Source organism: Salvelinus fontinalis, chromosome 19 (assembly GCF_029448725.1).
Source record: "Salvelinus fontinalis isolate EN_2023a chromosome 19, ASM2944872v1, whole genome shotgun sequence".
NCBI classification, from domain to species: Eukaryota; Metazoa; Chordata; class Actinopteri; order Salmoniformes; family Salmonidae; genus Salvelinus; species Salvelinus fontinalis.
Window position 1 is genome coordinate 34,560,398 of NC_074683.1, and position 60,948 is coordinate 34,621,345.

At 41.4% G+C, this 60,948-nt stretch overlaps 1 protein-coding gene across 2 annotated transcripts; it reads left to right on the plus strand.

Annotated features, from left to right (window-relative positions):
* Positions 1–31,336: 31,336 nt before the first annotated feature.
* LOC129816659 (cobalamin trafficking protein CblD-like) lies at positions 31,337–40,228 on the plus strand. 2 transcript variants are annotated; one of them, XM_055871411.1, is made up of 8 exons: positions 31,337–31,499; positions 31,792–31,838; positions 31,919–32,069; positions 32,257–32,477; positions 35,235–35,343; positions 35,679–35,809; positions 38,989–39,075; positions 39,283–40,228. In XM_055871411.1, the coding sequence occupies exons 2-8, from the start codon at positions 31,830–31,832 to the stop codon at positions 39,481–39,483; spliced, it is 909 nt and encodes a 302-aa protein (XP_055727386.1). In that variant the 5' UTR covers positions 31,337–31,499; positions 31,792–31,829; the 3' UTR covers positions 39,484–40,228. The 2 variants fall into 2 exon arrangements, with proteins under 2 accessions (XP_055727386.1, XP_055727385.1); XM_055871410.1 differs by having other exon boundaries at positions 31,337–31,486.
* Positions 40,229–60,948: the final 20,720 nt, after the last annotated feature.

A 60,948-nucleotide genomic window follows, 5' to 3' on the forward strand; every position in this document is an offset into this window, starting at 1 on the left:
CCAGATGGAACAATTTTCTTGTTTTTTTTATTTACGGATAGCCAGTGGCACACTTCAACACTCAGACATCATTTACAAACGAAGCCTGTGTTTTTAGTGAGTCTGCCAGATGAGAGGCAGTAGGGATGACCAGGGATGTTCTCTTGGTATGTGAGAGAATTTTCCTGTCCTGCTAAGCATTAAAAATGTAACGAGTACTTTTGGGTGTCAGGGAAAATGTAAGGAGTAAAAAGTACATTATTTTCTTTAGGAATGTAGTGGAGTAAAAGTGAAAGTTGTCAAAAATATAAATAGTAAAGTACAGATACCCCCAAAAACAATTAAGTAGTATGTTAAAGTATTTTTACTTAAGTTCTTTACAACACTGGGAGTGCATTATCAAGTGCATGTAAAATTGTGAATGAGAAACTAATGAAGTGTGTACAGCCTGCGCAAAAAACAAAGTAGAGATCATGCCTTTCAAGCGACTGTTTTCAAATCATCATTAGAGTCACATTATGCAGCCTTACAATGTATTAAAAATCTAAACATATAGCCCAACATTTGTAGAACAACTAAAGTTACATTAATAACTCTAATTTAAGCATATAGGAGTACCTATTTCTTTAGTTTATTTAGCAGACAATATTTGCTTAGAATTCCATGGCATTATTTTATAATATGAAGAATACAAATGATTTGAGGAAGTGCGCATATGCGGCTATGCGGTGTTGAGCCGTTAAACTTCTTGACGCACGGATCCCTTTAGCGGGATCATTTTCACCAACAACCGCTGAATTGCAGAGCGCCAAATACAAAACAAATTGCTACAAATATTTATAATCATGAAATCACAAGTGCAATATAGCAAAACACAGTTTAGCTTGTTGTTAATCCACCTGTCGTGTCAGATTTTGAAAATATGCTTTACAGCGAAAGCAATACAAGTGTTTGTGTGAGTTTATCGATCACTAGACAAAACATTAAGAACACCTAGCAGCCATGTAGATTGGTCACGAAAGCCAGAAAAGCAATAAAATGAATCGCTTACCTTTGATGATCTTTGGATGTTTGCACTCACAAGACTCCCAGTTACACAATAAATGTTTATTTTGTTCGATAAAGATTATTTTTATATAAAAAAACTCAATTTGTTTGGAGCGTTATGTTCAGTATTCCACAGCCTTAGGCAGGTCATCAAGGCTTGACGAATAGTATCCGTTAATAATCAATCCTCAGGTTGTTTTTAACATCAATAATCGATAATATTTCAACCGGACTGTAAACTCTTCAATACTGGAGAGAAAGAAAATGTCGAGCAACGAGTGTCGCGCGCATCAACTAATGGAGGGACATCCGTGTATCCACTGACGCTTTTTGATAAGTCTCGCTAATTTTTCAAAAGAAAAGCTTGACACTATGTCTAAAGACTGTTCACACCCCGAGGAAGCCACAGGAAAGGGAATCTGGTTGATATCCCTTTAAATGGACGAAAGGCAGGCAATGGAACAGTGATTTTTCAAAATAAGAGTCACTTCCTGGTTGGATTTCCTCAGGTTTTAGCCTGCAAAATCAGTTCTGTTATACTCACAGACAATATTTTGACAGTTTTGGAAACTTTAGAGTGTCTTCTATCCTACTATGTCAATTATATGCATATTCTAGCATCTGGACCTGAGGAATAGGCAGCTTACAATGGGAATGTTATTTTTCCAATCATAAAAATTCTGCGCCCTAGCTTGAAGAGGTTGTGTAGCCTACAGCCATTTGTCATAGCCAGATCAGGACCTAACATAAGAACAACTCAGAGTTTGCTATTCTGTTCTTCTGAAATAGACTAGATTTTCTTCCTATCATTCTTCTTTAGACCTGTCTAAAATAAATAATGGATTTATTGTGAAGGTGTAGGCTATATTACATTACATTTATTTGACTTTTTAAAATGTAGATGTTCCAAAGGTCTGCATCATTGGCTTGTAGAAATCCAGGAGATGTTAAATGTGTTTATGTTAATTAACAATCAATTTCCATGAGACCGACAGTTATTTGCTTGACAATCACTGGCTAATGAAATGTTGTGACTGCCACAGCCCTAACTGCACATAATTGTTGTCATTTGAAGCGATACGCAGAGTTACGAAATCCTCTTATAGTTCATCCATGTTGCTATCCTAATGAATAAGTTATTTTAACTGAATAAGAAGCTGAAAGCTTACTGGCTTGTGAGTTAATTTTAATGGTACCTCCTTATATCTTACAGTAATACATTTTAATCATACTCTTTAATCCATCTCAGTGCAAAGTGCAGCAACATGAAAAATGCAGGAACAGGCAGCGAATGCCAAAAGATCACTGAACATACACCAATCCCCTCTTCCTTCTCTGTAGAGGAAGGGTTGTTGTACAGTAAGTAGCATGGAACGGAACAATACAGTACAGTGCTACTGTAGGTTCGGCCCTAATTTATGTGCTTCCTGTCACCTGGACTGGCATGGCAAATGGTCCAGACACATGAGGAAAGCACAAAGGACAGTGACCAAGGATTACTTAGCCCTTCCCCCTCTGAGGGGACAAATGTATCTCTTTGTTACAGTATCCAGAGGACTGACTATTGTGATAGAACAATGCTACAGTTCCATGTTTGGTCTCTATCTGAAACTTGTTCACTGAGGATAACTCTGATCCTGACTATATGGATGTAGGATATCTGTGGTTACTTGTATCTGTACAAGGTCAACTCTGAATTAATCTATGCAAAGAGTTTTATTGTCTTCTCAGGAATTCTGTCTTATTTACATTGGTCTCATCCCCCACACACGTCTGTGACACCCTGTGGAGATTGAGCCTGGGAGTGTTTAGGTTACTGTAAACTTGGTATCGTTTGATTGGTCAATGGTGGTTGGTTTAGGGTTGGAAGGTTACACCTTCAGATGTTATAAATAGAATGAAATTATTTTGTTATCTCTCTTATCCTGGATCCAGTCCATGGAGGAAGGTTGTATGTTATCTCTCTTATCCTGGATCCAGTCCATGGAGGAAGGTTGTATGTTATCTCTCTTATCCTGGATCCAGTCCATGGAGGAAGGTTGTATGTTATCTCTCTTATCCTGGATCCAGTCCATGGAGGAAGGTTGTATGTTATCTCTCTTATCCTGGATCCAGTCCATGGAGGAAGGTTGTATGTTATCTCTCTTATCCTGGATCCAGTCCATGGAGGAAGGTTGTATGTTATCTCTCTTATCCTGGATCCAGTCCATGGAGGAAGGTTGTATGTTATCTCTCTTATCCTGGATCCAGTCCATGGAGGAAGGTTGTATGTTATCTCTCTTATCCTGGATCCAGTCCATGGAGGAAGGTTGTTTGTTATCTCGCTTATCCTGGATCCAGTCCATGGAGGAAGGTTGTATGTTATCTCTCTTATCCTGGATCGTCCATGGAGGAAGGTTGTTTGTTATCTCGCTTATCCTGGATCCAGTCCATGGAGGAAGGTTGTATGTTTTCTCTCTTATCCTGGATCCAGTCCATGGAGGAAGGTTGTATATTATCTCTCTTATCCTGGATCGTCCATGGAGGAAGGTTGTATGTTATCTCTCTTATCCTGGATCCAGTCCATGGAGGAAGGTTGTATGTTATCTCTCTTATCCTGGATCCAGTCCATGGAGGAAGGTTGTATGTTATCTCTCTTATCCTGGATCCAGTCCATGGAGGAAGGTTGTATGTTATCTCTCTTATCCTGGATCGTCCATGGAGGAAGGTTGTTTGTTATCTCGCTTATCCTGGATCCAGTCCATGGAGGAAGGTTGTATGTTTTCTCTCTTATCCTGGATCCAGTCCATGGAGGAAGGTTGTATGTTATCTCTCTTATCCTGGATCCAGTCCATGGAGGAAGGTTGTTTGTTATCTCTCTTATCCTGGATCCAGTCCATGGAGGAAGGTTGTATGTTATCTCTCTTATCCTGGATCCAGTCCATGGAGGAAGGTTGTATGTTATCTCTCTTATCCTGGATCCAGTCCATGGAGGAAGGTTGTATGTTATCTCTCTTATCCTGGATCCAGTCCATGGAGGAAGGTTGTTTGTTATCTCTCTTATCCTGGATCCAGTCCATGGAGGAAGGTTGTATGTTATCTCTCTTATCCTGGATCCAGTCCATGGAGGAAGGTTGTATGTTATCTCTCTTATCCTGGATCCAGTCCATGGAGGAAGGTTGTATGATCAATTCACATTTCCTAGGCTTCTAGGCCTCTGGCCTAGTAGGCATATATTTGATCATACTTTGTCTTGTAAGTTAACTTTTTTTTTCAATTTCTCGCCTAAAATGACATACCCAAATCTAACTGCCTGTAGCTCAGGCCCTGAAGCAAGGATATGCCTATTCTTGATACCATTTGAAAGGAAACACTTTGACGTTTGTGGAAATGTGAAATTAATGTAGGAGAATATAACACATTAGATCTGGTAAAAGATAATACAAACAGAAACAGAAAGATCAGGGGTTCAAACTTTAGAACCCAGTTCCTACATTTGAATATAAAAATGTATTTTATCAAACAAAACTATGCTACATTTTATCTCTGGGACCCTCAGGAGGACAAATCAGAGCAAGATTACTGAATGTAAGTACATTATTTACCTTCAGAGGTGAATGTATCAAGCCAAGTGCTGTGATAAAAGTTATTTTTGTGCACTCTCCTCAAACAATAGCATGGTATTGTTTCACTGTAATAGCTTCTGTAAATTCTGTCATGAAAAGTTGGATGTTACTTACAACGTCATTCTAGTAACATTAGCACATGTTAGCAACAACCGTCCCGGTATAGGGACACCAATCCCGTGTCGGTTAATGCTTTGTAACTTCAGCTTTATGCCTTGTATGTGAATCCAATCGTTTTTCAAAGAAATTCAATACACTTCTATTTAGAATTCCATTCTCAGACATTTCTTCATTACCTATTACTGTAACTCAACTATTGTGTTCTATTACTGTAACTATAGTGTTATATTACTGTAACTCAACCATAGTGTTATATTATTGTAACTCAACTATAGTGTTATATTACTGTAACTATAGTGTTATATTACTGTAACTCAACCATAGTGTTATATTACTGTAACTCAACTATAGTGTTATATTACTGTAACTCAACTATAGTGTTAACTGTAACTCAACTATGGTGTTACATTACTGTAACTCAACTATAGTGTTATATTACTGTAACTATAGTGTTATATTACTGTAACTCAACTATAGTGTTATTTAACTGTAACTCAACTATAGTGTTATATTACTGTAACTCAACTATAGTGTTATATTACTGTAACTCAACTATAGTGTTATATTACTGTAACTCAACTATAGTGTTATATTACTGTAACTCAACCATAGTGTTATATTACTGTAACTCAACCATAGTGTTATATTACTGTAACTATAGTGTTATATTACTGTAACTATAGTGTTATATTACTGTAACTCAACCATGGTGTTCTTGCATATTGCTATTTATCTTATGGAGTCAGATACTTAATTTAATGGGGTAATTGCTTAGTCTTATTACGAGTCACATGTGATGTATATATAATATACTGTATATACACATATCAAATATTACTGCCCAATAAAGTAAATGTTTACCCCGTTGGATATATCATTGTGGATTATATTGATAACTTTAGAGGTATACTTAATGGTGGCATGCGACTTCGGACTAAATTTTATTTTATTCCATTAGATTCCCTGATATATAACAAATATGTAGCCTACGCAATGGATAAGGTGCAGGCTACAGACCTTTTTGAGTAAATGGAATCTCGTATGCATGAGTTGGCTCACACTGCCGTTTTTCTTTTTTATTCACAAGTTGTCATTTAGAAGTAGAAATGGCTAACCTGACTGACTTCCTGCTTGTAATTTTTAATGACAGTCCCTGCCTGAAATGGACCTGTTTGCGTCGTAGATCCTCTGAAGAGTATCCTCCACCCCCAGCAATATCACTACATCTCCAACATCACAAGATGGCTGTCAAAAAGCATGTCAGAGTGCTGCGAAAAGAGCACTGGGAGCTCATCCCCTGGGCATTCCATTGCCAGAGAGTCACTGTGTTCAACTACCAGCCGCACGCTCCATTAGTAGCATTGTCTAGGCCCTGGCTTGCCTCTTGTTGTTCGGGCTGTCGTCATGTTGTCACAGATAGAGAGCCCCTGTAGCTATGGTACATATAAGTCCCATTGCCTTGCAGTCTTGTGGTCATTGATTGACTTGATCTTGGGTCTTGGTTGACTTGGGTCTTGGTAATGGAATTTTGAGCCTCTGGGCAGGCTTCAATTATCTGTTCTGAGTGTTCTCCGAGTCACGTCAAGCTTCAAGTGGATATAAGAGTCTTTATGGGTCAAAAGGTACATTACCTAAAGCACATAGTGGAAGACCTGAGACAAAAGCCTTATACCGGAAGAAAATGTACTTATTGAGTAAAGCCATGCAGATAGCATGTAATATGTGCTTTTCTTCATGTACTGAAACTATCTGGTCACCACTCTGTATTTTAACCATTCAAATGTCAATTTGATACAGTTTTGGCCAGACGTGACTGATGTCATTGTTTAAGGGGTGTGGTGTTTGGTGGCTCTCACACCATCCAGTGGTTTCTACGTAGTTTAGTATTTTTCGTCATGAATCTTGTTCTGGAGGCAGAGCCGTGGAGTGGTCACTAGCTAGCACAGCCGCAAAGTCAAAAAATCATTAAACCTAACCTTAACCCTAACCTTAATATGATTTGTTTTCATTAATTTTTACAATTATAGCCAATTTTGACTTTGCAGCTGGCTCATGTAGCGGAAATCAATCAGTTCTGCCTCCAGGACAAGATCCATCCCAATTAAAGTCAACCTGCGGTTTCTACTGTTGACGTTGTGGGTAGAGCACATGGTTAAACATGTCTACACTGCAAACACAACCAGATGCTCCGCCACTGATAGACAGAGGTTGCATGTCAGAGTTCACGTCATGTAAGGAGGAGGTCATATTGAGAGTGCAGTCTCTGCTGGCCTCAGGTTTCTTTAGGGACAGTCAAGCTCAGTTGTGAAAAGGATAAATAGGCTCCTCTGATTACACCCGGTTGGTATAGTTTCCTTTGGGTTGTTGTCCCTTCTGCGTGCCACCAGCCAGCCAGGGTTCATACTCATACCCCATCCATCATAGATACTACATAGTTTCAACGTCAGGTATAATACAAATTCAGTACATTCTTCAGGAACGTTCTCTGTACCCCTGCACATTGACTCGGGTACCGGTACCCCCTGTATATGGCCTTGTTATTGTTATTTTATTGTTGCTCTTTTATTGTTTTACTTTAGTTTATTTAATAAATAGTTTCTTAACTCATATTTTTCTTAAAACTGTGTTGTTGGTTAAGAGCTTATCAGGAAGCATTTCACAGTAAGGTGTTGTATTCAGCACATGTGACAAATAACATTTGATTTGATTGAGGAGAGAGGGTCCCCTAGAAGAAGTACGTAATTTATTACAGCCTCCTGTGTGGTGGGCTTACAGGAAATAAGTGCATTCACTCACAGACACAGTACTGTAGGTCGTGCTATGCCACTGGGCATCCCTGCCCTATATTGTTGAGAAGAGAGAACAATACACACTCTCTGGGGGTTGGCGGGTTATGGTTTTACATACCCTGCTTCTTTAGGCAGTGCCAACCCCGTAGATCAGTTGTGCTACCACTATTGGCAACAAACAGAGGCCATTAAAAAGATAGACAGGGATAGTATCAATTGGCATTAACAACTTCCAGACAAGGCAGCAGAGACTGGAAGATGGAATACCAGACACTGGGTGCCAACCAGGAGAGGTGTTGGCATGGTTCCCAACTGGAGGGCCACTATAGAGAGAAAGAGAGAGAGAGCAGGGGACCAGATGGGTCCAGAGATAGGACAGAGCCTGGAGGTTTGAGCACAGCGTAGCCTGAGGACCCAGCATATGGAGAGATGAGAGAGGAGAGAAGCGGGACAGAGGGACAGAGCGAAGCTACACACACAGAGCCTGGAGGAGATGTGGACACTGGACAGAAGTGGACGGACAACTGACATTACCCACGGCTCACTATTTATGTCTCATAGATAAGTGTTAATTGGAAAATCTTACTAGCAAAGGCTCTGAACTCTGGAGACCCACTGTATCGTAGGAACTTGGTGAAGTGTCTCCATCACACGTCCTGTTTATAAAGTCATGCATGAGCAATCCACTTCAAATCAACGTTTTAACATTTGGGTTTCAAGATGAGTGAATGGGCATGAAGAAAATCACATTAAAGGCAAATCACACTTGGTCTACTTTGCAGATTTGAAACAAACAGACAATCCTGATATCAGTCAAAAGTATCAAATTCCCAGTTTATGCTGCAAAACGAACTTTAAAAATTCCATGACGTAGTGAGTCATTGTTGGCGGAAGCAGATGGAGATTGTTGATGGAAGCAGTTCAATGCATGAATTCTTGTTGTCATGTTGTGTTGCTACCATGGTGTGTTGTCATGTGTTGCTGCCATGCTATGTTGTTGTCTTAGGTCTCTGTTTATGTAGTGTTGTGTTGTCTCTCTTGTCAAGATGTGTGTTTTGTCCTATATTTTATTTAATGTATTTTTAACCCCGCCCTCATCCCCGCAGGAGGCCTTTTGTCTTTAAATAAATAATTGACAGTATATACAGTGCATTTGGAAAGTATTCAGACCCCTTGACTTTTTCCACATTTTGTTACGTTACAGCCTTATTATAAAATGTATTAAATACATTTCTTCCTCATCAATCTACACACAATACCCCATAATGACAAAGTGAAAATATGTTTTTAGAATTTTTCTGACAGAGCTCCAGAGTTCCTCTGTGGAGATGGGTGAACCTTCCAGAAGGACAACCATCTCTGCAGCACCCCACCAATCAGGCCTTTATGGTAGAGTGACCAGACGGAAGCCACTCCCCTGTAAAAGGCACATTACAGCTCACTCTGAGTTTGCCAAAAAGGTACCTAAAGGACTCTCAGGCCATGAGAAACAAGATTCTCTGGTCTGATGAAACCAAGATTGAACTCTTTGGCCTGAATGCAAAGCGTCACGTCTAGAAGAAACCTGGCACCATCCCTACTGTGAAGCATGGTGGTGGCAGCATCATGCTGTGGGGATGTTTTTCAGCGGCAGGGACTGGGAGACTAGTCAGGATCAAGCGAAAGATTAACGGCAAAAAGTACAGAGAGATCCTTGATAAAAACCTGCTCCAGAGCGCTCAGGACCTCAGACTGGGGTGAAGGTTCAACTTCCAACAGGACGACGACCCTAAGCACACAGCCAATACAATACAGGAGTGGCTTTGGGACAAGTCTCTGAATGTCCTTGAGTGGCCCAGCCAAAGCCTGGACTTGAACCTGATCAAACATCTCTGGAGAGACCTGAAAATTGTTGTGCAGCGACTCTACCCATCCAACCTGACAGAGCTTGAGAGGATCTGCAGAGAAGAATGGAAAAACTCCCCAAATACAGGTGTGCCAAGCTTGTAGTGTCATACCCAAGAAGACTTGAGGCTGTAATCACTGCCAAAGGTGCTTCAACAAAGTACTGAGTAAACGGTCTGAATAGTTATGTAAATGTGATATTGCAGTTTTGTACTTTTAATACATTTGCAAAAACGTCTAAACCTGTTTTTGCTTTGTCATTGTGGTGTATTGTGTGGTGATTGATAAGGGGGGGGGGGAAAAAAGTTTTGATATGTTTATTTCTTCAGGATCTGCAAGACGGTTAAGCTAACGTAGGCTAATGCGATTAGCATGAGGTTGTAAGTAACAAGAATATTTCCTAGGACATAGACATATCTGATATTGGCAGAAAGCTTAAATTCTTGTTAATCTAACTGCACTGTTCAATTTACAGTAGCTATTACAGTGAAATAATACCATGCTATTGTTTGAGGAGAGTGCACAGTTTTGAACATGAAAAGTTATTAATAAACAAATTAGGCACATTTGGGCTGTTTTGAAACAACATTTTTAACAGAACTGCAATGGTTCATTGGATCAGTCTAAAACGTTGCACATACACTGCTGCCATCTAGTGGAATGAATGGAATGGTCTACCATATCAAAAGCTTTGGCCAAGTCAATAAAAATCTAATCAAATCACATTTTATTTGTCGCATACACATGGTTAGCAGATGTTAATGCGAGGCTGCGAAATGCTTGTGCTTCTAGTTCCGACCATGCCGTAATATCTAACAAGTAATCTAACCTAACAATTTCACAACAACTACCTTATACACACAAGTGTAAAGCAATGAATAAGAATATGTACATAAAAATATATGAATGAGCGATGGCCGAACAGCATAGGCAAGATGCAGTAGATGGTATAGAGTACAGTATATACATACATATGAGATGAGTAATGTAGGGTATGTAAACATTATATAAAGTGGCATTGTTTAATGTGGCTAGTGATACATTTATTACATCAATTTTTCAATATTAAAGTGGCTAGAGATGAGTCAGTATGGTGCTGCTGCACCTTCTTCACCACGCTGTCTGTGTGGGTGGACCATTTCAGTTTGTCCGTGATGTGTACGCCGAGGAACCTAAAACTTTCCACCTTCTCCATTACTGTCCCGTCAATGTGGATAGGAGGCTGCTCCCTCTGCTGTTTCCTGAAGTCCACGATCATCTCCTTTGTTATGTATACATTGAGTGTGAGGTTATTTTCCTGACACCACACTCCGAGGGCCCTCACCTCCTCCCTGTAGGCCGTCTTGTCGTTGTTGGTAATCAAGCCTACCACTGTAGTGTCGTCTGCAAACTTGATGATTGAGTTGGAGGTGTGCATGGCCAGGCAGTCATGGGTGAACAGGAAGTACAGGAGAGGGCTGAGAACGCACCCTTGTGGGGCCCCAGTGTTGAGGATCAGCGGGGTGGAGATGTTGTTACCTGCCCTCACTACCTGGGGGCGGCCCATCAGGAAGTCCAGGACCAAGTTGCACAGGGCGATGTCAAGACCCAGGGTCTCAAGCTTAATGACGAGTTTGGAGGGTACTATGGTGTTAAATGCTGAGCTGTAGTCGATGAACAGCATTCTTACATAGGTATTCCTTTTGTCCAGATGGGTTTGGGCAGTGTGCAAATACAGCACAACATTTCTTAGAATCAAGGGCAATGGTGACGTCATTGAGGTTGCAGTGACACATCCATAACCCTGAGCAGAAACCATATTGCGTACCAGAGAGAATACTTTGGACATCAAGAAAGCCAGCCAGTTTTTCCCAAACTTTTGATAAACAGGGGAAAATATTAATTGGCCTATAACTCTTAGGATCAGCTTGATCACATTGACCACAAGTCAGTCATAATGTTGCTATTTGGCTAGCTTATCTATATAGCTATTTATTTAGCAAGATAAAAACACAGAGCCTAATATTAGCTAGCTAGCTGCTGGGAGGATGTTATATCATTGGACGAGGTGGTGAGTGTTGACATCTCCCCTCCCCCTTTCGACAACAGCTAGAGATGCAGATGTCATTTGGTTAGCTAGCAAGACATTCTAGCTAGCTATGCTGAACTTGAACAACCTGTTATCCACAGTAATAATATTTCTTAGTTGTCAATCAAATGCACTGTATTTGGCATCGATCAAATGGGCGAGCAGGCAGGCAAGTTCCCATTCAGATGTCAAAACGTGGTTTGGGACGAGCATGCATTGGCAGGCAGAAGGTCGAGCAGGCTACTATTCCCCATCATTTATCAGTGCAGTTTTGACGTCCAACTAAACGCTGAAAACGTTTTTGAGAGGGTTTAACTAATGTTCCCTCATTAGATTATATCTCATCTTACTCTGGCTAACATTAGTTGTTGATCGTGTTGTTGATGTGCATAGGCAACAGAGTCAACTGAGAGATAGCCTACCTGTTCATGGTTGTTTGATCAATAGGACTGTAAAGAGGACTCCCGTGGTATTTGCAAATGTTGCAAATGGCTTCTTTGCATACAGGCCTACTGTAGCACTGATTGGCTATGGCGCACCGGTCTGCGTAGAGTCCGGTCCTGGACAAGACTGACACTTATTTATTAGGGTTTATTTACTGCAGTGTCTATTAATTGTCCGAACGCACTGCTACTTTCCCACTCTATATACTGTAGTTATAAAATGTTCACAAATGGCTTACTCTACGTCGTTCCCAAACATTCTATGAAAGTTTTAAAATGTGCAAATTACCGTATCTAAGTGCTCGCTTTTCAGAATTCTTTTAAAAAAGTAATCAGAGGGGGATTTAATTCGATTTCATGTTGCTAAAAATGCTGTCAGTTCTACTTTATAGAGCTCAACAGCACAGTGTTTCACCTCACTATACATGTTCATATTCATGCCGTTCTTAACTATACCTTATGTGTATCATGCAATTACAATCGAGCTGTACTCTGTTTAAAAGGGGAATATGCTTTCCATACAATCAGAATAATATACAAAGCATAATTCCTGCATAATTCATGAGTGAATTAAACAATGTAAATAACAAGATGCCTGCTGTTTTAGTTGGTGTTCACTTTCCAGAAGGAAGTGTTAACTTGGCTATGATTTCCACTGTAGGTCTACAGTACATTGTGTAACTTGTCACAAACATGTCACTGGTTTTGTGTAGCGTCGTGTAGATGGCTCAGTAATTTGAGGACACAAAGGTTATATATTTTAAGGGCACGGTTACTCGTCAAGATTAGCACTCCATCACAGCATACATCATCAGCACATGCATACTCTTCTTCTCCATATTTGATATCCTGTTCTAATTGTACTTCTGTTCTGAATCAGGTCGACTAGAATACGTCTAGTGGTGAACTTGGGTAGTGCAGCAGAACACAACATATTTCCCTCTTGTGAAAGGAAAGGAAAAGGAAAGGGGAATACCTAGTCAGTTGTACAACTGAATAATATCAACTGAAATGTGTCTTCCACATTTAACCAAACCCCTGTGAATCAGTAAAGCTCTCTCTAAGTACAACCCAAATAAAGCATTCCACAATTCTTGAAATTAACCGTTATTCTTATACCAAGCACAGAATAACACTGTTAAAACAAACAGCATAGTAGCCATAACGACAGTAACATCAGAATATCACAATGACACTTTAGCAGTCAATTACTGTATTTTCTTGAAGTACACACAATCTTTCAGATTTGACTGAATATATTCCTTTAGCCAAGCCGGGCTTCTTCTGACTCTTGCCTGACTGAGCATCAGTTTGAATAGTCTGTTGGGAGTGCATGGGCACTTGGGGATGAGCAGCACCATTTGATAGCGTGGCCTGGTCAGGACTCAGTGAGAGATGTCTTTCCGTCATCAAGGACTTGTCCTTCTGTTCGGATAACTTTGCACGGCACACTGTACTTTGCACCCTTTTTTTGATGATAGTTTCCCCGACCCCCCCCGACCCCCACCCCGACCCCCACCCCGTTTGGCGTCCTTGTAGGATTGAACTTTTTCTTGTGTGGTAGCGGGGCATCGTCCTGAGATGGAGGCACTCTGTAGTGGGAGAATGTTCCGTTTTGCGCGCAGCATTCTGTTGTTCCAAAGCACACAAGGTGCAACGCCAGTAGTGGCATGAACTGTCCGTCCTGTAGGGCATGAGAAAGTGTTGAACAAATATGGTTTCAAAAACTTTCCCTCTCAGATTGCCGTTTGGAGACAGTCTTTTAGAATGCGGTCTAGTACACAGGCACTTTGGAGGGTTTAATGTATGTCATGGAGGAACAAAGTCTATTCCTTTGAAGTGAATTGGGCACCATTACCGCTTACGATTTCGTAGTAGTTTCAGTTGCGACTGAACACATCAGAATGACAGTCTGGGTAGTTACATTACTGGTAAATGCAACCTTGGGCCATTTACTGTGGTAATCCACATCGCATAATGATGATCGTGTAACAACAATCAGCTGGGGCAGTTTCAAACGGATCAACAATGTCAATACCAAGGCCATTGGCCTTCTGGAAGGGGAACAGGCTGGAGAGGCGCAACGTGTGTCTTTGCAGTTTTGTCCATTGTCTGACAGAGTTAATATTGTAGTTTGTAAGTATGTGTCCATTCCAGGACACCAGTATATCCGTTGTTTTGTTTGGTCGACTCCCTGGTGGCTGTCCTGAGTGAGTGAAACCAGTCTGTGACAAAGCAAAATGGGAATAAGTAGGCGGTTTGGAGTACAGTACACTAAACGCACTTGTACAGAGAGTTAATCTCGAAATGGAAAGTAAAGTATCAGTTCTGGGGAAACATTTTCGACTGAGAGGAGGGGCAGACGTGACAAGCAATTAAGTTTACTGATCCAGGCCTGTACAGAATGTCATAATGTATGTGAAGCACAATAAGCGAGCAGACCATCTCGCAATGCGTATTCCGGTGCCTTTCGTAAACACACCACCCAAGCCATAATCTCATGAATCTATGGACACCACGGTAAAAAGAGCAGGGTCGAATATGGCCAGGGCAGAGCTATTGACAATCAGCTGCTTGACTTTCCTCGAAGCTCTCCTGCGCAGCATCAGTCCATGTGAAAGGGCCGTTTGTCCTGAGGCAGGTGTGCATATGCTCGAGGTTACTGACGAATTTGGAATACCACCCAGTTAACCCAATCAAGGGGTTCAGGTTTGGGTAGCATCAGAAAGAGCAGTGGCATTGAGACTGGCACTGACATGTCCATCATCAGGTAGCAGTCCTTATGTAGTAATGGTATGACCAAGGAAGGTTGTTTTGTTGAAGTTACAGTTTTCTTTGTTTAGCAGCAGACTGGCGCTCTACAAGGTGCTGAGAACGGCATGCAAGCTGCGGTCATGTTCCTCTTTCATTTTTATGGATATTATGATGTCTTCCAGGTAGGCTTGTGCACCTTGTATGTTATGCAGTAGGGAGGACATCATCTGTTGAAAGGCAGCAGAGGCTGAGGCCAAACCTTAGGAGACCCGGCTAAATCTGAAAAGGCTGTTGTGTGTAATGAACACTGTCAAGTCCCGGCTCTCCTCGAGAAGGAGGACCTGATGGTAGACACTAGCCAAATCAATGGTAGAGAACACAGTAGCACCTTGTATCTCTTCCATGTGAGTAAGTGGATAACTGTCAATGATCACTTCTTTGTTTGGCTCAAACAAATCCACACACATGCAGATATCTCCATTATCTTCTTGGTAACCCCTATGGATGAATCCCAAGAGGAGGCATAGATTTTCTCAATGACATCAGAGTTTAGAAAGCAAAGCAGGTCAGCAGAGACCGCTTTTTTAACATACGGTGGTACGATGTAGAAGGAGGCTACAGCAGTAACTGTATCATGCTGGACGTCGCGGGAGAGGCATCCTAACACAGGTAAGTCTTGTTTAGAGTACGTAACCAATTTCACATGTGATGGTGTCAGGGGGCATTTATTTAACTAGGCAAGTCAGTTAAGAACAAATTCTCATTTACAATGACAGCCTAGGAACAGTGGGTTAACTGCCTTGTTCTGGAGCAGAACGACAGATTTTTACCTTGTTAGCTCGAGGATTCGATCTAGCAACCTTTCGTTTCCTGGCCCATTGCTCTAACCACTAGGCTACTAAGTAGCGCATATACAAATTATTGGGCAGGACAGAGACTGAGAACCCTGTATCAACAAACAGTTCAATGGGGTGAGGAGCAACCTCAGGGATACCGACAGTGACTGTGTACTTTCTCTCAGTTTATACCTTGTTCCTGTAAGCATAATACTGTAAGCTCTGGTACTTTGACCTGTGCTTTTTATTATCAACACGGCACAACCGTGCATAATGACCGGTTTTATCACAGGCCTTGTATTTGGCCTTGGTGGCGGGGCAGTCTATAGCGTTAGCTAAGTGAGTCGTAGAGCCACACCTATAACAGCAGAGACCTGACTTTCTTGTATCATCAGGCGGGTTGGAGTCGGCATGGGCCTTATATCTCTGTTCATTCTTCTTTGGGGATTTTCTCTCACCTCCTGTACTGGCAGTGGATTATTAATGGATGAGATGTGGGCTTGGTCACTTTCCACTTGAGTAGCGAGCACAATAGCAGTGTACGGTGCGAGATTAGCCTGTAGTAAAATGATTTATTGGGCACGTGAGCATGAGGCCTTTTCAACAAGTTGATTTCTCAATATCTCATCTCCTCTACAACCAAAGTCACAGTTCACAAGTAACTATTTCATGGCAGCAACGTAATCTGCTATGGATTCATCAGGTCTCTGTGCTCTTTGTCTGAATTTATGGCGGTCGACCACAACATTGATAGCCGGAATTAAATGGCGCTGCAGAGCTGTGACAGCTTTTGCAAACATAGTACCTGAATCTGGTAAGGTGTAAAATATTATTTGACCTTCAGTACCAAGACAATGTAATAGTGTTGCAAGCTTCCTAGCATCTGGCCAGTCATCTCCTGTAGCATTGATAGGCACTAAGTAGTTGTTGAAGATTTTCAACCACATGGCCAATGGCATCGTAGGTTGACCAGGGAAGGGCAGGAAGGGAGTAGGGGATGATTTTAAATCTGCTACCATCCTCGTCGCCAATCTTGTCGTGTAATCGGCTCAGTAAATTGAGGACGTAAAGGCTATAACTAATGGTATGTTACCTTGGCAAGATTAGCACTCCATCACAGCATACATCCTCAGCACATGCACATTCTTCTTCCTGTTCTAATTGTACTTCCATTCTGTATCAGAATAGGTGGAATAGAATATCTGTATGCCTCTAGTGGTGAATTTGGGTAGTTTAATGTATGTTCATAGTATCTCTGATGAATGTTTTTTGTTATTTTTGCTATTCATATTTTGAAGCCCAACTACCCACCATGCGCCTTTGAAGTTCTGAACATCAAGCAACTGGTATCTTAAAAGGACGTTGTCTTGTAATCCATTGTCTATAATCAGTTGTCTTGTAATCTATTATTGAATAACATGAGAGAAAAAAAAGAAACCCACACACTGCTCTTTATTAAACTTTACATGTCGTCCTCAAGGCCTTTGTCAGAGCTTTCTCATGTTATTCAACTATTACCATGCATATTCTGCCCTTGAGTTGCGTTCCCATGCAAAACTAGACAGATAGCTAACAACTAAGTCTTCAATAAAACTCCCAAGGCTTGACTTTTCTTGAATTAATATATTGAAAACGTTTATGTTGTGAAGCTGCAAAATACAGAAAAGAATATACTTTAGTATTCAATTCACATCGACATACTGTAGCTGTACATTATACATTTCAAATTGAAGTTGCATAAATACAAACACGTGCCAAGGTACCATGTATCTGGTATGATGCCAAACCATATAGCTAATTGTTACTCATATAGTAATTGGCTAACTCCTTTAATTACTCTAATAATGTGCAACCACCTCTGTACAATAGCAAAGAATATTACACTAGAAACAGTAACAAAACTACAGTATTGTATGTTTTACAATTCGTTTACATGACTCACGAGCAAAGTAATACAGCTGATGGCATACATGAAAGGCAAGGCAATTTGTGTGAGTAAATGCAACCAACCAACACTGATAAGTAAGCAATTCTATCAATAACAAGATTATCATCACTGGCAATATGCTTGAATCGAACTTACAAGCAAACATTTTCTGAGGCTGAAGCTGACAAGAAATAACTGCACTGAAAGACCTGCACCGTAGCGTTGTTTTTAGCTGCTTCTCTGCGTGCAGAACGAATTGTCTACTTCCTGTTTGCGTACAGTCTTTCTAAGTACCAAAAAGCTCCACTAGGGGGCGATAAACACCATGGAACACAATGAAAATCCATTTTAACCACTGTAATAAAATAATCTGTTACCTTCTAACAGGAAGGAAGCACAATGCACCTGCAACAAAGATAGCTCAGATGTGCGTGTACATTTTGAATTTTTAATCTATTATTGACTGAAATCTTGTTAAAACAGACAGTTGAGTGAGATTGTGGAGAGAATCAGAAACAGCTAATAAAAAAAGCATTCTGGCTTCTTTCCAGAATTGTGAAATGTATCTCAATATCAATCCATCATACATACTGTAGTTGTGCATACTGTACATAATGACTACCTTACTGGATTTCAATAAAGAGGTTGGCATGAGCCTTTAAACAATGTTTTCTTCCTTTCCTAAATAGGAACAAATCTCCTTTAAGGAAGCGCTATTAAGCCTGTTACACCAATTACCTCAGAGGGCTGTTTTTCTTTTGTTAGATTGGAAATGTTTCTCTGTACGTCTTCACAGTATGCTTGGGGAGGTACTCGTTACCATAGGAGAACGAATTCAACCCAATTGAAAACGACTTCAGGGAAGGTTCTTGAAGCCACAGTAATTCCTTGATGCGTTGTTTCACAAAGCAACAGCTACTGTACAAGTTCATGGGAAATTATTAAATGTTCTCATGTGCAAAAACAACAACATATTTCCCTGGAGGTGATTGCTTATGTCAACACACTAGCATCTATTGCCATAGCTGGGAAATATGGCAAAGACAAATGGCTCAGAATGTGGTGTTGTGGTAAAGCTCATGTAGAAACATGTTTGGGATAAATAACTATTCCGATAAACATTTTCTATTTGACATGTTTTGCTTACTGGACTTACCTGTACCAGGAATGGGGATGGTGCTTGCTCTGCCCGAGAGTGCCAGTTATTGCCAGAGGAGGTGATGAGTTAGGGAGAAGTCTCCATCTGAGAAGCGAAAGATAAAGAGGTTAAATGTTGGGCACTGGCAAGTGGAGCAGTCCAATGCTTACAGTAAATGTTACATATTAGAGCTCCCTCAACAGGCCAGAGAAAGAAGTACAGGCTGCCTATACATGAAGGTTGCCTGAAATTCAAGGTCACTCTGGAATTGTACGGACTACAATGGTTGGACATTACTCACCAAAAATTGTGTTTCAAATTGCAATTGCAATTTGCAATTCATCTCAACAGTTTCCACATTTTGTCAAAGCAAACCCCAAAATTGGATGCATGCCAGTTGAAAATGATTTTGAATAAATGCCTATTTTGCTTTTATGATCTTTATTCATTAATATTATGCAAATGAGATCCATTGTCACATCTTGAGTGTTTTGTTTAACGTGTACTCGCTCTGACTCTATATCCTGATAAAACAGGCCTATTTCCTGTCTTAATTACTTTTACCAATGGAGGAGGTCATCAAATTAAATCTAATCCAGGGCCCATCAAATTAGAAATTAAACCCAGGCACAGGCTATTGATTCAGTTAATCCCAACAGAATCTCCAGACACATCACTGAAAATAGAGCTAATATTCTGGGTTTTAGTGTTATCTGATACTGCGATCCTATCACCCACGGAAAGATTTACTGTGTTATCTGCTTAATTGCCTGTGGCTTTTCCAATTTCCCAAAATAGCAAACCTATTCCAGTGACTAACTGGTATGTGACTAGCTGTTATATGACTAGATGGTATTTGACTACCGTAATTGCTGGACTATTAAGCGCACCTGAATATAAACCGCACCCACTGAATTAAAAAAAATGTTTTTTTTTGTACATAAATAAGCCGCACGTGTCTATAAGCCGCAGGTGCCTACCGGTACATTGAAACAAATGAACTTTACACAGCCTTTAAACGAAACACGGCTTGTAACAAAAATAAATAGGCTTTAACGAAACACAGCTTGTAACAAAAATAAATAGGCTTTAACGAAACAGGCTTGTAACATTTTTTTTTAAAAATAGCAGTAAACAATAGCCTACCAAGAAAGTCCTTGGTCACTATCTTCCTCCTGTGCACTGAAACCACTGAAGTCATCTCCTTTGGTGTCGGAGTTGAATAGCCTCAGAATTACTTAATCCGATGTTTTCATTGCGCTCTCCTCACTTTCATCCGGAGGCAAACTCATCCAAGCCTCATTTTCTAGTTCGGGCCATCTGCTTTTCTTTCCTCTGAAAACTTTTGTTGTCTTTTTGCACTAAGTCAGTTTCTCACGCTGCTGTTTCCAACGTCTTATCATCGACTCATTAAGGCTCCTTAAGGCATTTCTCCGTGTCTTTGCCATGATGAGGGTGACAAAATGACTACCGTAATCAGAATGTTTTTTGGCGGCATGAATTTGTGAAAGCGGGAAAAATCCATAAATTAGCCATGTCATTGTATAAAGCGCAAGGTTCATAGCGTGGGAAAAAAGTAGCGGCTTATAGTCCGGAAATTACGGGTAGCTGGTATTTGACTAGCAGGTATATGACTAGCAGGTATGTGACTAGCAGGTATGTGAATAGCAGGTATGTGACTAGCAGGTATGTGACTAGCAGGCATGTGACTAGCAGGCATGTGACTAGCAGGCATGTGACTAGCAGGCATGTGACTAGCAGGCATGTGACTAGCTGGTATTGTACTAGCAGGTATGTGACTAGCAGGTATGTGACTAGCAGGTATGTGACTAGCAGGTATGTGACTAGCAGGCATGTGACTAGCTGGTATTGTACTAGCAGGTATGTGACTAGCAGGTATGTGACTAGCTGGTATGTGACTAGCAGGTATGTGACTAGCAGGTATATGAACCATCTTTTCATCTGAATATATTGACTTTTGAAAAATGACACGTGAATGAAAGACATAGATCTTTAACACCTCCCCAAATACCTTTTTTATTTATTTCATGTTAATTAACACAATTTTTACCCTGTGTTTTCTGACCAACCGGTGACAGCCATTCATATCACATTCAAACACCATCTGCTGTAATGGATGACACATGTTCATCCTTCATGAAAACATCTATGTGGGATTCTTCATGCCCCAGCGACAGGCCAGGCCAGACCAGACATTTCCTCGTAACGCCTCAAGGATCCCAAATGAGTCTATTGAAACAATTACAACAGGTATGAGCCTAAAGAGAGCTGTTGAGTTAGAGGTTAGATAAGAAATCACTGTCAGACACACATGTGCTGCTCTGAAGGGATTTTCTCCCACTGCATGGAAAAACATTGGACGGATAACATGCCTTTTAAAAGAAATGTCCAGCAGGAAAGTATTTTCAAACTTTCTTTCAGAACTAGAAATGCTTTTTCAATGTGTGTAATCTCTTTAGATGCAGAGGGGCTGTAGTGGCCTACAGTGCTGTTGTACAGATTCAAACAGTCACTGCAGCAATTGCAATTTTACACTCCTGAGCCTCTATTCAAAAGCTTGCAGATGCAGCTGTCATTAAGAAACCAGTGCTTGCCTGGTGTTTAGCATAGAGCTAAAGCTTGCATGTACAGTAGTCAGCAATGGGGCTTATTGTAGAATAGGGCAACCACCTAGTCTTCAAAGACATCAGAATGTTCACAGCTTTTTTGGAATCTCTTCTGTCACTTTACAGGTTCTTCCTCAGTCGAATCCCTAAAAAAAACATCATAGCAGAAGCTACTGCTAGGCTTCTCCATCCATGAATGCCTCCATCAGCTGTGTGTTGTGGAGTGTTGACTGTCAGACAGTGTGAAGGCAGCTTACTCGCTTGAAAAAAAAAACTATCAACTGGCTAAAAATGGAATGTGTTGGAATACAGTGAGTTCCAGAAGTATTGGGACAGTGATTTGTGTTGTTGTTTTGGCTCTGTACATCAGCACTTTGGATTTGAAATGATACAATGACTATGAGGTTAAAGTGCAGACTGACAGCTTTAAAGTCAGGGTATTTTCATCCATATCGGGTGAACCGTTTAGAAATTACATCTTATGGGACCAAATGTATAGGGACAAATTCACTTATACAGTATGTGAATTAAAGTAGTAATAAGTGTAGTATTTGGTCCCATATTCATAGAAATGACTACATCAAACTTGTTTCAGTTTATTGAGTTTATTTTATTTTTTACAGGGACAGTGCACATTAATCAACATTTCAGTAAAAGTGCCGGTTTTAGCCAGCCGGCTAATTTTCAACCGCAGTCCCTGGGCAGGTTATTAAAAACATTTACAATATAGACAATCATTGAGCAGTGAGCACACGCAGAGCAACATAGGACAAGCAAGACGTAGCATACAGACAGAGCAGCATAGAACAAAAAGAGCAAGACAAAATTCATAAAAGCAACAAAGTGTTTCCACACCTCACAAGCTACAGACAACAGACAACATGGAAAGCGGCAACACACAGCTAGGGACCATGTTCACAAATCTGATTGACCTTTAGCCATGTCTTCAAGCATTTTGTGAAAGTGTGATATGTGGTGCAGTTATGTGTGTCTGATGGCAGTGTATTCCAGACATGGGAAGCTCTCACTGAGAAAGCAGATTTACTAAAGGTGCTTTTCCTTAAGGGAACTGTACAGTCACCTCTCATGGCAGACCTTGTGGATCTGCTGCCATATGTTTGGGCTTTCTGTTTAACAAAAATACTGAGTGGAGGGGGAGCCAGGCCATTTGGGATCTTGAATACAAGACATGCGTCGGTGTATTGCACAGATTTTCCCAACTCAGGAGCTCATGCTTTCTGAGGATGTAACAGTGATGATGGCTATTGGGCTTCCTATCAAGCACTTTGAGAGCCTGTTTGTAGACAGACTGAATAGGTTTTAATGTTGTACAGCAAGCTTTGGCCCAACTAGTCAAGCAGTATGTTAAGTGGGGGAGTATCATAGATTTGAAGTACAGTTTTGCTACGTCTGTAGTCAAACAATTTCATATAAGTCGGAAATTAGCTAGGTTGAATTTGGTTATTTGAATGACCTTTTTTACCTGCTTTTTAAAATAGAGGTTGGAATCAAGTATGATGCCAAGGTACTTAAAATCAGATACCACCTGGAGCTTCTCCCCTGACACATAGACATTTGGCTCAGTAGCATCTGTTGCCCTCTTTGTGAAGAACATGCAAACAGTTTTTTTCACATTGAGATGCAAACACGAGTCACTGAGCCACTTTGTAACCTGGACCATTACAGTAGTGAGTTCTTGTGCAGCTTGTTGTTTGCTCTTTGCATGCACATATATCACTGTATCATCTGCATACATTTTAACTTCAGACCCAGTACAGACAGAAGGCAGATCATTCATGTACAGGCTGAACAGGAGGGGCCCCAGTATTGACCCTTGGGGCACTCCCACATCATAGCTAAGAGTGGGCGACAGCTCATTGCTCACTCTGACACACTGAGTTCTGCCTTCAAGGTATGATTTCATCCATCTCAAGGCATCGGGGGAAAAGTTGAACTTGGACAATTTTGTGTTGAGAATCTCATGGTTAAAACTTCTTATGGCTGCATCCCGTTACCGGGATCAGTATGACAGTAGCCAGTGAAAGTGCAGGGCGCCAAATTCAAACAACAGAAATCTCATAATTAAAATTCCTCAAACATACATGTGTTTTATATCATTTTAACGGTAATCTTGTTGTTAATCCCACCAAAGTGTCCGATTTCAAATATGCTTTTCAGCGAAAGCACTACAAACGATTATGTTAGGTCACCACCAAACCACAATAAGCACAGCCATTTTTCCAGCGAAAGATAGCTTTCACAAAAATCAGAAATAGAGATAAAATGAATCACTAACCTTTGATTATCTTCATCAGATGACACTCATAGGATTTCATGTTACACAATACATGCATGTTTTGTTTGATAAAGTTCATATTTATAACAAAAAATCTGAGTTTACATTGGCCCGTTACATTCACTAGTTCCAAAAATATCAAGTGATTTTGCATAGCCACATCGTTTCAACAGAAATACTCATCATAAATGTAAATGATAATACAAGTTATACACATGGAATTATAGATATACCTCTCCTTAATGCAACCGCTGTGTCAGATTATTTTCTTTGGACTACGGAAAAAGCAAATCATGCAATAATCTGAGACGGAGCTCAGAACAATAGCCAAATTAGCCGCCATGTTGGGGTCAACAGAAACCAGAAAATACATGATAAATGTTTCCTTACCTTTGATGAACTTCATCAGAATGAGGTCCTAGGAATCCCAGGTCCACAATAAATGCTTGATTTGTTCGATAATGTCCGTTACTTATGTCCAATTAGCTACTTTGGTTAGCACGTTAGCGGTAAACAATTCCAGTCACAAAGCGCATCCACTATAACGTGACGAAATGTCCAAAAGTTCCGTAACAGTCAGTAGAAACATGTCAAACGATGTACTGAATCAATCTTTAGAATGTTGTTAACATACATCTTGAATAACGTTCCAACCGGAGAATTAGATTGACTTCAGAAGAGCGGTGGAACGGAGGTCCTCCTCATGTGAAGGCGCGTGTTCAATGCGTGGTCACCTCATGGCAGTGATTACTAATTCCTGTCTCCTTCGGCCCCCCTTCACATTAGAGTCATCAGACAAAGTTCTATTGACAGTTGACATCTAGTGGAAGCCGTAGGAAGTGAAAACTCATCAATATCTCGCTGTAATTTCAATGAGAGCTTGGTTGAAAATCTGCCACCTCAGAAGCAATTCAAACAGGAAGTGGAACTTCTCAGGTTTTTGCCTGCCATATGAGTTCTGTTATACTCACAGACATAATTCAAACCGTTTTAGAAACTTCAGAGTGTTTTCTATCCAATGCGGTTAATAATATGCATATATTAGCAACTAGGACTAAGGAGCAGGCAGTTTACTATGGGGCCCTCTGTGCACCTTTCATCCAAGCTACTCAATACTGCCACTGCAGCCATAAGAAGTTAACAGTATCAAAAGCCTTCCTTAGGTCCAGAAACACAGCCCCAAAAACGTCCCCTTTGTCCATCTTGGACTTCACATTTTCCAGAAGAAAGCAGTTGACCGTTTTCTGTGGAGTGTTTCGCTCTGAAGCCAAACTGCATGGAGTGTAATGTGAAGGGGCTGTTGTTGAGGTGGGCAATCAGTTGTTCTGCTACACACTTTTCAACAACCTTTGACACCACAGGTAGTATACTAATGGGCCTGTAGTTACTCACGTCAGCAGGGTCACCCAATTTAAAGATGGCCGTTATTATGGCCGACTTCCATACCCTTGGAAACACCCCGAGACCAATAGATGTGTTGGTGACCTTAGTAATGGGGCCAATGAGTGACTCTTTGTAGTTTTAAAGAAAGGTAGAGTCCAGCCCAAACACATCTTTGGCTTTAGAGTTCTTTAGTGAGCTAATCACCTTGTTCACCTTTGACTCAGAAGCCTCCCTTAGGATGATGACAGGTTGAGCGTCATTCACTAGCACTGAGCCCAAGAAACCAGTGGAGGGGTTCTGTGTCAGTACCCTGACAGAGTCAATAAAGTAGGAATTGAAGGCTATTGCTATTTCGACTGCATCCTGTGTTAGATTGTTATTCACCATGATTTCTAGTCTTTTTGCAGTGTTACCATGGTCTTTCCCTGTTAACTTTTTTAGATTCTCCCAGATCAATTTAGAATTTCCCTTTGCTTCACCAATTATGTTAATAAAAAAGTTTGCCTTGGCCTGTCTGATTTCTTTCATCACCTTATTTCTCAACATGGTAAACCTACGTCTGTCATGCTCTAATTTCGATCTTAGGGCTATTTTTAGAGCATAATCTCATTCTTTCATCAATTTCCAGATTTCTCCATTTAGCCAAGGAAGAGTGCTCTTTTGGCCAGGTTTGGATATGATTTTCTTTAGGAAACCATTTATTGTAGTCTGGATTGTGGATAGAAAAACCTGACTATCAGCTTCCACGTCTGTATAGGACAAGAGATCATTCCAGTTAATTCCCTTAATTGCATTTTCAAAATAGTTTAATTCACTCTTAGGTATTCTTAGTTGACCCGGCTTTCTAACAGTAGAGAGGTTAAACCTGCTCTTAGACAGCTTTCTGGCTATAAGTGTCAGATTATGATCAGATAGCCCAGTAACCATATTGAATGATTTAGTCACTCTCTCTGGTTTATTACTGAACACCAAATCAATCTGTGTTTTAGAGCAACAAGTCACCCTGGTTGGCCCTTTAGCTAGCTGTGTAAGGTCAAAGGTGTTAGTGATCCGTTTGAGGGTTTTCCTATAAGACTTGTCTTCATAATTAATGTTAAAATCTCCCATTAAGAGGACCTCTTTCCCAAAATCACATTCCCTAAGCATGTTATTAAACTGATCAAAAAACACACTTTTGGTGGAAGGTGGCCTATACATTCCAATAAGGGTAAAAGACATTTGGGGAGACAGTGTAACGTTCAGGCCAATACATTCTAGTTCATTATCACATGACCACTCAATTTGTTTACATCGGATATGTTCTTTAATGTAAATCATCACACCCCCTCCTCTTCCTTCAGTCCTGTCTCTCCTGAAAACATTGTAGCCAGGCACAATCAAAGCAGCAGATGGAGAGTGTTTATGGAGCCATGTCTCTGAGAGGCAGAGGAAGTCAAGGTTGGAGTCTGTGAGTAGATGTTGAATTTGATCACTTTTTGGAATGACACTATGAATGTTCAAGTGCCCCCCTAGTAGTCCCTTGGGCTTAGCTCGTGGGTCCTAGATGACTCGAGAGTGATTGACACATTGAAAAATGTACATTTTCTGTGTTTTCTGACGGCTGGGTTTTTCGTTTTGATTGGGGCAGTTCGGTAGCGCAATTAACAATCCCTCCCGCCTGCACTGGATGCGGGGAACTCTACAAGTTGGATGCATTTGCTGTTTGCTTTCGTTGTGATTTAGATTATTTTGTGCCCAATATATACATTAATGGTAAATAATGTATTGTGTTATTTTGGAATCCCTTTTATCGTGAATAAGAATAGAATATGTTTCTTAACACTTCTACATTAATGTGGATGCTGCTATGATTACGGATAATCCTGAATGAATCGTGAATAATGATGAGTGAGAAAGTTACAGAGGCATAAATAAATTGATATGTGTGCGTATGTAACTTTCTCACTCATCACTAGTCACGATTCTTTCAGTATTATCTGTAATCATGGTCAAGCTCAACAGTAACATCTCAGCACATTTTATACATTTGTGGATGGAGGAGCCTAACAGTAGCTTCTACTACGATGTATCATTTCAAATTGAAAGTGCTGGCGTACAGAGCAAAAAAAATAAACTGTCATTGTATTTCAAACTACTTCATGGCATGCTGCTGTAAGCCCTACTACAATATAAACTGTCAGGGATATGTCTACTATCAAGCGTTTGTATTTGTTTTACCGAAGATACTTTAACAGTAACAGATTGTAAAACATCTGTTGAGGTGCAGTGAGTTTCACACCTCCTGCGAAAACACCCATCTTAATGGCAGCCAAATTACAAACACATCTTTTTATCACTCCACTGAGCTGCCTAAAAGGTGGAAAACCATCTCACTGCTGCGATTCACTCTTTAATGGTGACATTCAGCAAAGGCCAATAAAATATGATTGTCTGAATAGAGAGATCTAATAAGCAGAGCATATTCACTACACACTCACTCTGCATGCAGGTTGTCTGGTGTTTAGCTGATAAGTCTCAAATGGAAGTTATACAGGGCATACAGTGGCTTGTGAAAGTATTCACCCCTTTGGCATTTTTCCTATTTTGTTGCCTTACAACCTGGAATTAAAATAGATTGTTGGGAGGTTTGTATCACTTGATTTACACAACATGCCTACCACTTTTTATTGTGAAACAATCAAGAAATAAGACAAAAAAAACAGAACTTAACTTGAGTGTGCATAACTATTCAACCCCCCCCCCCCCCCCCCCACCCTCCCAAAGTCAATACTTTGTAGGGCCAACTTTTGCAGCAATTACAGCTGCAAGTCTCTTTGGGTATGTCTCTATAAGCTTGGCACATCTAGCCACTAGGATTTTTGCTCATTCTTCAAGGCAAAACTGCTCCAGCTCCTTCAAGTTGGACTGGCGTACAACAATCTTTAAGTCATACCATAGATTCTCAATTGGATTGAGGTCTGGGCTTTGACTAGGCCATTCCAAGACATTTACATTTTTCCCCTTAAACCACTCAAGTGTTGCTTTAGCAGTATGCTTAGGGTCATTGTCCTGCTGGAAGGTGACCCTCCGTCCCAGTCTCAAATCTCCAGAAGACTGAAACAGGTTTCCCATAAGAATTTCCCTGTATTTAGCACTATCCATCATTCCTTCAATTCTGACCAGTTTCCCAGTCCCTGCCGATGAAAAACATCCCCACATCATGATGCTGCCATCACCATGCTTCACTGTGGGGATGGTGTTCCCAGGGTGATGAGAGGTGTTGGGTTTGCGCCAGACATAGTGTTTTCCTTGATGGCCAAGAAGCTCAATTTTAGTCTCATTTGAGTACCTTCTTCCATATGTTTGGGGAGTGTCCCACATGCCTTTGGCGAACACCAATTTTTTTCTTTAAGCAATGGCTTTTTCTGGACACTCTTCCGTAAAGCCCAGCTCTGTGGAGTGTACAGCTTAAGGTGGTCCTATAGACAGATACTCCAATCTCCGCTGGGGAGCTTTGCAGCTCCTTTAGGGTTACTTTTGGTATATTTGTTGCCTCTCTGATTAATTAATGCCCTCCTTGCCTGGTTTCTAGGTTTTGGTGGGCGGCCCTCTCTTGGCAGGTTTGTTGTGGTGCCATTTTCTTTCCATTTATTAGTAATGGATTTAATGGTGCTCAGTGGGATGTTCAAAGTTTCTGATATTTTTTTAGAACCCAACCCTGATCTGTACTTCTCCACAACTTTGTCCCTGACCTGTTTGGAGAGCTCCTTGGTCTTCATGGTGCCACTTGCTTGGTGGTGCCCGTTGCTTAGTTCTGTTGCAGACTCTGGGGCTTTTCAGTACAGGTGTATATATACTGAGAACATGTGCCACTTTGATTGCACATAGGTGGACTTTATTTAACTAATTATGTGGCTTCTGAAGGTAATTGGTTGCACCAGATCTTATTTAGGGGCTTCATAGCAAAGGGGGTGAAGACATATGCACGCACCACTTTTTTTTTCTCTTTTTTTTTTTACTAGTTATTTTTTTAATTTCATGTCACCAATTTGGACTATTTTGTGTATGTCCATTACATGAAATCCAAATAAAAATCTGTTTAAATTACAGGTTGTAATGCAACAAAATAGGAAAAACGGCAAGGGGGATGAATACTTTTGCTAGGCACTATGCATACACCAACAACAATATAGCCTACTTTTCATATGTAATCCCATCATAGCATACAAGTATATTTACGCAGTCTCTACGGAAGCACAATAGCATGCACTTTTCTGAAAGACATCTGTTAGTTAATGTGACCAAAAAGGCACAGAACATCCATGTCACTGTGTTCAGTCTCTAGGAGAGAATGGTGAGTGAATGCCGGTGAATGATGTCATCTCCTCTCAGGTTCAGAACCTCTGTGAGTCACTCAACAGGTGGAGCAGAACCAGAGACCTGTGTATTGAATTAGTCCAAACTAAATATAACCCAAACCCATATAGACTGATGAAAACAAGCTATAATACATTATACTCATACAGCCAGTTTCCTGTGTTTTGGAGGGCTGCTATGTAATATCCTGTTGGCTCAAGACTGCTGCAGATTGTCCACACCTGGTCTTTTCCAAGACATTGAGAACACTAAAGCCCTTATTCACATATTTCCATTGTATACTGCATATTTGTCTGACAGTGTATTCAATTACATAGTGGGAAATGTTGATTTTATGCAAAGGAGCCTTGGGCTGCTATAACGCACAATCAATCTCAATCAAACGAAATGATCACAGAATTGATACAGGATTACGAATAACAAAACACAAGGTTAATCCCAGCACTAGTTCTATCTTAACCTGTCTCATTATATGTTTAGTACAATGTGCAGCTGGATGGTTGGCTATTTGGTCTGGAAGCTAACAAGATGGAAAATGCCAATTATGCTTTGGCAAAGTATTAGGTTAACAAAGGCTGTACATTTTTATTTATACCTTTTTGAAAGAACTTACTGACCATAACGTGAGTAAATTAAGATAGTTGCTTAGCGAATCTCCATATTTGGTGAGAAACTAATGTATTTTGACATTATAATGCTTGCAGAGTTTGAATCTGAGTTTCCGGGGCATTAGATACTGGGGGATGCTGATACTGGGGCAGGTTGCCCTAAAATAAAAACATTTGCATAGCAACAACACAGGACAATTTACCTGTATAAACACATGCACCTACAGGTACCAAGTTCTCATATGAGCTAAAGTTAGAGGGGTAGTGTTATACATTGTAAAGGTAAATCAATAATTAGAGTCCCATATGAAACACTTTGGTTCCTACCCTGTCACATTTATTTTTGTCTGAAAACAATCATTAGAATTGCCACTGGCACCAAGAGTAACCATCTGTAGATAAATGCTGGTACTCATGGATAGGCATATGACGACTTCTAGTGGACAAACATGGTTCTGCATGTTTCTCTTATATTTTTATTTGTTTTTCAACCGTGTTGCGTCTCACGGTAGCTATTGATGAAGCAGACATCAAGATAAAGCAGCTGCTTTACAAGTGGGATGCACTGTTGAGCGCTACATCCCGAGGGGTTCGTGTTGAGTGTACAGAGATTGTGACAGCTGGTTAAATGGCGTCCCTTGAGAAGGTAAGAACAAGATGTGTGTCAGGAGAAGTGCAGTATTATCATAAGGAGACGTATACTTGGAATACAGAGGATGAATGGATGAATGGGGGGGAAAAGAGAGGCAGAGGATGTCTAAGAGAGAGAGAGAGAGAGGGAGGAAGAGGGTGAGTTTGAGTCGGTTAAAAATGGCTGGAAAGGGGATATTAGTGTGCAAAGCTGTCATCAAGACAAAGGGTGGCTACTTTGAAGAATCTCAAATATAAAATATATATTAATTTGTTTAACACCTTTTTTTGGTTGGTACATGATTCCATATGTGTTATTTCATAGTGTTAATGTCTTCACTGTTATTCTACAATGTAAATAGTCCAAATAAAGAAAAACCCTGGAATGAGTAGGTGTGTCCAAACTTTTTACTGGAACTGCATGTTTCAGTAAAATGTGATTTTTGGCAATTTTATAGCAATGAATATCAACTGTACTGCAGAGATGGAATGTAAGTCGCAGAAAAGAGGTTGGGGTGGCAGCTGCAGAGAGGTGTTTGGGTGTGTGAGACTTGACGTGGGAGAGTTGCAGGGTGTGTTAAGTGGTGGTGTCCCATCCTTTCAGGTTGATGGCCTGAAGTAGGACTTAATAGATTCAATAATGGAATAGGGTTGTGTTTATGTTTTTTTGTGAATTAAGTGTTTGATGGTATGGTACTTTATATATATATTTTTTTAATATATATATTTTTTAACAAAGTATAAGGGTATACTCCAGTCTAGCAGATGGCGGTAATGCAACATTTATTGGATGCCAACCGCCGTTAAACTGAATCGAAGAAGAAGAACAGTGTTACGTCAGACTGTTTTTGTCTCTTGTTGGTAACTGCACATGTGCACATCAAAAGCGATGTGACGCAGGCATATTGCAGGCCAGATATAAACACAGATTAAAACTATTGAGTTTACCAACGTATTTGATTGATTTATGCATGCAAGAAGGGGATATTCTTCAAGGTATATATTTAAGGTAAAACTTCTGAAGTTACGATTGTCAGAGTTGATCAACTAAGAAAATTCCTCCACCTAGAAGCTAGCTAAGTTAGCAGTAGTTGCAGTACCTTTCACTTTTTTAGTTAACAAAGTAAACGTTCCGTTCTATAGCCCGTTATGTAATGAGGCAGACAGCTATCTAGTTTCACATCATAAATGAGCATAACAAATGACAGACATACGAGCTAATTTATAAGATATTCATAATTGTGTGTTCAAATAATTAGCAAGCTATGCGTTTAGTTAATTTATTCCTTTTTCTTTTGCAGTTTTACAAGTGGACCACAGAAGAGAGAGGCCCAACAGGATGGCCAGTGTAAGTCAACACACACACACTTAACAGGTTTTTTTGTCGTCTGTGTGACCTGATGGGGACGTTCATTCTCTGTTATCCAGGTGCTCTGTAGTAGAGCCAGGCTGGTGACATACCTGCCAGGGCTTCACGTACTTGTCCGGCGGATCGCTGTACCCAACCAGAGAACATTCTCTGGTGCTGGATCCTCTGGCTCTGATGAGCCTCGATTAGCCATCACACCCCCTGACCTTGGTAAACACAGACCTCTAATCACAATGATGCTTGCATGAACGTGAACATCATAAACCAGCTGTCTGTTATTCAGAAGGAAAGTTAATCAGTTCAATATTTGGGTCAACTTCTTGAAAAACATGTATTTTCAGTTCCCAGTGTTTTAGAAAGTGTTAAATTATGTCTCATTGTTATTTGTTTACATCAGGTCACAGGACAGTGTGGCCTGATGAGAACATGGGTCCGTTTGGGCCTCAAGACCAGCGCTTCCAGCTGCCAGGTAACGCTGGCTTCGACAGCCACCTGGAGGGCACAGCAGAACAGAAGATTAAAGGACCAGTCCACCAGACAGTCCCCGATGTGCTGTCTGCCCTCTCCAGCAGCGAGAGGTATGAGTTCCTCCTGGCTCATGTTGTCGGAGAGTTCCAAGTAAGTAAGGTTTGGAATGACAATTGACACACATTTCGTCTAGGGCTGTGACGATGCCATTTTCCATGGCAAAAATGAAAACAAGAAGCAGACAAAAATCTTTGTTCCTATTAAAAAGCAGCTGTGTGTAAACTATTGTGTCCTATAGTTTGGAAAAGAAGTAAATTAGACTCTGGATGACAACATAATGATGTTTGTTTCCAACATCAGGGCTGTTATTCTGAAGAATTTAAATCCACTTCGTGTTTTGTTTCCTTGCCCAAACATGAACATGTATCCAATACTGGTATTGTCCTGGCCCTAGTTTGTTCTGGTGTGAGGAAGTAGGCCTAATGGTGATCTCCAGTGATTTAAAAAAAAAAAAAAAAAAAAATGCCTATGCCTGTTTTTTAAATGTTTTTTTTATGTATAATAAATGACTGTGTGTTTATTTAATGAAAATAAAATATTTTATAATTAATTTCCCTCAACCTTTTTTGTCCCTTGAAATGCTCAGCCTGAACGTGTGGGCGTTAGGACTGGGTGTAATATCGAATTAATTCCAACCTATGTTTTTGCGCAATATTCCATACGCCTGTATCGCAGAATAAAGTGTTTTTGTATTTTTTGTTTTTATGAACTTTGATGTCTGCTTGTTCTCGTATTGTTTTTTTGGTCTAGTCTAGTTCGCTCCTTCTGTGCTGTGTGCACCTTCCCATTTACACCAGAGATCTCTATATAATAAACTAGATGCTCATGTCTCCGCCCTCACAATGGGAGTCATTGTCCCAGAGGCGGGAAGGCAGACGACCAAGCTTAGGTTCAAAATAAGCGCAAGTGAAACTTCTCGCCTCTTTTTCCCATGCCCCTCCCCTTACCACTCACAACAACAAAGATGAGCGGTCACTTCATCCTCGCTATTTGCATTTGAGGTTTGGTCCAACAGAATCTGTCATATAGACACCGAAACACACATACATCAGTGTAGTGTAATAGAGGAGAAGTTAACCTATCGAACCGTTTCAACTCCTCAAATTTAAAACAGATGTACCAATTAACATTCATTCTGGAAAAAAGGAATGCTCAGTTTGTTGTGTGCATTACGATACCACGTATCCATTACGATACCATTACGATACCACGTATCCATTACGATACCACGTATCCATTACGATACCATTACGATACCACGTATCCATTACGATACCACGTATCCATTACGATACCACGTATCCATTACGATACCATTACGATACCACGTATCCATTACGATACCATTACGATACCACGTATCCATTACGATACCACGTATCCATTACGATACCATTACGATACCACGTTTCCATTACGATACCACGTATCCATTACGATACCACGTATCCATTACGATACCATTACGATACCACGTATCCATTACGATACCATTACGATACCACGTATCGCTAGCAGCATTTTAGTCAAAGATTTCTCTACTAGCTATTTAGTCTGTGTTTTATATAAAAGTGCAATAAGTATAAACCAATTATGTAAGGAGTTGGCAACTCATTCTGAGAAACAAGGTAGGCCACTTGATTCCAACATCTGAGCAAAGTGGACAGGCTAGCCTGCTGTTCAAACAGCTGGGAGACAGACAGAAGGGAACAAAGTGGACAGGCTAGCCTGCTGTTCAAACAGCTGGGAGACAGACAGAAGGGAACAAAGTGGACAGGCTAGCCTGCTGTTCAAACAGCTGGGAGACAGACAGAAGGGAACAAAGTGGACAGGCTAGCCTGCTGTTCAAACAGCTGGGAGACAGACAGAAGGGAACAAAGTGGACAGGCTAGCCTGCTGTTCAAACAGCTGGGAGACAGACAGAAGGCTGTGTTCATAACAATCGTTAGCTGAATTCAGAGCTTGTGAAATTATACCTACGTCTAAGTTGACTAAATATTAGCTGGCTACTCACTAGCACGTGGGCTTGTGCTTGAGAGATTGTTTGTGAGACCAATGTTAATATTCTATAATGCCTGCTACATTTTTAGTGAATGTGCATTGTGCATGGTTCTGGTAAAAAAAAATAACAAAAGGGGCTTTTTATAGATGGACCTGAAAGCCAGATCAGTGATTATTGTAACAACAAAAAAAGCTGGTACAACTATTTATGCAGTGTATTTGACCTTTTAATTGTACAACAAAGCTTATTTAGAGAGATTTTTATTTATTTATCTAGATATTGTGAATCTCCCCCAAGTTAGAAAATAATTGAGATATTAGTTTTAGGCAATATTGCCCAGCCCTAGTGGGCGTTAGGTAATACATTTGAAGATATTTACTGAGACAGCTCTGATTATCTGATAGGATTGTCTAGAGCCCACCCCTTACCCAGATGAACAGTCATTGGTCTATTATAATCAGATCAGATTGATGTGGGAAACAAACTCCCTCCCATCTACTGAACAGGCTGAAATTCCAGCCATTTCTTTTCAAACGGCTCTTACACTAAAAGGGCATTATCGTAATTTTTACAATTTCAGAGTGTTATTTTGACCTCCATAGTGTGGAAATATCATAAAAAGGAAAAATTGAATTTAACTGCACTGCCCATTTTAAATGAATATGTTTGCTACAACTCTGTTTGCTCTGTGCATGTAAAGTCATTGTATACCTATTTTGTTCGCATTGATAAGAGAGATAATGAAGCATGTGTATATTATCCAGTAACATTTTTCAGGGATGTTTTGATTTTCTAAGCAACATCCCCTGATTGTTTTGTTTTGTTTTGTTTTGTTTTGTTCTTAGGGGATAGAGGCCACTCCCCCAGAACAAAAGGTCAACAGAACAGAACAGTACTTTGAGAACTCCAATGTGGAGTGTGCCATACAGCCCTGCCCTGAGCTGCTGAAGAAAGGTACATTTATGGTTCTGTTTTCCTTAGACCAATCAGATATAGGCCTACTATTTGATCAGTCTTGTAGAAGCACACACTCCGAAGATGCTACACACATTTTCTGGCACATATTTTCCAACTTGTTGTTATACCGTCTCTAGTTTGTGTAAACTGTATTTAAACTTTAAATGGGGAATGGGTAGGGAAAAGAGGTGAAAGCGGTTACTTCTACATGTTGTTGTGAAATTGATATTCTACATGTGTCCAGTAGAGGGGGCTCGAACACTGAAGGAATGTCGATCACGCTTGTTCTGAAGGAAGTTTTGATCATGCTTGTTCTCCCCATGTGTTTACAGAGTTTGCGTCAATGTTCCCTGAGGCCCCTAACAACATCATGACGGTTGTCACAGTGACCCAGAAGACGCAGAATGACATGACAGCGTGGTGTGAGGCAGTGGACAAAGAGAGGGAGTTGATGCTAGATGAAGTGAGTTTGGGTCTCAATCCACACTGGGTAGTTGTACCCAGAGCTATATATATTTATTTATTTATTTATTATAGTCCCTGTGCATTTGGAAAGTATTCAGACCCCTTCCTTTTTCCCACATTTTGTTAGGTTACAGCCTTGTTCTAAAATGGATAGGATAAATGTTTTCTCATCAATCTACACACAATACCAAATAATGAACAAAGCGAAAACAGAAATACCTTATTTACATAAGTATTCAGACTTTTTGCTATGAGACTCAAAATTGAGCTGCATCCTGTTTCCATTAATCATCCTTGATCTACAACTTGATTGGAGTCCACCTGTGGTAAATTCAATTGATTGGACATGATTTGGAAAGGCACACATCTGTCTATATAAGGTCCCACAGTTGACAGTGCATGTCAGAGCAAAACACCAGCCACGAGGTCGAAGGAATTGTCCGTAGAGCTCCCGAGACAGGGTTGTGTCGAGGCACAGATCTGGGGAAGGGTACGAAAAAAATGTCTGCAGCATTGAAGGTCCCCAAGAACACCGTGGTCTCCATCATTCTTAAATGGAAGAAGTTTCAAACCACCAAGACTCTTCCTAGAGCTGGCTGCCCGGCCAAACTGAGCAATCGAGGGAGAAGGGCCTTGGTCAAGGAGGTGACCAAGAACCCGATGGTCACTCTGACAGAGCTCCAGAGTTCCTCTGTGGAGATGGGAGAACCTTCCAGAAGGTCAACCATCTCTGCAGCAAGAAGACTCAATGCTGTAATCGCTGCCAAAGGTACTTTAACAAAGTACAGAGTAAAGGGTCTGAATAGTTATGTAAATGTTATATTTCTGTTGTTTTCTTTTACATGTTTTTGCCTTGTCATTATGGAGTATTGTGTGTATATTAATGAGGGGGAAAACAACTGAATCCATTTTAGAATAACGCTGTAACGTAACAAAATGTGGAAAAAGTCAAGGGGTCTGAATACTTAACGTGTGTGCGTGCGTGAATATAACCAAAAACATTGTAATAATACCTCCTCCGTCTCCTGTAATTTGAAAAAGCTCATTTGAATTGAATAATATCCCAACAATTCTAAACTTTAACTGTTCACTCTTAATCTCTATCCAACAATGTCACCAAGCAACACATAGAACCCCCATAATGCTCTGTGGGACAATCCCAATACAACACACTAGGTTCATTCTATGATTGGATGGACTACATTTCAGTTCATACTGCAAAACCTTTGATTGGTTGGAGGTCGTCCTCCAGAAGTGGTCATAACATGTATGTCTATGGAAGGGGGTGAGGCCTACCACCCTCTTAGGTTTTATATTAAAGTCAGTGTCGCCAGAGGAGGACAGAAGCTAGCTGTCCTTCGGTTACACCATGGTGCTAGCCCAGACAGTGCTGTTGAAGTTACTGTAGACCTTCGTTGCTAAACAGTGTATTTTAATCAATTATTTGGTGACATATGAATATATTTAGTATAGTTTGATCTAAAAAGGATAACTTTAAAAAAAAGTTTCACTATTTTTATGACATTTCACTGGGGAGGATGGTCCTCCACTTCCTCCACTGATATGTACAGTACCAGTCAAAAGTTTAGACACACATACTCATTCAAGGGTTTTTATTTATTTGTACTATTTTCTACATTGTAGAATAATAGTCAAGGCATCAAAACTATGAAATTACAGATATGGAAGCATGTAGTAACCAAAAAAGTGTTAAACAAATCAAAATATATTTTAGATTCTTCAAAGTAGCCGCCCTTTGCCTTGATGACAGCTTTGCATACTCTTGGCATTCTCTTAACCCGCTTCACCTGGAATGCTTTTCCAGGAGTTCCCACATATGCTGAGCACTTGTTGGCTGCTTTTCCTTCACTCTGTGGTCCAACTCATCCCAAACCATCTCAATTGGGTTGAGGTTGAGTGATTGTGGAGGCCAGGTCATCTGATGTAGCACTTCATCACTCTCCTTGGTCAAATAGCCAAAAGTTGTCAACTTTAATTGTCTCCCCCCGACTAAGACTGCACTGGTAATACTCTTGTTTATGATAATGGGATTGTGCATTACTTATTTCTGATCCCAGCAGTAGTCTGAGTGTGTGAGAGGGTAGAGTGTAGAACCCAACCCAACCAAGCTGCACTGCTTCTTGACACTGCTTCCAACCCGGAAGCCAGCCGCACCAATGTGTTGGAGGAAACACCGTACACCCGGCGACCTGGTCAGCGTGCACTGCGCCCGGCCCGCCACAGGAGTTGCTAGTGCGCGACGAGACAAGGATATCCCTCCCGGCCAAACCCTCCCTAACCCGGACGATGCTGGGCCAATTGTGCGCCACCACATGGGCCTCCCGGTCGCGACCGGGTGCGTGTATCTGATATGTGATACGATTACCCAAAGCAATCTGTTTGAAGAGATGGTCTCTACCTTGGTATCTGTAAGAAATAAATACTTATAGCTGGCCATGCAGGTACCTCACACATTTGTAGTTAACAACATAGACTACCTTTCAAAAGTTTTGGGTCACTTAGAAATGGCCTTGTTTTTGAAAGAAAGCATCCTGGAGTCGCCTCTTCACTGTTGATGTTGAGACTGGTGTTTTGAGGTTAGTGTTTAATGAAGCTGCCAGTTGAGGACTTATGAGGCGTCTGTTTCTCAAACCAGACAATCTAATGTACTTGTCCTCTTGCTCAGTTGTGCACCGGGGCCTCCCACTCCACTTTCTATTAGAGCCAGTTTACACTGTTCTGTGAAGGGAGTAGTACACAGCATTGTACGAGATCTTCAGTTTCTTGGCAATTTCTCGCATGGAATAGCCTTCATTTCTCAGAACAAGAATAGACTGACGAGTTTCAGAAGAAAGTTATTTGTTTCTGGCCATTTTGTGCCTGTAATCGAACCCACAAATGCTGATGCTCCAGATACTCAACTAGTCTAAAGAAGGCCAGTTTTATTGTTTCTTTAATCAGAACAACAGTTTTCAGCTGTTTGATATCAATATGATGTTATTTTATTGGAGAAAAAAAATATTTTTCTTTCAAAAACAAGGACATTTCTAAGTGACCCCAAACTTTTGAACGGTAGTGTACATTCAGAATGTTTGACACTTTCTCACACGTTTGTAACAAACATGAAAATAAAATAAATTGTCTTAAGATAAGTTTTGCATTGTTCTCTTGTTGCAGTTTGTTGCTGGTGCCAAAGAGATCTGTTATGCCCTGAGGACAGAAGGCTTCTGGGCTGACTTCATCGACCCATCGTCAGGCATGGCGGTAAGACAACTCATAGCTGCTCAAGGATTAGCACTATGCTACAGAAATAGCTGTCTCATAACAGTACATACAGTTGTGACACAGTTGTGGCAATTGTGTGGTCTTCTTGCCAATTGAAATGGATTATAATTGTTAAACTAAAGTCTTTCAAACATAAACAAGCAGTATTCAGATCTTTTCCCTTAATGTCTTCTGTCTCTCTTTCAGTTCTTTGGGTCGTACACCAACAACACACTGTTTGAGACCGACGAGCGGTACTGTAACCTGGGCTTCAGCATCGAGGACCTGGGCTGCTGCAAAGTCATCCGCCACACCTTGTGGGGAACACATGTTTTTGTGGGGACAGTTTTCACCAACGCACCTCCCGATAGCCATATCATGAAGAAGCTGCAAGGGAACTTAACCTGAATGATGGGAGAGTGTCTGGTATGTGGTTGCTATTATACCTTGATGTGTCATGGCTCTACACAGGCCTCAACTACTGTTTGAAGAGCTGTTTGTTGTTCACATTTCTATAGAAACCCTCAAAATAGTACTATGGTGAAATACCCATGGTCCCTGAGGGCTTTACCATTAGAGTATATGTATTTTTTAGTGTCTATGTGCCAGACAGTGTTTTTTTTCCTTCAGTGTATTGTGGTTGAAGGCCTGATTTTGAAAAGGGTCTCTCTTGCAAAATAGATTTTTATCTCAGAGACTTAAGTGTAGAAATAATGGTTATATTGAATGTGAAATAGAAATTGGTTAAAGGTGGATTGACTCTGTCCAGTTAGTTGAGTTTCACAGTAGAATAAGTCATGTAGTTAGATATAAAGACAACATGGGGGACCTGCCGCCACACATGACTTGGGTTGATCACCTGCCATTTTTATCAGAAGATAAGGGTTTGCATGTGATGAATCTCAAGAGCTCTTATTTGATCCTGTTACCTTTAGAATAGAGACCTCATGTCTTGTTCACAGGTCCTGAGATCCAGTTCACCCTCAAATCCTTGAATATTGTGCTCGTGACAGTAATCAATGCACTTGGGTCTAAAAGAGACAGGTATTGTCTCTCTCTACAAAATGAACTGTTTTAGAAATGGGTCTGTGATTCTTGTGGCTGCTTTAATCCAGAAGTCCACATGTGAAATGCAATAAACCAAATAATCTTGTCACTGTGGTCAGTTCTTTCAGGATGAAGGGAAAGAGGTTATTGTTGATTAACTAACCTTCATAGTACTAATACATTGATATATACACTGCTCAAAAAAATAAAGGGAACACTTAAACAACACAATGTAACTCCAAGTCAATCACACTTCTGTGAAATCAAACTGTCCACTTAGGAAGCAACACTGATTGACAATAAATTTCACATGCTGTTGTGCAAATGGAATAGACAAAAGGTGGAAATTATAGGTAATTAGCAAGACTCCCCCAATAAAGGAGTGGTTCTGCAGGTGGTGACCACAGACCACTTCTCTGTTCCTATGCTTCCTGGCTGATGTTTTGGTCACTTGAATGCTGGCGGTACTTTCACTCTAGTGGTAGCATGAGACGGAGTCTACAACCCACACAAGTGGCTCAGGTAGTGCAGCTCATCCAGGATGGCACATCAATGCGAGCTGTGGCAAGAAGGTTTGCTGTGTCTGTCAGCGTAGTGTCCAGAGCATGGAGGCGCTACCAGGAGACAGGCCAGAACATCAGGAGACGTGGAGGAGGCCGTAGGAGGGGAACAACCCAGCAGCAGGACCGCTACCTCCGCCTTTGTGCAAGGAGGAGCACTGCCAGAGCCCTGTAAAATGACCTCCAGCAGGCCACAAATGTGCATGTGTCTGCTCAAACGGTCAGAAACAGACTCCATGAGGGTGGTATGAGGGCCTGACGTCCACAGGTGGGGGTTGTGCTTACAGCCCAACACCGTGCAGGACATTTGGCATTTGCCAGAGAACACCAAGATTGGCAAATTCGCCACTGGCGCCCTGTGATCTTCACAGATGAAAGCAGGTTCACACTGAGCACATGTGACAGACGTGACAGAGTCTGGAGACGCCGTGGAGAACGTTCTGCTGCCTGCAACATCCTCCAGCATGACCGGTTTGGCGGTGGGTCAGTCATGGTGTGGGGTGGCATTTCTTTGTGGGGCCGCACAGCCCTCCATGTGCTCGCCAGAGGTAGCCTGACTGCCATTAGGTACCGAGATGAGATCCTCAGACCCCTTGTGAGACCATATGCTGACACATGCACATTTGTGGCCTGCTGGAGGTCATTTTGCAGGGCTCTGGCAGTGCTCCTCCTTGCACAAAGGCGGCTGTAGCGATCCTGCTGCTGGGTTGTTGCCCTCCTACGGCCTCCTCCACGTCTCCTGATGTACTGGCCTGTCTCCTGGTAGAGCCTCCATGCTCTGAACACTACGCTGACAGACACAGCAAACCTTCTTGCCACAGCTCGCATTGATGTGCCATCCTGGATGAGCTGCACTACCTGAGCCACTTGTGTGGGTTGTAGACTCCGTCTCATGCTACCACTAGAGTGAAAGCACCGCCAGCATTCAAAAGTGACCAAAACATCAGCCAGGAAGCATAGGAACAGAGAAGTGGTCTGTGGTCACCACCTGCAGAACCACTCCTTTATTGGGGGTGTCTTGCTAATTGCCTATAATTTCCACCTGTTGTCTATTCCATTTGCACAACAGCATGTGAAATTTATTGTTAATCAGTGTTGCTTCCTAAGTGGACAGTTTGATTTCACAGAAGTGTGATTGACTTGGAGTTACATTGTGTTGTTTAAGTGTTCCCTTTATTTTTTTGAGCAGTGTATATACCGAACAAAAATATAAACCAGGAATTAAGGCATCATGTCAAGATCTGCCTATCTGCGCAACAAACACTCAAAATATTGACAACCTCAAACATACCAACATGTTTTGACACTGGCGTCATGTAACTGCTCAAAGAACGGGGTCGAGAACGTCAGTGTGTAAAATCAAGACATGACAGATTGCCACAAAAGAAACAGTGTTGAAGATCAAAATTGTCAATACAGGAGAGAGAAATTTGTTTATATATTTTGAATACAGGAATTATACTGGACGATTTAGCTAACTGTAGCTAGCTAGCTAGCTAACAAACTATGCTAAATCGTCCAGTATAATTCCTGTATAATTCCAGATAGCTACAGCTAACTGTAGCTAGCTAGATAGTAAACGTTAGCTGGCATGTTTGTTGGGCCTACCAACTAGTCTATCTAGCTAGCTAGATACCATCTACAGAATAGACTTTCCATCAAATCTGTAGAGTTTTTGTGGATTAGCTAGCACGCTAGCCATCTAGTTTTCTAACCTTGACTAGCTAGCTAGCTATGGCCGCTAGCTATGGTCGCTTCTTGCTAACTAGCTAGCTATTTAACGTTAGCTGGGCTCGATTGTCTTATCTTCCCTGAACCTTGTTCTCACGGTATCAATTACCCAAGGGTATTATTTGAGACACACCCAGCATGCTAACGTTAGCTAGCTAGCTACTTGTGTCAACACACTATGAGTAACATTTAGTTCCTTTTCAATGTAGACACGTCCCCCCCACATTCTGAAATTGCATTTTTGTCACACCAGTTTTATCATTGGAATGTGATACAAAATGAGGCAACGGTGTGCTTTATGACCATGCAGGGCCCCGAGCATTCGGGTTGGCTGTTTGGAGTATTTATCTGACTGGATTTTATTTTTTTAAGTGATCCCCCCACTTCTATAACCAAAGTTGTGCCCCTGGAATGATGATGATGATGACTAGGGGTAATGTAGAGCGTCAATGCAAAATGTTCCTACATTCTTCTTCTCTACCATAGATTCCCACAAGGTCTCAGAGTCCAGGATGGGAAAATGCTTACAAGAAAGAAACAGACAAGGACAGAGACAGAGTTGGCAATTTCCATTGTTACTTGTTAACTAATTAATCTGGGCTCCCGAGTGGTGCAGTGGTCTAAAGCACTGCATCTCAGTGCAAGAGGCGTCACTACAGACAGCCTGGAGTAATAAGTAATTATATAGATAATGCTCACAGGTAACTATAAAGTTACACTTCACTCTTAATAGCTAAATCCTGGGTAACAACTAGCGACAACCTTGTATATATGCAGATATTACAGATATGGACTTGTGTTTATTTCCTCACTTGGATGGTGCTTTCAGAAGCTGACAATTTAGATTGTCAGAATGGGGAACATACTTTGTAGGTACACATTAATTACAAGTAAGTACCCCTTAAAATACACTTCATTTTAAACTAGCTAAATCCTGTGTAACACCTAGTAATTATATTGTACTTATGCAGATATTGCATGTACTTGGTGGTGTACTAGTGTGTTTATCCTCCCACTTGGATGGCAAGGAGGATCAGGTTGTCATTGTAACGGATTTCCTCTTCGTCTGAGGAGGAGTAGCAAGGATCGGACCAATGTGCAGCGTGGTAAGTGTCCATAATGAGATATTTAATAACTCAACAGAACACTGTACAAAATAACAAAAGTACAAACAAACAACCGAAACAGTCACTAACACAGGAAACAACCACCCACAAAACACAATAGAAAACAGGCTACCTAAATATGGCTCCCAATCAGAGACAACGACTGACACCTGCCTCTGATTGAGAACCATACTAGGCCAAACACATAGAAATATAACAACAGAACAAAACATAGAAAAACAACATAGAATGCCCACCCCAACTCACGCCCTGACCAACTAAAATAAAAACATAAAAAAGGAACTAAGGTCAGAACGTGACAGTCATAATGGGTAACATTAATTATCAGCAATTTATTATTATAATCTGAAATGCCACCCGTATGGTAGACCCCAGTCAGTGAGGTTTAATCTATATCTGATCTGTTTTTGTTAACTCAACCGAGTTAACCCAGATGGTACACTTTTTGGGGGCAAGTGCTAGCAACAACATTGAGTGGAGATTTTGTAGCGTTTGCATTCACAGGTAGGTATTTGGAGCCTATTGAGCCTCCAACTTTTGTAGTCTCGGACACCCAGCGCATTTGTCCACAAGAGACTACAACCTTGTGACAGTTATTACTGAATCGGATGCAGCTGAGAAGAAATTAAACACTAAATTGGTGAATTTAGTGGAAACATGTATTTGTTATGGATCCCCATTACTCTTCCTGGGGTCCAGCAAAATTAAGGCAGTAACAAGCATTTGTTGCATGGTAACAAGCATTTGTTGTAACACCTATGTAATCACAGACTGCAAATATCACCAGTTACATGTTGTGATGAGTTCTAGCTTCTGTTGCTAGGGCTGTTGCTTGGCTCTATTTTACCTCGTAGCAGTTGTGAAGGAAAAAGGATGCGGGCAGTTTTAGTTCTATTTCCCCGCAGAAGTGCTGTAATGATCTCCAAAATTCGAATCATTAGATAATCATACCGTTGATATAGCAACAGATGCTAATAGTTAACGAATCCCATTATGACGCAGTGGGGGACACTATTTGGACGGAGGACATTATTTGGCATGACAGACCCCTTCATTTTAGTGTTACCGAACATTCTGAACACTGCAGAAATGTTCTGGAAATGATTTCCACTTTTACGTTTACATGTTAGTCATTTAGCAGACACTCTTATCCAGAGCAACTTACAGTTAGTGCATTCATCTTAAGATAGCTAGGTGGGACAACAATATATCACAGGCATAGTAAGTAGACTCTTCCTCAATAACGTAGTTGTCAGAAGAATAACGTAGCTGTCAGAAGAATAACGTAGCTAGGTGAGGAGGAGGATTATTTCAGATACTGTTTGAAAAGGTAGGGTTTCAGATGTTTTTGGAAGGTGGGCAGGGACTCTGCTGTCCTAGCTTCAGGGGGAAGCTGGTTCCATCATTGGGGTGCCAGGACCATCTACCATCTATTGCACCTTGCCTATGCCGCTTGGCCATCGCTCATCCATATATTTATATGTTCTTGTTCTCATTCACACCTTTAGATTTGTGTGTATTATAAGAGGAATACCTATGTGAGAATGCTGTTCATCGACTACAGCTCAGCATTTAACACCATAGTACCCTCCAAACTCGTCATCAAGCTCGAGACCCTGGGTCTCGACTCCGCCCTGTGCAAATGGGTCCTGGACTTCCTAACAGGCCGCCTCCAGGTGATGAGGGTAGGTAACAACATCTCCACCCCGCTAAACCTCAACACTGGGGCCCCACAAGGGTGCGTTCTGAGCCCTCTCCTGTACTCCCTGTTCACCCACGACTGCGTGGCCATGCACGCCTCCAACCCAATCATCAAGTTTGCAGACAACACTACAGTGGTAGGCTTGATTACCAACAACGACGAGACGGCCTACAGGGAGGAGGTGAGGGCCCTCGGAGTGTGGTGTCAGGAAAATAACCTCACACTCAACGTCAACAAAACAAAGGAGATGATCGTGGACTTCAGGAAACAGCAGAGGGAGCACCCCCCTATCCACATCGACGGGACAGTAGTGGAGAGGGTAGAAAGTTTTAAGTTCCTCGGCGTACACATCACGGACAAACTGAATTGGTCCACCCACACAGACAGCGTGGTGAAGAAGGCGCAGCAGCGCCTCTTCAACCTCAGGAGGCTGAATAAATTCCGGCTTGTCACCAAAAGCACTCACAAACTTTTACAGATGCACAATCGAGAGCATCCTGTCGGGCTGTATCACCGCCTGGTACGGCAACTGCTCCGCCAACAACCGTAAGGCTCTCCAGAGGGTAGTGAGGTCTGCACAACGCATCACCGGGGGCAAACTACCTGCCCTCCAGGACACCTACACCACCCGATGTCACAGGAAGGCCATAAAGATCATAGAGGACAACAACCACCCGAGCCACTGCCTGTTCACCCCGCTATCATCCAGAAGGCGAGGTCAGTACAGGTGCATCAAAGCAGGGACCGAGAGACTGAAAAATAGCTTCTATCTCAAGGCCATCAGACTGTCAAACAGCCATCACTAACATTGAGTGGCTGCTGCCAACATACTGACTCAACTCCAGCCACTTCAATAATGTGAAAATTGATGTAAAAAATGTTTCACTAGCCACTTTAAACAATGCCACTTAATATAATGTTTACATACCCTACATTACTCATCTCATATGTATATACTGTACTCTATACCATCTACTGCATCTTGCCTATGCCGTTCTGTACCATCACTCATTCATATATTTTTATTTACATATTCTTCATCCCTTTACACTTGTGTGTATAAGGTAGTTGTGGTGAAATTGTTAGCTTAGATTACTCATTGGTTATTACTGCATTGTCGGAACTAGAAGCACAAGCATTTCGCTACACTCGCATTAACATCTGCTAACCATGTGTATGTGACAAATACAATTTGATTTGATTTGAGATTTATGTGTATTAGGTAGTTGTTGGGAAATTATTAGATTACTTGTTAGATATTACTGCACTGTCAGAACTAGAAGCACAAGCATTTTGTTACACTCACATTAGCATCTGCTAACCATGTGTATGTGACCAATAAAATGTGATTTGATTTGACAGAGAAGAGCTTGGACTGGGCTGAGCTGGAGCTGCCCTCCCGTAGGGGTGGGAGGGACAAAGACCTGAGGTGGCAGAATGGAGTGCTCAGGTGGGGTGTAGGGTTTGAGCATAGCCTGAAGGCAGGGAGGGGCAGTTCCTCTTGCTGTTCTGTAGGTAAGCACCATGGTCTTGTAGTGGATGCGAGCTTCGACTGGAAGCCAGTGGAGTGTGTGGAGGAGCGGGGTGACATGAGAGAACTTGGGAAGGTTGAAAACCAGGCGGGCTGCAGCATTCTGGATAAGTTGCAGGGGTTTGATGGCACAAGCGGGGAGCCCAGGCACATCTAGTTCCGGAGTATGAAACTAATCATGGGGGCCTGGAACTCTGGAACTCTAGTCGGTTTAGTTGTGTTCTAATCATGGGCCTAGAACTCTGGAAATCTAGTCGGTTTAGTTGTGTTCTAATCATGGGCCTAGAACTCTGGAACTCTAGTCGGTTTAGTTGTGTTCTAATCATGGGCCTAGAACTCTGGAACTCTAGTCGGTTTAGTTGTGTTCTAATCATGGGCCTAGAACTCTGGAAATCTAGTCGGTTTAGTTGTGTTCTAATCATGGGCCTAGAACTCTGGAAATCTAGTCGGTTTAGTTGTGTTCTAATCATGGGCCTAGAACTCTGGAAATCTAGTCGGTTTAGTTGTGTTCTAATCATGGGCCTAGAACTCTGGAAATCTAGTCGGTTTAGTTGTGTTCTAATCATGGGCCTAGAACTCTGGAACTCTAGTTGGTTTAGTTGTGTTCTAATCATGGGCATAGAACTCTGGAAATCTAGTCGGTTTAGTTGTGTTCTAATCATGGGCCTAGAACTCTGGAACTCTAGTCGGTTTAGTTGTGTTCTAATCATGGGCCTAGAACTCTGGAACTCTAGTCGGTTTAGTTGTGTTCTAATCATGGGCCTAGAACTCTGGAACTCTAGTCGGTTTAGTTGTGTTCTAATCATGGGCCTAGAACTCTGGAAATCTAGTTGGTTTAGTTGTGTTCTAATCATGGGCATAGAACTCTGGAAATCTAGTCGGTTTAGTTGTGTTCTAATCATGGGCCTAGAACTCTGGAACTCTAGTCGGTTTAGTTGTGTTCTAATCATGGGCCTAGAACTCTGGAACTCTAGTCGGTTTAGTTGTGTTCTAATCATGGGCCTAGAACTCTGGAACTCTAGTCGGTTTAGTTGTGTTCTAATCATGGGCCTAGAACTCTGGAACTCTAGTCGGTTTAGTTGTGTTCTAATCATGGGCCTAGAACTCTGGAACTCTAGTCGGTTTAGTTGTGTTCTAATCATGAGCCTAGAACTCTGGAACTCTAGTTGGTTTAGTTGTGTGAATTCTCTCCCATCACAGTGAAGGGTTAATGGTTGAAGCAAGGCCCCATGCTGCTGACAGATCAGGCCATGAGGCACACAACAATTAGCCCAAATTCCAGGCAGGTTGCGAGACAGAGATGGTTGGCGAGCGCCAGGGAGCAAACAAGTTCATCTGGTTGTACTATCTCTGAATCCCGCAACTCTTCTGAAGTCTGGTGCTATCGGACATCTCAAACCATGGCCTCCAAGGTTTTAGTCTCAAGTTCTCATCACTACATACAGCAGGCCTACCGACTGTGGTTGACTGGGTCTGTCAGTCTCACAGATCAGTCTCGGTTCAAACACGGAGTACTTCTTATTTCTGCTCACAACTCAATGATGGTCAAGGCTTTGTATGCCAGTGTCAACGCTTATTTTTTTTTGTCATTGTGATTTCTGCTATTGTGTTGATGGAATATTACATGAAAGTAAAGTGTTTGATGTACGATTAGTCAATCAGTGTGTATTTCCATTTATCGTCCCCACAACTGTAACCAAGGGGTTAGTGTAAATATAATACATACTGTACAGTATGTGGATGAAAGCTCTATGGTCTCTGTTTCCTGTCTAAAGAATAGAGGTTGAGGAGGTTGTTCTGTTAGTGATGAGAGGGGTTCTTATCACTTCCTAAAGTCTGACTCCCTCCTTGGAATGACTTTCTTAAGGAAATGGCAATGTCCGCCAGACAAGAAAAAGCTGTCTGTCGGACTTGATATGAGCTGATTATGGATTGATCCTGTCAGCAATACATAAAAATATCTGATACTGTTACTGTGAGGTTTCACACATGCTGGCAGAATTTATCACATTAATTAATCTTTATTCATATTTAATCAAGGTCGATAGCTAGGTCAGACTAGTTGCTTGTTAGTTTGCATTAAAAAAATAATAATTAACATCAAACCTGACTCCCAAATAATTTCCAACATTCAATTGAAATAGGATAAAAACATGTTCAGCCTATATTTATTAAAAGACCCCATTAATCAACTGTATCACGCGTGCACTCACACACGCCCACACACACACACTTCTTGTGATAAACAGGCTCCAAGGACCACTTGCAAAAACATAAAGCATACAGTCATAAGAAATCAGCGCTTGCTAAGTTTATTGTTTCAAGTTTACTGAGTCAGGGCCAGTGTTCAGCAAGGCCAGGAGGATGTACCATATTGTAGGGAGTGGGAAAGTCTGTCCACTTAAAAGAACAATGGAGAAACAAAACTATCCATAATTCATTATTTCCTGTTTAATTAACTGTCTGAATTATATTGCATTCCTTCAAATTGACATGAATCTATTTCAAAACATATGCCAGTACCTCGTCTGCATTACATTAATGTACAGAACATCTCTGTAGCAGAGCTTTCATTCAGATCCCCAGAACCAGTTTTCATGTTCCACGTTCCAAATGTTACAGACCTGCTGCTGACCCCAGTCAGTCAAAGACAGTGTAATGAGTTAGAGACCTGCTCTGGTCCCAGTCAGATAGACACAGTGAGGTCAGTTAGAGACCTGCTCTGGCCCCAGTCAGATACTGTAGCCAGTGTAATTATATGTACAGTTGAAGTCGGAAGTTTACATACACCTTAGCCAAATACATTTAAAGTTTAAGTTTTTCCTGACATTTAATCGTAGTAAAAATTCCCTGTCTTAGGTCAGTTAGGATCACCACTTTATTTGAAGAATGTGAAATGTCAGAAAAATAGTAGAGAGAATGATTTATTTCAGCTTTTATTTCTTTCATCACATTCCCAGTGGGTCAGAAGTTTACATACACTCAATTAGTATTTGGTAGCATTGCCTTTAAATTGTTTAACTTGGGTCAAATGTTTCAGGTAGCCTCCTACAAGCTTCCCACAATAAGTTGGGTGAATTTTGGCCCATTCCTCCTGACAGAGCTGGTATAACTGAGTCAGGTTTGTAGGCATCCTTGCTCGCAAACACTTTTTCAGTTCTGCCCACAAATGTTCTATAGGATTGAGGTCAGGGCTTTCTGATGGCCACTTTAATACCTTGACTTTGCTTGGGGTCATTGTCCATTTGGAAGACCCATTTGCGACCAAGCTTTAACTTCCTGACTGATGTCTTGAGATGTTGCTTCAATTTATCCACATAATTTTCCTGCCTCATGAAGCCATCTATTTTGTGAAGTGCACCAGTCCCTCTTTCAGCAAATCACCCCCACAAAATGATGCTGCCATCCCCGTTCTTCACAGTTGGGATGGTGTTCTTCGGCTTGCAAGCGCCCCCCTTTTTCCTCCAAACATATCGATGGTCATTATGGCCAAACAGTTCTATTTTTGTTTCATCAGAGCAGAGGACATTTCTCCAAAAAGCACGATCTTTGTTCCCATATGCAGTTGTAAACCGTAGTCTGGCTTTTTATGGTGGTTTTGGCTTCATCCTTGCTGAGCGGCCTTTCAGGTTATGTCGATATAGGACTCGTTTTACTGTGGATATAGATACTTTGTACCTGTTTCCTCCAGCATCTTCACAAGGTCCTTTGCTGTTGTTCTGGGATTGATTTGCACTTTCGCACCAAAGTACGTTCATCTCTAGGAGACAGAACGCATCTACTTCCTAAGCGGTATGACGGCTGCGTGTCCCATGGTGTTTATTCTTGCGTACTATTGTTTGTACAGATGAACGTGGTACCTTCAGGCGTTTGGAAATTGTTCCCAAGGATGAACCAGACTTGTGGAGGTCTACAAATTTTTCTGAGGTCTCGGCTGATTTCTATTGATTTTCCCATGATGTCAAACAAAGAGGCACTGAGTTTGAAGGTAGGCCTTGAAATACATCCACAAGTACACCTCCAATTGATTCAAATTATGTAAATTAGCCTATCAGAAGCTTCTAAAGCCATGACATCATTTTCTGGAATTTTCCAAGCTGTTTAAAGGCACAGTCAATTTAGTGTATGTTAACCTCTGACCCAATGGAATTGTGATACAGTAAATTATAAGTGAAATAATCTGTCTGTAAACAATTGTTGGAAAAATTACTTGTGTCATGCACAAAGTAGATGTCCTAACCGACTTGCCAAAACTATAGTTTGTTATGGCTGCAGGGGGTGTATTGAGTAGCCAGAAAATATGTGCCCATTTCAAACGGCGTCGTACTCAATTCTTGCTCGTACAATATGCATATTATTATTACAATTGGATAGAAAACACTCTCTAGTTTCTAAAAACGTTTGAATTATTTATCTGAGTGAAACAGAAATCTTTCTGCAGCACTTTTCCTGACCAGGAAGTGAAATGTCAGAAATCTATACTCTGTTCAACTGCATGCCTATACATGGGCGTGTTACGTAGGAGTCTACAAACACTTCCTACGCCTTCCCCTGGTTGTCAAGATGCGGTGAGAGAAGAAATTTCGTGTCTATCTTGGTCTGAGGTGGAATAAAAGGTCTTTGTTCGAAGTGACCGTCCATATCCTGTTTCTGGAGCGCGCGAAAGAGGACATGGATATGGCTTCTGTTTAGCTGTCGTTATGAAGGACGAACATCTCCGTCTTAGATTTTATTTGATACATGTCACCATATCATCGTAAAGTATGTTTTTTCAATATAGTTTAATCAGATTATTGAAACTTTTTCGGGAGTTTTGCCGTGTTCCGTTCTCTAACTTTGTTGACATTGGAGTAATTCGTGTCACTTGGCAAGTGCCCATGCTAAATGAAGAGGGATATTTGCCGTTACCAGATCAAAACAACGACTATTCTGGACAAAGGATACCTTATCCAACATTCTGACGGAAGATCACCAAAAGTACGAAACATTTTATGATGCTATTTCTAATATCTGTCGTGCATGTTGACTGGTCGTGGGCGCCCAAGTGTTTCTGGCTATTGTGGCTATGCTAATATCACGCTACATTTTGTTTGCGCTGTAAAACATTTAATAAATCGGAAATATTGTCTAGAATCACAAGATGCCTGTCTTTCAATTGCTGTACACTATGTATTTTTCAGAAATGTTTTATGATGAGTAATTAGGTATTTGACGTTGGTGTCTGTAAATATTATGGCTGCTTTCGGTGCAATTTCTGATTGTAGCTGAAATGTAAACTATGAATTATACCTGAAATATGCAAATTTTTCGTAAAAAACATATGCTATACAATAAATATGTTATCAGACTGTCATCTGATGAGGTTGTTTCTTGGTTAGTGGCTATTTTTTATCTTTATTTGGCCGAATTTGTGATAGCTACTGATGGAGTCATAAACTGATGGAGTAAGAATATTGGTGTCTTTTGCTAACGTGGTTAGCTAATAGATTTACATATTGTGTCTTCCCTGTAAAACATTTTAAAAATCGGACATGTTGGCTTGATTCACAAGATGTGCACCTTTCATCTGGTGTCTTGGACTTGTTCATGTGTGAAAGTTAAATATTTAAAAAAAATATATTTTGAATTTCGCGCCCTGCACTTGAGCTGGATGTTGTCATAAGTGTACCGACGTCGGGCTTGCAGCCCAAACAGGTTAACAAGAGATTTGTGGAGTGGTTGAAAATCGAGTTTTAATGACTCCAACCTAAGTGTATGTAAACTTCCAACTTTATTTAAACATGTTTTAACTAGGCAAGTCAGTTAAGAACAAATTCTTATTTACAATGAGGGCCTACAATAATCCCAGGGTTGTCCAGGGCCAGGACGGGTGCTCTGTCTTTTCATTCTCATACCCACAACCACTTAATCCTGTTAGACCTTCACGCCAGGGAATTCATTCAATTAAGACACAGATTAGCACAGGGGTTTGCAATGAACTACAGGACTTGGTCTTGGGCAGACAAAAGCAAACACAGCTTACCTGACATAGAGAGAGGGTGCTTCTGGGAAAGCTGTGGTGTGGGAGTGCTGGGCGTAGAGAGCTTTGCACCATGGGACATAGTTGGATCAGTAGAGCACAAATGTGTGTTGTCAAATTGGAGGTTAGACATAAAAAATAAAATAAAAATCTATACTATTTTAGTGCTTCCCTTCCATACCAACTTTCATAACAAGCAAGCAAATTTATATTTTTTTTACACTTATAATCAGGTGTTAAAAGTTGGTTCTGTTCTTCTGTTTTACTGTAAAGGGGTCAGAGAACCCTCTCCATCCATCCATCCATCTATCCGTCCGTCACGCTCTCCCTAACAAGTTACCATGACGCAAACTTCCATAATGCATCTAAAACAGTTACACTTCCTGGATCACTTCCAGAACCAGAAACAACACCCATAAATATGTCGGGGGTTCTCACAACATGCTTCCTTACTGTCAATGTCTTACTTCAATATCCATTTTATTGTTTCGTCGGTTACGCCTAGAGACACTATAGCTGTGCCCTTTTACCACGTTCCCACGGTAATGTCTTCATTTATAGAAATCCTTCTCAGCAAGGCTGACATGTTCACCTCATATCATTTCCTACACTAATACTTCCTATATGCTAGAAGCATTAACAAGGACAAATCAGGGTGTTTGATCTTTAGGGCCAGGGCCCGGTTTCCCAAAAGTATCTTAAGGCTAAGTTCATGTTAGAACCTTGTGGGAAACCGGGCCATGGGCTGTTCACTGATCATTCTAACATGCACCAAAGTCTTTCATCGATTTAAACATTTTATTAGCCATACTTGAAAAAATAACTGTTTTCCTTTTACCTTTTTACCAATGACTCCTTTTATCAGTTGTTTGAACCCGGAAAAAGTGACACATTGAAGTGTTCCAAAAAAGGATTAAGCAGTCTGAGTGAGCTGGTGATTACGGCAATTAAATAAATATGGGAAAGAGTTGGAGGAGAACTTGTGTTGGCCTCCTAGGTGGGCATGGACTCTACAAAGTGGAGGGCATGGACTCTACAAAGTGGAGGGCATGGACTCTACAAAGTGGAGGGCATGGACTCTACAAGGTGGTGGGCATGGACTCTACAAAGTGGAGGGCATGGACTCTACAAAATGGAGGGCATGGACTCTACAAAGTGGAGAGCATGGACTCTACAAAGTGGAGGGCATGGACTCTACAAAGTGGAGGGCATGGACTCTACAAAGTGGAGGGCATGGACTCTACAAAGTGGAGGGCATGGACTCTACAAAGTGGAGGGCATGGACTCTACAAAGTGGAGGGCATGGACTCTACAAAGTGGAGGGCATGGACTCTACAAGGTGTCAAAACTGTTCCACGTGGATGCTGGCCCATGTTGATTCCAATGCTTGCCACAATTGTGTCAAGTGGTCTGGATGTCCATTGGATGGTGGACCTTTCGTGATACACACGGGAAACTGTTGAGCATGAAAAACCCAGCAGCGTTGCAGTTCTTGACTCACTCAAACCGATGCGCCTGGCACCTACTACTGTACCATACCCTGTTCAAAGGCACTTCAATATTTTGTCTTGCCCATTCACCCTCTGAATGGCACACATACACAATCCATGTCTCAATTGTCTCAAGGCTTAAAAATCCTTCTTTAACCTGTCTCCTCCCCTTCATCTACACTGATTGAAGTGGATTTAACAAGGGACATCAATAAGGGATCATAGCTTTCACCTGGATTCACCTGGTCAGTCTGTGTCATGGAAAGTTCCTAATGTTTTGTACACTCATTGTATAAAACAATGTCTCCAGAGTTCTTTAAACACACACACACACACGACCTGGGTTCAAATACATGTGTGTTTGAGTATCTTCAAATAATGTAGCCCAAATCAACTACTTCTATTGGAAGTGTTTGAAAGTATTTTCAAATACTATTTTCAAATACCTGGATTAAATGCATGGGAGTGTGTATGAGTCAGTGTATTTTGGTCATTTTGAGCCAGTGTATTTGAGTCAGTGTATTTGAGTCAGTGTATTTGAGTCAGTGTATTTGAGTCAGTGTATTTGAGTCAGTGTATTTGAGTCAGTTTATTTCTGTCTGTTTATTTCTGTCTGTTTATTTGTGTCTGTTTATTTGTGTCTGTTTATTTGTGTCAGTTTATTTTAAATCCGTTTATTTGAGTCATTTTGAGTATTTTCAATTTTAAAAAATCTAAATACTTACTTCCAAATACCCCTAAATAGTATTTTACACACACACACACACACACACACACACACACACACACACACACACACACACACACACACACACACACACACACACACACACACACACACACACACACACACACACACACACACACACACACACACACACACACACACACACACACACACACACACTGTAATCTCATCTGTCCTGTGCTCCAGATACACTTTTAATCCCCTTCCCTGACATTCCAGGGGGATTGTGGTTCACAGCTGACCAACCCAGTCACCAGGGCACCCATATGCCCCTGTAATTATACCCCTCCCTCCACCCCCCGTACCCCCCCATCCACCCCCCATACCCCCCATCCACCCCTGTACCCCCCTGTACTTATGTCCCCTTCCTCTCTTTCCTGTCTCATCCTTTCCATGGATCACCAACCATCCATAAAATCTCTGTCATGGTTGTTCACGCTCCATTCTCTGCTTCTCTACAGTTCACAACACCCCTACCAGTCCAGGTGCGACGGCTTCATCAGTCCTATCAGTGTTTCATTACATCAATGTAAGAACATTAAAGATAGGATCAAATTAACATTCGTACAAGGTAGTGTCCTAATCTCTGGCCATTTTCAGAATCACAAGCACTTCGCCTAGTTACACTGTCACCCTCTAATTTCAGAAAAAGTACATCATACCAACAGTCCAATATGGTGGTGGTAGTGTGGTGGTCTGGGGCTGCTTCTGGACCTGGACGACTTGTTGTGATTGATGGAACCATGAATTCTGAATCCTGAAGGGGAGATTGTCCGGCCATCAGTTCGTTACCTCAAGCAGAAGGGCACTTGGGTTCTGCAGCAGGACAATGATCCAAAACACACCAGCAAGTCCACCTCTGAATGGCATTTTTTTTTAAAGGAGGGTTTCAGAGTGACCTAGTCATATTCCAGACTTGAATCCGATTGAGATGCTGTGGCGTGACCTTAAAAAGGCGGTTCATGCTCGACAATCCTCCAATGTGGCTGAATTAAAACAATTCTGCAAAGAAGAGTGGGCCAAAATTCCTCCACAGCGATGTGAAAGACTCATTGCCAGTTATTGCAAACGCTTGATTGCAGTTGTTGCTGCTGAGGGTGGCACAACCAGTTATTAGGTTTAGGGGGCAATTACTTTTTCACATAGGGCCATGAAGGTTTGGATAGCTTTTTTCCCCCCTTAATAAATAAAATCATCACTTAAACTGCATTTTGTGTTTACTTAGGTTATCTTTGTGTAATATTTCAATTTGTTTGATGATCTGAAACATTTAAGTGTGACACATGTGCAACAAAATAAGAAATCAGGAAGGGGGCAAATACTTTTTCACAGCACTGTAGCATTCTGTTGGTGGCATGAATTTTTTATAATACTTTAAATTGTGTAGTGTAGTTTTTTTGTACCAGTTCATAAACCATATGCCATGGAATTGGTACATCAAATCTCCTCCCAATTATTTTCAACCTGTATGGTGCAGCTGTCAACATTTTTGTCCTCAGATGAAACTGGTTTATTTTAATATTTCTGCCAGTTCCTTTCAGCCAATTTGTATCTTTAATAAATGCCAGGCAAACAAGTTCCCTACCTTCTCCCTTTTCCACCTGCCTTCTCCATTTTTGTGGTAGTGTTGCAATCAGTTGGTTGTACATTTGGATTGAGCAGATTTTCCCATATATTTTAGATAACTGCATATGTGAGAAAACTCCCCCTTTTCTATTCATAATTTCATTAATAAATCTTTTTTTTTTTTCATAAAGATGTTTTTTTATTAATCAATATATTTGATTTTAACCATGACATTTGTTGTAATATTTGTTCTATCTTTTCTGGAGGATAAAACTGAAATTGTAACCAGCTTCGTATGGCTTGTTTAAGAAAGGGCGATACTTTAAACAACATTTAATTTTCAATTAGTCGGAAAGGAGAAGTTGGATTCTGTATAAAGGCAAATCCAGTCTACTGGAGAACCATTTGGAGTTTAGGTATAATTTATGTATGAGTGAAGCTTTTAGTGAGAGGTTTAAAGCTTTAATATTTCATAATTTTATCCCCCCAAACTCGTATTCATTATATAAATAGGCACGTTTAATTTTGTCTGGCTAAGCCAAATAAATAAAATGAAATATTCTTTGTTCAAATGATTTAAAAAAGGAGTCATCTGGAGTAGGCAGTGCCATTAGTAAGTAAGTTAACTGTGATCGGACCAAAGAGTTCATCAATGTGATTTTTCCATAAATAGACGAGCATTTACCTCTCCATGGTTGCAGAATCTTATCTATTTTTGCTAACTTTTTATTGAAATTAATTGTGGTAAATTAATTTATATTTTTTGTGATGTTAATACCAAGTGTGTCTACTTCACCATCCGCCCATTTTATTGGTAAACTACAAGGTAGTGCGAACACTGTATTTTTTAACGATCTAATACGTAATATGGTACACTTGTCATAACTAGGTTTTAATCCAGAGAGGCTAGAAAAGTGTTCAAGATCTTCAATGACTGTGCAGGGATCCAGATTGCGGACTTAGGGAAATAACTAGAGTCATCGGCATACATTGACACTTTAGTTTTTATCCCCTGGATTTCTAACCCCTTGATGTTCTTGTTGGATCTAATTTTAATAATTTCCCGTCAGTTGAGGATGCCTGGTCATTCTTTAAAAGTTACTTCCTCACCATATTAGACAAGCATGCTCCGTTCAAAAAATGCAGAACCAAGAACAGATATAGCCCTTGGTTCACTCCAGACCTGACTGCCCTCGACCAGCACAAAAACATCCTGTGGCGAACTGCAATAGCATCGAAGAGCCCCCGCGATATGCAACTGTTCAGGGAAGTCAGGAACCAATACACGCAGTCAGTCAGGAAAGCAAAGGCCAGCTTTTTCAAGCAGAAATTTGCATCCTGTAGCTCTAACTCCAAAAAGTTCTGGGATACCGTAAAGTCCATGGAAAACAAGAGCAGCACCTCCCAGCTGCCCACTGCACTGAGGCTAGGTAACACGGTCACCACTGATAAGTCCGTGATAATCGAAAACTTCAACAAACATTTCTCAATGGCTGGCCATGCCTTCCTCCTGGCGACTCCAACCTTGGCCAACAGCCCCGCCCCCCCCCCCCCCGCTGCTACTCGCCCAAGCCTCCCCAGCTTCTCCTTTACCCATATCCAGATAGCAGATATTCTGAAAGAGCTGGAAAACCTGGACCCATACAAATCAGCTGGCCTTGACAATCTGGACCCCCTATTTCTGAAACTGTCCGCCGCCATTTTCGCACCCCCTATTACCAGCCTGTTCAACCTCTCCTTCGTATCATCTGAGATCCCCAAGGATTGGAAAGCTGCCGCGGTCATCCCCCTCTTCAAAGGGGGAGACACCCTGGACCCAAACTGTTACAGACCTATATCCATCCTGCCCTGCCTATCTAAGGTCTTCGAAAGCCAAGTCAACAAACAGATCACTGACCATCTCGAATCCCACCGTACCTTCTCCGCTGTGCAATCCGGTTTCCGAGCTGGTCACGGGTGCACCTCAGCCACGCTCAAGGTACTAAACGATGTCATAACCGCCATCGATAAAAGACATTACTGTGCAGCCGTCTTCATCGACCTGGCCAAGGCTTTCGACTCTGTCAATCACCATATTCTTATCGGCAGACTCAGTACCCTCGGTTTTTCTAATGACTGCCTTGCCTGGTTCACCAACTACTTTGCAGACAGAGTTCAGTGTGTCAAATCGGAGGGCATGTTGTCCGGTCCTCTGGCAGTCTCTATGGGGGTACCACAGGGTTCAATTCTCGGGCCGACTCTTTTCTCTGTATACATCAATGATGTTGCTCTTGCTGCGGGCAATTCCCTGATCCACCTCTACGCAGACGACACCATTCTGTATACTTCCGGCCCTTCCTTGGACACTGTGCTATCTAACCTCCAAACGAGCTTCAATGCCATACAACACTCCTTCCGTGGCCTCCAACTGCTCTTAAACGCTAGTAAAACCAAATGCATGCTTTTCAACCGTTCGCTACCTGCACCCGCACGCCCGACTAGCATCACCACCCTGGACGGTTCCGACCTAGAATATGTGGACATCTATAAGTACCTAGGTGTCTGGCTAGACTGCAAACTCTTCTTCCAGACTCATATCAAACATCTCCAATCCAAAATCAAATCTAGAATCGGCTTTCTATTCCGAAACAAAGCCTCCTTCACTCACGCCGCCAAACTTACCCTAGTAAAACTGACTATCCTACCGATCCTCGACTTTGGCGATGTCATCTACAAAATAGCTTCCAATACTCTACTCAGCAAACTGGATGCAGTTTATCACAGTGCCATCCGTTTTGTTACTAAAGCACCTTATACGACCCACCACTGCGACCTGTATGCCCTAGTCGGCTGGCCCTCGCTACATGTTCGTCGTCAGACCCACTGGCTCCAGGTCATCTACAAGGCTATGCTAGGTAAAGTGCCGCCTTATCTCAGTTCACTGGTCACGATGGCTACACCCACCCGTAGCACGCGCTCCAGCAGGTGTATCTCACTGATCATCCCTAAAGCCAAAACCTCAGTTGGACGCCTTTCCTTCCAGTTCTCTGCTGCCTGCGACTGGAACGAATTGCAAAAATCTCTGAAGTTGGAGACTTTTATCTCCCTCAACAACTTTAAAAATCTGCTATCCGAGCAGCTAACCGATCGCTGCAGCTGTACATAGTCCATCTGTAAACTACCCACCCAATTTACCTACCTCACCCCCCATACTGCTTTTATTTATTTACTTTTCTGCTCTTTTGCACACCAGTATCTCTTCTTGCACATGATCATCTGATGATTTATCACTCCAGTGTTAATCTGCTAAATTGTAATTATTCGATTTATTGCCTACCTCATGCCTTTTGCACACATTGTATATAGATTCTCTTTTTTTCTACCATGTTATTGACTTGTTTATTGTTTACTCCATGTGTAACTCTGTGTTGTTGTCTGTTCACACTGCTATGCTTTATCTTGGCCAGGTCGCAGTTGCAAATGAGAACTTGTTCTCAACTAGCCTACCTGGTTAAATAAAGGTGAAATAAAAAAATAAAAAAATAGCTAGTATTTCAATGGCCATAATAAATATACTCAGCAGAAACGTCCTCTCACTGTCAACTGCGTTTATTTTCAGCAAACTTGACAAACTTGACATATTTCTATGAACATAACAAGATTCAACATCTGAGACATAAACTGAACAAGTTCCACAGACATGTGACTAACAGAAATGGAATAATATGTCCCTGAACAAAGGGGGGGGGGGGTCAAAGGTAACAGTCAGTATCTGGTGTGGCCACCAACTGCCAACGGCAATAAGTACTGCAGTGCATCTACTCCTCGTGGACTGCACCAGATTTGCCAGTTCTTGCTATGAGATATTACCCCAGTCTTCCAACAAGGCACCTGCAAGTTCCCGGACATTTCTGGGGGGAATGGCCCTAGCCCTCACCCTCCGATCCAACAGGTCCCAGATGTGCTCAATGGGATTGAGATCCGGGCTCTTCGCTGGCCATGGCAGAACACTGATATTCCTGGAAATCACGCACAGAACGAGCAGTATGGCTGGTGGCATTGTCATGCTGGAGGGTCATGTCAGGATGAGCCTGCAGGAAGGGTACCGCATGAGGGAGGAGGATGTCTTCCCTGTAACGCATAGCGTTGAGATTGCCTGCAATGACAACAAGCTCAGTCCAAGGATGCTGTGACACACCGCCCTAGACCATGACAGACCCTCCACCTCCAAATCGATCCCGCTCCAGAGTACAGGCCTCGGTGTAACGCTCATTCCTTCGACGATAAACGTAAATCCGACCATCACCCCTGGTGAGACAAAACTGCGTCTCGTCAGTGAAAAGCACTTTTTGCCAGTCCTGTCTGGTCCAGCG

Excerpts from the sequence above, each read along its gene's own strand:
- LOC129816659 (XM_055871410.1), top strand. The coding sequence starts at position 31,462 with ATGCAAGAAGGGGATATTCTTCAAG. Across the intron at positions 35,344-35,678 it reads CCCTGAGCTGCTGAAGAAAG|AGTTTGCGTCAATGTTCCCT; the intron begins GTACATTTATGG and ends ATGTGTTTACAG. Across the intron at positions 39,076-39,282 it reads ACCCATCGTCAGGCATGGCG|TTCTTTGGGTCGTACACCAA; the intron begins GTAAGACAACTC and ends TCTCTCTTTCAG.